Source organism: Carcharodon carcharias, chromosome 4 (genome assembly GCF_017639515.1).
Source record: "Carcharodon carcharias isolate sCarCar2 chromosome 4, sCarCar2.pri, whole genome shotgun sequence".
Classification (NCBI taxonomy): Eukaryota; Metazoa; Chordata; class Chondrichthyes; order Lamniformes; family Lamnidae; genus Carcharodon; species Carcharodon carcharias.
In genome coordinates this window covers 44,355,929-44,428,017 of record NC_054470.1, presented here as the reverse complement: position 1 = coordinate 44,428,017, position 72,089 = coordinate 44,355,929, and the positions used below count along the sequence as shown (strand labels likewise).

The window sequence follows — 72,089 nt, the reverse complement described above, 5'->3', positions numbered from 1 at the left end:
TTAAAAAATTTAATTAAAGTTTTTTTAAAGATTATGGACATGTCCCAACTCATGAGGGGGCATGTCAGGGAATTTTTTTTTCTATTTTTAATATGTTTGACAGTAGAGCTGATCTCCCTGAGGCAGCACTTAGCCTCAGGGAGATGAGTGCGCTCTTTCGTGCACATGCACCAAAGAGCGCGCGCTTGGGTTGAGGGATTCCCCCCCACCACCCCCCCCCCCCCCCCGCACAGGGAGCGCATAGTGCCTCCATGCAGCCTTAAATAGCCCGCCCACATAAAATGGCGCCGCACCCCCAATCAGGGTGCCAAATAGAGGCATGCCTGTGCCCGCCCGCACTTCGACTTCGCCTCCAATGGCAGGAAGATCCTGCTCCTAGAGTAGTGAAACTAGAGGCAGACAGTGCACTCCTCCCACCTCAGCCATAACACTATTTCTTGGTAAAGTATTGAGGGTCATTTAATTGTCCTCTGGCCAATGTTATTACCAAATTCATAGACATCAAAGTGGCTTCAGCTGTGTGAAATATCATGCAACATTACATAGTAATTAATATGCATCTCGTAGTATTGCAGCCAATCGTAATCTGGCATATTCAGGATCTTTTCACACATTCAGCAAAAAAAATTCTTTTAGGCATGAAATTTTTTTCAATATTATATAACCATGCAGCAAGGGCTGCTTCTGTGGAATATTTAGTACTGTAATATTTGCAGTGGTTAAATGTACAATTGCATTATAATTAGCTAGAATGACAATATTTGGTTTGCTGGAAGCTGCATTGCCTGAACAGGGTAGATGCTGCTATACAGGATGGGGGATGCTGTTGTGGAGATGGCATATTGTATGGACAATATATATTAAAGGGTCATTCAAGTACAGGGAAGCTTGCATTCATTGAGGGACCTAAAGATCCAGTAATCAGAGGCTTGGACTAATGACCTAGCAACAAGGGTTTAAATCACACAATGGTAGCTAGTGAATTAAAATTCAATTAATTAAATAACATTAGGATAAAGAGCTAGTCTCAGTAATAGTGACCATGACCACACTGGGCTGTCATGAAAACTCAACTGGTTCACTAATGTCCTTTTGGGGAAGTAATTCAAAAATGCTTAACCGATCTAGCTTACCCAATCTAACTTATACGTTACTTCAGGGGCTGAATCTTCCTCTGGATTTAGCAAAGCCCAACATGTGCATCTTCGTGGCTGGCAAACTGCATGCCCAACCCATGTGTGACTTCAAACACCATTTTTGTCTTTTCACACCGAAGTTGGGTTTGCAGTGCAGTTTGCAAGCCATGAATCAGTGAGGAGGAGTGTGGCCAGTTAGGAAGCCTGCCTTGATACAGTATTTCAGCTCCCATTGCTGTTTAAAGGCCCCCTGAAGCTCACCCTCTCCCCCCACCCCACAACACCCCCAGATCACCCTTGCAACCTTTATGCCCTTATGTAACCTTCATGCCCCAACAGATTCACCCATGCCAACCTTATGTCTCCCATGTATCCTCCATAGCCTCTCACCCGGTAGGCACCTTGTACACCTCAGACTCCATGCAATATTGATGGAAAATATTTTATATTCCTTGAGACAAAAATAATCTCTCATCATCTAATAAAACCCTCCAGATCACTGATGTTAAGAGAAAAAAATACATTCTGCCAGGTATAAAAAACTTGTGTCAACAATCCAGAAACTACATCAAAGGTACAATCTATTATTACAACTTTTTGAAATTGTCCTTCATTCTCAGATGAATTGAACATCCGTTATGCTGAAGCCCATTAGCAACTGAAACTCATTGATAATGGCCACAGCTGTCCAAACAATATACTATCTCTGGGAAAGGAAGTTCATTTCAATTTCAAAGCAGTGCCTGTCAATCAATGTAGGGAAGCAGATGACTAGATTTTTTATCAAGTATCAAAACAAGGCTTTTTTTAAAAATCAGCCAGAGCCATTTAAATCACAGTAGAAAAGTTGACAGCACAAGCTGTCAGGACATTTTGATCTACTTTTTCACTGCATTATGGTGTTTTTTCCATTGGAAAGGCACTGTAATGCATATAAACAAATACTAAGACTGATCAATGTAGGGGTCAATCTATCTCTAAAGAACTGATCCCTATGATGAATAATCGCAATAAAAATACATCTGCATTCAAAGCAGCACCAAATGGTAATATTTGAAGGTGTAAAAACATTTTACACTTACTTTTCAGAATGATCCAGACTCACCAGCAGGCTTTCCATTTTCTTCATGAACTCTCAAACCTGGTGTTTTTTTAAAGGGTTTCCAGCACCACTGGATGATTTTTGTTCCCCCACTTAAAATGGGGAACCCAACCTCAGCAGGTCAGGTGTGCATTTTGCACACCAGGCATTCCCAACCTGCAAAAATGCCAAAGCAAATTGGCATGGAGTCAGGAATGCTGAGGAAATCAGATTTCCTCCAAAAATAAGTGTGGCCATTTGTGCACCGAAACACGCCTCCGAACTCTGACAAAAATTTGGTACCAGACTCAAAGCAATGTGGTTGTCTTTTAACCGCCCTCCAAAATGGTCTAGCAAGCCCATTCAGTTGTCTTCAAGAAGATGGCTCACCACCACCTTTTCAAGGGCAAGTAGGAATGAGCAATAAATGCTGGCCTTGCCAGTGATGTGCACATCCCATCAACGAAAAAAATTTGTGCCTTAAAGTTTCCTCAGGACATCGTACAATGCTTAATAACAAGTTATACTCCTACCAAAGTTTAGCTGCTGTTATTTCAGCAAATGCTGAGTTAATTTCTACACAACGACATCTCAAAAGCAATATGTGATAAATACCCAAGGATAGACAAGTTTCCTGCATCCAGTGCTCAGTACGCTGCCAGGGTCAAACAGGGCTCCTCAAACTGATCCTTAATAACCTGTCAGGTTCAGACTGAGCTGCTGTACCTGGAATGAGATTGTTGTCAACTGAGTCACGCTGGAGCTACAAACAGTAGGGGATATGCAAAAGGAAGAACTTATGCAGGAAATGGAGAGGGGTCCGGCAGATGAGCTAGGATCTCATATTAGTTAGATGTGGGGAAAAGAATTGGAGGTAGTGGGGGAGAAATTTGTTTGTATAGTGCTATATAGACCACATCGATTTCCCAGGAGCAGACTGTGTCATAAACTGCTACTTGCATGACCCACATGGCCTTCTTCAATGATCTCAATGAAGAACACCGCATGGACAGCTAGCAGTACTGCCTGCTCCTGGGGAGTGGACATAAATCTTCATAACACTGCTTGAATTGACATATAGGGAAAGCGATGGCGTAATGGTAGTGGTATTGTCACTGGGCTAGTAATCCAGACCCAGGCTAATGCTCTGGGGGATCTGGGTTTGAATCCCACCTTGGCGGATGGTGGAATTTGAATTCAATAAAAATCTGGCAGTAAAAGTCAAATGATGATCATGAAACCATTGCCAATTGTTGTAAAAACCCATCTGATTTACTAATGTCCTTTAGGGAAGCAAAACTGCCTTCCTTATCTGGCCTGGACTACATGTGACTCCAGACCTATAGCAACATGGTTTACTCTTAAATACCCTCCGAACAAGAGCAACTAGGGATGGGCAATAAATGCTGGCCCTGCAAGTGGCTTCCACATCCTGTGAATGAGTTAAAAAAAAATACGCAAATGAATTTCCCCAGTAGTCTCCATTAAATTTCACATGCCATTGTTCTGACTAGTTATATATTTTGCCCAGCTCATTCAATAATTTCTGGCTTCCTCCTCAACTCTACTGTCCCTCCAAGCTTGGTATCATGTGGAAATTTGACACATTAAAGGTAATGGGATGTGCACATCACTGGCAAGGCCAGCATTTATTGCTCATTCCTAATTGATGGTGCCTTCAGCTTGATAACATTACTCACTACCTCCATAACATGTGCGCAACATTCTGCTGGCTGTGTTACTTGATGCTCTGCATTGGTTGGACATGCTGTGTAATGAGCCTAAAAAATATAACTTTGCTTCAACTGCATCTTTAGCTATCAGAGTGAAAACATGATTGACACAGTGTCAGGTTAGCAATTCAAATTCATTTCAGCTACCTCAGCATTGCTGTTCATGTCAAAATGCTCTGCCGAGTGTTCAGGAATTTGTTGGCAAGTATTCAATGCTAAATAGAGGGAGAGCGAGAGAGAGAGAACTCCAGCTCAGACTCTGCATGGAAGCTATAGCTGGGATGGTAAAATTCATAATGAGTTGTTGTTAGTGCAGGCTGGGGCTCAGAACATCATCCCAGGCACAGCCTGTACCTCTCTTCTGCTGATAGCTTGGGCACAATATATTTTATTGAACTGGAGGTGTGTAACTGGGGTTGTAAACTTGAAGGCCTAAAAGTCTAATTATTGGAAGCATTAGGTTTGAATTTGCTACCAAGGTAATGGTGAGTTTAATGCACACACCATGATGCAAGTGTAAGTCATCCAGCAACTTGTGGCATGAAAGAAATGCACGATAAAATGTGAATTGTCACAAGTTGCTGGGCAATTTTCATTGTCACATCACCACAGTTAAACTCACAAAAATGGCAGCTCACCTTTAATCATGAATTAAGGAACATAGGAACAGGACTATGCCAATTAGCCCCTTGAGCATGTTCCACCATTCAATGAGATGATGGCTGAACTACAACCCAACTCTTTCACCTGTCTTTACCCCGTACCTGTTAATGCCTTTGGTTAGCAAAACTCTATCAATCTGAGATTTAAAATTTACAATTAATCCAGCATCATTTGCCATTTGTGGAAGACAGTCCCAAACTTCTGAGACTCTTTACATACAGAGGTGTTTTCTAACATTACTCCTGAAAGCCCTGGCCCCAAATTTTTAGACTACTCACCCAGACCTAGACTCCCCAACACAGGGAAATAAAATAGTTTCTCTCTATCTACCCCATCAATTCTCCTTAATATGTTGAAAACTTCAATCAACTTTCTTCTTAAATGTCTAAATTTCAGGAAATACAACCCTCGTTTATCTCCTTGTAATTTAACCCTTGGAACCCAGATATTATTCTGGTAAATCTCTTTGGACCTCCACTGTTTCCAACTTTTCTCCATTTAGTAAGTACCTTCTATGCTTTTTAGGACCAAAATGGATGACATCACATTTGCTTACATTGTAATCCATTTACCACAGTTTTGCCCTTTCACTTAATCTATCAATATCTCATCATAATTTTATGCATCCACCTACACTGTTTACAATGCTGCCAATCTTTGTGTCTTCAGCAAATTTGGATATGTGGTTTTCTATCCACCATCAAAGTAGCTAATAAATAGTGAATAATAGAGGCCCCAACACAGATCCTTGTGACATGCCACTAGTCACATTCTGCTAGAGTTGTCCTGACCATGGAGCATAGCCCTGTATTACTTACAGACATATTGAACTTTTAAGTAAGACGTGTTTTTTTTAAAAAAGGACATACAAGCAAAGGCTGGCTGAGACTGTAAACTAACCACTTGCTGGAAAATTCCTATGTGGATTACACTTGACCAACTAGTCCAGAGAATGGAATGTCGTACCTAAAATGTGTCAAGGCCTACTTCAAGCAGAGGCACTTCAAAGGAAAAGATGAAAAGCAAAAACTGAACTGTAATCTCATGTGGCTGGGTAGCTAATGAAGGCTAATTACCATCTCCTGTGAGTTATATCCCAGACTGTGGACATGATGCAAGTTGAAAAGAAAGCAGATCTGGGCATTATGAAGGATAAGCATGGCAAGTTTCAAGAACCTTGGATAACGAAGGATATTGTGAGCTTAGTCAAAAAGAAAAGGGAAGCATTCATAAGGGCTAGAAGGCTGGGAACAGATGAAGCCCGTGGAGAACATAAAGAAAGTAGGAAGAAGCTTAAGCAAGGAGTCAAGAGGGCTAAAAGGGGTCATGAAAAGTCACTGGCAACCAGGATTAAGGAAAATCCCAAGGCCTTTTATACATATGTAAAAAGCAAGAGGGTAGCCAGGGAAAGGGTAGGCCCACTCAGGGACAGAGGTGGGAATCTGTGTGTGGAGCCAAGAGAAATGGGAGAGATACTAAATGAATACTTCTCATCAGTATTCACCAAAGAGAAGGACTTAGCAGTTGATTTGTCTAGGGAAGAGTGTGTAGATAGCCTGGATCATGTTGAGATCAAAAAAGAGGAGCTGTTAGGCGTCTTGAAGAATATTAAGGTGGATAAGTCCCCAGGGCCAGATGGGATCTATCCCAGAGTACTGAGGGAGGCAAGGGAGGAGATTGCTGGGGCCTTGACAGAAATCTTTATATCCTCACTGGCAACGGGTGAGGTCCCAGTGGACTGGAAAATGGCCAATGTTGTTCCATTGTTTAAGAAGGGTAGCAGGGATAATCAAGGAAATTATAGGCTGCTGAGTCTTACGTCAGTGGTAGGGAAATTATTGGAGAAGATTCTTCGTGACAGGATTTACTACCATTTGGAAGCAAATGGGCTTATTAGTGAAAGGCAGCATGGTTTTCTGAAGGGGAGGTCGTGTCTCACTCACTTAATCGAGTTTTTCAAGGAAGTGACAAAGATGATCGACGTTGGAAGGGCAGTGGATGTTATACACATGGATTTCAGTAATGTCTTTGACAAGGTCCCTCATGGCAGACTGATACAGAAGGTAAAGTCGCACAGGATCTGAGGTGAGCTGGCAAGTTGGATACAAAATTGGCTTGGTCAAAGAAGACAGAGGGTAGCAGTGAAAGGGTGCTTTTCTGAATGGAGAGCTGTGACAAGTGGAGTTCCACAGGGATCAGTACTGGGACCTTTGCTGTTTGTAGTATACATAAATGATTTGGAGGAAAATGTAACTGGGCTAATTAGTAAGTTTGCAGATGACACCAAGGTTGAAGGAGTTGCAGATAGTGAAGAGGATTGTCAAAGAATACAACGGGATATAGATCGGTTGGAGACTTGGGCGGAGAAACGGCAGATGGAGTTTAATCCGGACAAATGTGAGGTAATGCATTTTGGAAGGTCTAATACAGGCAGGAATTATACAGTAAATGGCAGAACCCTTAAGTGCATTGACGGGCAGAGGAATCTGGGTGTACATGTCCACAGGTCACTGAAAGTGGCAGGTGGATAACGTAGTCAGGAAGGCATATGGCATGCTTGCCTTCATTGGCAGGTGTATTGAGTATAAAAGCTGGGAAGTCATGCTGCTGCTGTATAGAACCTTGGTTAGGCCACACTTGGAATATTATGTGCAATTCTGGTCGCCACATTACCAGAAGGATATGGAGGCGTTGGAGGGGGTGCAGAGGAGGTTTACCAGGATGCTGCCTGGTCTAGAGGTTATTAGCTATGAGGAGAGGTTGGAAAAACTCGGATTGTTCTCACTAGAGTGACGGAGATTGAGGGGCAACTTGATAGAAGTTTACAAAATTATGAGTGGCATGGACAGAGTAGATAGAAGCTTTTTCCCAGGGTGGAAGAGTCAATTAATAGGGGACATAGATTTAAAGTGAGAGGAGAAAACTATAGAGGAGATGTACGAGGCAAGTATTTTACACAGAGAGTAGTAAGTGTCTGGAATTCGCTGCCAGAGGAGGTGGTGGAAGCAGGTATGATAGTGGTGTTTAAGAGGCAACTTGACAAATACAAGAACAGGATGGGAATAGAGGGATACGGACCCCGGAAGTGCAAGATGTTTCAGTTAACGGGCAATATGATCGACGCAGGCTTGGAGGGCCGAAGGACCTGTTCCTGTGCTGTACTTTTCTTTGTTCTTTGTTCTTTGAAAGACACGTTTGTTGTTCCCCTTCCAGGAATACATAGGAAAAGGGGCTGAAAGCCAACTACAACCCTCGTCTCCGTGTGCTGGTTTTGGTGTACAAGGCCTGGTGGATGAGGGTGTGCTGTGAAGGCCACAGCTGAAGAACATCAATTAGCCATCCTGGCACTTGCAGGTAAAAAAAGTCCTCTCTTACTGATTGCTGGAAGCAAGTCACAAGTCAGCAAAGCCACAGTTGAAAAGGAAACAGGGCTGCTGCTTTCAGCTAACCTGCAGGACCAATAATCTCCAAGCCAACTGCTCAACTGCCCAAAGTCAGCTCTACCAGAGTCATCCAACTTAACAGCAGCAATGTTTCATAACTTTTTAAATTATTATTCATCCATGGGATGTGGTCTTCGCTGGCTGGGCCAGCATTATTGCCCATCTCTAGTTGCCCTTGAGAAGGTGGTGGTGAGCTGCCTTCTTGAACCACTGGAGTCCATGTGGTGTAGGTATACCCACAGTGCTGTTAGGGTGAGAGTTCGAGGATTTTGACCCAGTGAGCCATCTACTCAGATCAGCCAAAGACTAATTTGTATATCTTTTCAACTTTTATTTCAGGACTCGCTTCTCATTTCTAATGTGTGTGTCATGTTTTAGTAACTAATAAACTCGCTCTTTCTTTGACTCAAGAAAGCATGATTAAATTGGCTCCTTTAAAACATTTGGACTGGGAAAATGTATCCAGGGAAGGGATTCTTTTTAAATTAACCTTGTTGCGACCAACCGAGAGTGTAAATAAAGAAGGGGAGACAGTTCATCCCTCCTCAGTCAGGAGCATAACAATTTGGGGTACCTTGTCGAGGATCATAACAAATTGGGGGAAGCTCACCTGGGGACCGGTCGTAACAGAGTGCCTGCCCATTATCCCTAATCTCTGTTTCCTGCCTCTCAGCCAATTTGCTAACTTGGTCAATAATTTGGCTTCAATTCCGTGAACTTCAACTTTAGCTAATAGTCTCTTATGAATGGCTTTGTCCGATGCATTCTGGAAGTCCATATTAATAACATCCATATACATTCCCTTTTCACTACTTTAGTCAGTTCCTCAAAAAATTCAATCAGGTTTATCAGGCATAACATCCCCTTTACAAATTCATGCTGGCTCGCTCTGATCAGCTGAAAATTTGCAAAGTGACCAGTCAGTCTATCCTTAATAATAGACTCTTGCAATTTCCCAAAAACAGATGTCTATTAGGCTAACTGCTCTTTCAAAAAATTCCTACATTTGCACATTAATTGCCAATTAAACTTGCCATGGAGAGTTAGAATTGGTTAGGGCTCCTCCCAGATTCACAGTGTGGCTTTAAGGCTAACTATGGAACAGCAGATCCCATGTTTGCAGCAAGACAACTATAAGAAAAGTGCAGAAAGTAACATTAGTATCTACTTATGTTGCTCATGGACCTGATAAAGCAGGTGGTGGTGTTCCCATGCATCTGCTGCCCTTGCTCTTCTAGGTCAGGGGCGGCCAAACTTACTGAACCTAACAGCCACACATGATGTTTCAAGAGCCGCAAGCCATGAACAAACTTTACACAGGCTAATCACTGCTACTAGAAGTCTTGGCCATAAGTCTTTGAAAATCCAAATGACATGTTGTCAAGGCTGTACGAAGGAGCTCTATCAGGTGTTCATTTGTAAGGACTGCACAATGTTTTGACTTTACAAATTTCATTACAGAGCACAACGATTTACAGCATTATGTTGTGCTGAAAATTGAAATGAGTGGCACACTTGTTTTCTTGAGTTGAGGATATTTTGTTTCTGGCACTTGCTTTCGGAACTCAATTGTAGATTATGATTTATGCATCATCTTTAGACCCTGGTCCTCCTGGAAGTCTGACAGCTCTATGTCCACAACAGATATTTCCATAACCAGAGCTTCGAGAATCGGACAACCATTGTTGACCACATCAACCATGTATGGGTTTAGAAGGAAGGCAAAACAGGACCTCAACTTCTGCAAGTCATCAAACCTGGCTCGAAAATTATCAGCAATCCTTGTAATCTATCCCTGTATTCTTCAAGTTTGTGAACTTTTACTTCAATATCATGTAAAGTGTTTGCCCTCCTTTTGAGATGGGGAAAGTGGTTGAACCTTCTTGGCAGTATGACTCTTTGCAAAAGCCTTTCTTTTTTCTAGAAGCTGTAAAATAAGGTCAGAAATAATGTTATCCTTCCCCCGGAATGCCAAGTTGAGAGTTTGTAGATGTTTCATAATATCAGTACAAAACATCAAATCCTACATCCATTCAGCTGTGAATAGGATCTTTTCTTCTCTTCAAGAAAAGCAATGATAGGCTCCAATAGTTCCACAAACTTATTCAAGGCATTGCTGGTTAACAACCACCTCACAATGCAATAGAAAGAGACATTGTCAGGCTTGATTTCAAGATCCGACCCTTCAATTACATTTTTAAACTGTCAGTGTGTCTTCCCTTTTGGGCAGATGAAAGCGACAATTTCAAATACTGTTTTCACAACATTTTCATACTTGAAGTACCTGACTGCACAATGCTCATGATCATAATGCAACGAATAGGGAGAAATTCCAGAAATTTGGGATCAATTTTCAAGAGTGCAATTAGGCCTACATTTTTTTCCCTACCATTGCAGGTGGTCCATCTGTTGCAACACTGATAAGTTTATCCACTGGTGCATCGGCATTTGTCAATGCTCCATCATGTGCGTTTTTATATCAACACTGCGAGTTGTTTCTTTTAGTGCTACTAAGTTCAACATTTTTTTCTTTCACAATTACATCCGAGGAGACAAAACAAACAAATATCACCAGTTGTGGGCTGTCTTGTATGTCTGTGAATTCATCAAGAGCTAAGCCGAATGTTAAAGAATTCTTTAGGTCGTTTTGTATCTTGCTTGGACTGGGAGATGCACCTCTCCAAACTATTGGCGTGAAATTGGAATTTGTGTTATTAGTCGCTGAAGTTTTGTGTTATTTAGATCTAAAACTGCAATAACTTCAGCAATATTCTTCTTAACAAATTCCATTACAGTGTGGACATTTAGCATGAGCAATACTCTATGACATAACAAAACTAGCTTTGTTCATTGTGTCAGCTTCCTTACTGAATGTTGAAAGTAGTGTCTGCTGGCTATTTAAGGATGATTTTAAAACAGTTAGCCTGTTTTTCTGTAATTCTCATTTTGGAGCACATTCAGACAAAAGATTTTTGTGATTCATTTCGTAGTGGCCTTTCAAGTTACTGGCTCTAGTAAGTGAGTGATGCATTGCAGATAAGGCACATAAGTTTCCCAGCTTTAACAGTGAATGCAAAATCTTTCTCCCATTCCAGCTTAAAATTCTGTTTTCATCTTCATACTTTCGTTTCTTACAATTTGACAATGTCACTTTCATTCACCAAGTTTACACAGGGTTAACATTTAAATCTAAAGCTACTTAAATGCAACTTATGTTTATGAACTGTAAACACAACTTGTATTCTGAGTGTATCACCAGTGTTTCCAATCTTCACCTTTAAAGATCCTGCCATGGAATTTTCTCCAAAAGTTGCTCCAACTCGGACAGCTTCAACAATGGCCCACCTCACAGGGTTTCAATCTCACCTTCCAAGGTTCCTTTCCCTGGATTCCCAAGTTGTTTCTTTTAGTGCCATGGGTGGAGGCAGTGGCATAATGGTATTGTCACTGGACTAGCAATGCAGAGACCCAGGGTAATGCTCTGAGGTTGGAATCCTGCCACAGCAGATGGTGGAATTTAAATTCAATAAAAGCCTGGAATTAAAAGTCTAATGGTGTCCATAAAAACCATTGTCGATTGTTATAAAAACCCATTTAAGGAAGGAAATTTGCCGTCCTTACCTGGTCTGGCCCACATGACAATTCCTGATTATGGCACATCACACCTGGTCACCTGACATGGGTTTTCACACCCTTTTTTCCCTATGTGCAGCCTCAAAAGGCCTGTCCAGAGCCCGAAGAACGAAAAGTTGCTGAAGTGCACATGTGCAGCCTTTTCCCAGCTTGCACATGCACAGGAAGTCTAAAAACTGTCAGGACTTGGGTTCCTGATGAACAGGTAAGTTTGGGTTTTGTAACACAGTTTATATTAAACTGAGATGCAAAATGGTGTTCAGTGAATAATCTTCTGTGAGCCGCGGTTTGACCATGCCTGATCTAGGTGGTAGAGTTTGTGGGTTGGTTGTCAAAGGAGCTTTGGCAAGTTGCTGAATTGCATCTTGTAGATTGTACACATTAAGTGTGTACTATCACTGTGTGCCAGTGGTGGGAGGAGTGAATATTTAAGGTGCTGGAGGGAAGTGCCAGTCAAGCAGGCTGCTTTGTGCTGATTGATGTTGAGCATCTTAAATGTTGTTGGAGCTGCAATTATCCAAGTGGAGAGGATTCCATCACACTCCTGACTTGTGTCTTGTTGATGGTGGACAAATTTTGGAGAGTCAGGAGGTGAGTTAATCACCACAGAACTCCCAGCCTCTGATCTGCTCTCGTAGCCACAGTATTTACAAGGCTGGTCCAGTTATGATCAATGGTAACCCTGAGGATGTTGATGGTGGGGGATTCAGCGATGGTAACACTATTGAGGATCAAAGAAAGGTGATTAGGTTCTTCCTTGTTGGAGTTGGCCTTTGTCTGGCACTTCTGTAGCATGAATGTTACTTGTCATTTATCAACCCAAGCTTGAATGCTGTCCAGGTCTTTCTGCATGTGGACATGGACTGTTTCAGTATCTGAAGAGTGGCAGATGACACTGAACACTGTGCAATCATCAGCAGATATCACCTTTTCTGACATAATGATGGATGGAAGGTCATTGATGAAGCAGTTGAAGATGGTTGGGCCTAGATGACTACTCTTAGGAACTCCTGCAGTGATGTCTTGGGGCTGAGATGATTGGCTGCCAACAACCACAATGCTCTCTCTTTGTGCTAGGCATGACTCCAACCAGTGGAGAGTTTTGCCCCTGATGCCACACTTGGTCAAATGCTGCCTTGATGTCATGTGCAGTCACTCTCGACTCCACAAGACTATAAGATGTAGGAGCAGATTTGGCCCACTGAGCCTGCTCCGCCATTCAATGAGACCACCATCTGATAATCCTCAAATCCACTTTTCTGCCTTTTCCCCATAACCCTTGATTCCCTTACTTATTAAAAATCTGTCTATCTCAGCCTTGGATATACTTAATGACCCAGCCTCTACAGCCCGTTGCAGTAAAGAATTCCACAGATTAACCACACTCTGAGAGAAGAAATTCCTCTTCACCTCTGTTTTAAATGGGCGCCCCCTTACTCTGAGATTATGGCCTCTGGTCCTAGACTCTCCCACAAGGGGAAACAATCTCTCAGCATCTACCCTGTCAAGCCCCCTAAGAATCTTATATGTTTCAATAAGATTGTTTGTCATTCTCCTAAACTCCAATGAGTACAGGCCCAACCTACTCAACCTCGCTTCATAAGAAAATCCCCCCATACCCGGATCAACCTAGTGAACCTTCTCTGGACTTCCTCCGATGCCAGTAAATCTTTCCTTAGATAAGGGCACCAAAACTGTAAACAGTATTCTAGGTCTAGTTTAATTACTGCCTTGTATAGTTTTAGCAAGACTTCCCTATTTTTATACTCCATTCCCTTTGAAATAAATGCCAACATTCCATTTGTCCTCCCTTTTACCTGTTGAACTTATATGTTAGCTTTTTGGGATTCATGCACAAGGACTCTCAAATCCCTCTGTGCTGCAGCCTTCTGCAGTCATTCTCTATTTAAATAATATTCAGCTCCTCTATTCTTCCTGCCAAAGTGCATAACCTCACATTTTCCCACACTATATTACATCTGCCAAGTTTTTGCCCACTCACTTAACCTGTCTATATCCCTGTGGACTCTTTTTGTCATCCTCACCACTTGCCTTCCCATCTAATTTTGTGTCCTCCGCAAACTTGGCGATAGTACATTCACTTCCCTCATCTAAGTCATTAATATATATTGCAAATAATTGAGGCCTCAGCACTGATCCTTGCGGCACTCCACCAGTTACAGATAGCCATCCCAAAAATGCCTCTCTTATCCCAACTTTCTGTCTTCTATTAGTTAGCCAATCCTCTATCCTTGCTAATATATTAACCCCAACACCATGGGGTCTTATCTTTTTAAGTAGCCTTATGTGCCGTACCTTATCGAACATCTTTTGGAAATCCAAATATATTACATCTACTGGTTCCCCTTTATCTATCCTGCTTGTTAACTCCTCAAAGAATTCACATCTAGAATTCAGCTCTTTTGTCCATGTTTGGACAAAGGCTATAATGAGATTTAGAACTGAATGGCCCTTCCAAAATCCTTAAATGTAATTGGTCAAGTATATTCTGTTAGTCTCATCACACACCAAAAGATATGCCCCATTGCCTCACTCTGCTGTTATTGGTTTGCACCTTCAGCTCAAAAAGCTATAGTTGATGGGTGAGGGAAAAAGTCTATTGGGCCATTCTTTGGTATGTTCTGAGCCATTGACTTCCAGATATGGATTACAGAGTTACGTGCAGGGCTCAACATTCTTAACAATTCTTTCATTGTAGCTTGTCAGCTAATAATAAACCCCTCTCCCATTTTCATTCCCCATCAGAAAAACCAAGAAATGTTGTGCTTCTTTTTTCAAGGTTGTTTCAAATTTGGACTCTACTGGTATGTAACTATATGATACTGCTCACTGAAGCCTAAATTAACACATTTACTTATAGCCTGGATATTTGGTGCTACGCATCCTTTTAAAGGTACAATACATAATTTCTCCAGTCAGGAGGAATTTAATTACCCTGTCTTTATCAGAAAGTCGGTGGCCATAGACATTGTGGCTCCAATTCTGTGGAGCAGATACTTGCCGTAGTGTGTAATGTCTGAATTGTTAATGAAGTCCTTCCAATTTGCAGAATATGCCACAGATATTTCTCTTTCAAGTAGTAATCTGGAAAAGTTCATTTCAAACTGTTCAGATAATGGGACACTTCTGTAAAGACTTGCAGATCTATTCACTTTTCCTCATTGCAGATGATCCAGAATTTTGTTACAGACAAAATGAGAAAGAATGATAGGGTGTAAATTCCAATTTGGGTACAGTTGGTAAATTATGCTCATTAGGTTAGGCTGCAATTCTTTCGCAAATCACTAATATAAAATATTCTTTGAAACATAGCAATCTGGTGGCTTATTCTCCTTTTGAAAAAGATTTTTTTCATTAAAATGTAGTCCTTAATGTATTTAAGAATAGTAACCTTGAGCAGTTTTATTAATACAGCTGAAAATGCATTTATCACCAAAGTTAAGTTAATAAGGGTGTTGAGTCCTTCATCTGTGAGCAATCTGATTTGAAATCACTTAAAATTACTTTAAAAATATACTGAACCATTTAGTAGTTTAATTGGAGAACACTTGTCAGTTTCTTAGTTAATTAAATATTTTTGATTTTTTAAAAAAGAATTAAAATTGCCTGCTGGTGCATGATAGCCTAAGAAAACGGCTATAATTTGAACGGCCTTCCCAAACCAGTGCAGTCAGTGGAATCTTAGGTTGTCAGGGATAACGTTGGTATATTGGTAATGTCACTGGACTGGTAGTTCAGGTTTATGTTCTAAGGACATGGGCTCAAATCCCATCAGAACAACTGGTGGAATTTAAATTCAATTATTTAATAAGAATCTGGAATTAAAGAATAGTTTCAGTAATGGTGACCATCAAATTATCATTGATTGTTGCATCATCTGGTTCACTAATGTCCTTTTGGGAAGGAAATCTGCTGTACTTAGCTGGTCTGGCCTACAGTTGACTCCAGACACACTTCAAGATGGTTGACTCTTAAATGTTCTCTGAAATGGCTAAGCAAAGCCACTTAGTTGCAGCAATTCATGATGTGCAACAATTCTGGCCTTACCAACATTCTGTAAAAGAATGTTTGGTGTAATTCAGGAAAATTGAATCATGAACCAATATAAAAGATCACAGAGAACACAAGCACAAGCAATTTTGGACATAACGCATTATGTTTAAAATTCCCTAATCCTTTGTACTGATTTGGTTGATCATGACCAGACTATGCTGACAAAACTAATGGAAACAAATTGAAACTCTACACACCACCCCCCCAAACGCCCTCCACTCCCCCCACCAATGGCATATATCTTGATGTAGCATCCATTGTAAAGTGATTCCAAAGCCAGAAATCTTGGTCATATGCTTGAATTAAGTTCCTTGGATCTGATTCTATTTTGGAAAACGGTATAACAAGAATTTTCTGAAGTGTATTAAATGCCACAAATCAACAGCTGGTGAAAAAGTGACAGACAGCTGGAGAATCAAATCTTTACAAGGCTGATAAAAGGAGTTTGGAATGTGCAATAGAAAATACTACAGCTGCTGCATTCTGTTTCGGTCCTGTCCATGTGAACAATATAGCTAAAACATGTTCCCCTTTGCACGGTTATCTCTTAGCATCAATATAACCTAGCAAGCACTGTCTTATTAGGAAACTTGGGGATTGGATATGAGATTAAAGCAGGCTAGAAAATGAGGTTAAAATTGAAGTCTAAATTTAGACCACACGTTGAAAGATGCTTAGAAGAAAGATGAGATTGCTCATGAAGTTTGTATTGAGCTTGCTTAGAACAGTATGAGCAACATCAGTGGGTTAAAGACCTATGTTTTACACCTTGCACTCCCATTTGTCCAGAGCTCCCATTTCCTTAGCTTTCAATTCCACACTTGCTTTATTACTGCATCCGTCCATTAATAATAATTTTTGGACCTTTCTACTCATTGGCCTCTATTTTCCATTCTCAGTTGCCGTGAACACTGAGAAGTTTGCCACATTTGGAGATGCAATCACACCACAACCTCCAGCTGACTTGAGCTGAAATCCGGAAGTTGCAGTATGCCTCAATGGGTTTCAGAAGAGCCCATGTTGATGGTCCTGCCATTCTGCCTCCTAAAGCGGCAGGGAGCAGTCATTCAAGAATTTTGTCTATTTGCCCACAAGTCCTCCCAGCCAGAGGCCACTCTGACTCTTCCCAGCCATAGCCCATTCCAACTCCTGCCATAGCTCACCACCCCATAGCCCACTCTAATATGCCCCCGTAGCCCACACTCACAAAGCCCACCCCGACCCTAAACCACCACCCCACTCTTCATAACCCAGTCCAATCTATCCTCCCATGGCCCAGTCCAACACCCTTACCCCATTTCCAACTCAACAAATGCCCCACTCCATGTCCACTCCAATACCCCACCTCCTACCAATGGAGGTGTGACCAGCACCGGAAAGCATGCCCAAATAAAACTCTATCCTTAAGACTCATGCTACGCTTCCAACAGGTGCTGAAAGCCACCCCACTGACACTAGTGATCCTCTTGGGGAAACATAGCTGTCTTCCAGCAACTTTGTTAATAGTTATGCTTTTTGGAAAAGACAATGCTCACAAGGATCCCTACAAATGTTTCGAAAGGATGAAAGACAATGATTACAATCTTTAAAGATATCTACTGTTAGCTTAAATTTATCATTTTCCACAAATATTAAAGTTGCAGTTTGTTTACGCCTCCTTTTTTTTGTCTGGGTGCAACATATCCACTTGGACACCCATATGCCCACATAAAATAACACATGAAGTCAATGCCATTGATATTCTGGAATGGTAACAGGCAACTGATCTGATATCACTCACTTTACCCTATTGCCCAATATCAAATTACCCCCATTATTCTTTGCTCAAACCCTCTTCTCACTACTGCACGCTCCAGATTCTTTCTCCTTTTCCGTTTGAGTGTGAGTAAATCTATAAAATCAAAATCTCCATAGGAAGGGCTGGCAATTCTCCATCATCTTCTTCTTCATAAGACAAGAATAAAGGTACTCTTATTGGGGAATCCATATCTAGAATTCTAAGCAGTAGTTTATGCAGAGATGAGCAAAAGTAGCAACAAAAGGCTCAACCCCAAAGTACTTTAAAGAATGGTATGCAGAAATTCTAACCTTCAGTACAGCCTCAAAACAGCCTCCTTCAAACAGGTGCAGCCTCTACCATCACACTTGTAAAGTTATTTTTGTTCTGGGTGGAAATGGGTTAGAGGGGTAGACAATAACCTTTGACCACATTTGCATAGGACAGGGGGATCATCTGGCAGGTCTTAACAGGTGTTTAGAATCTATATTCATTTTGAGGGGGCAGGGGTTCAAGGATAGGGATTTAGTTTCTTGGGGTCTGATTTGAGACAATAGCCTTTAAAAACCCATTGTACACTTGCATGAACAATGAGATCAAAATAGATTTGCAATAGAGAACGTCCCTGGGATCTCCCTGGCCTGTATAACTCAGTACCACACTTAAGTCACAATGGGACGTCACCCCTCACTTATTTAATATGCGTTTCTTTTGAAATTTCCTTTTTTATTTTATTAATTTTTCCTTCCATTTTATTCACTTTATTACCCCACAATAGTGCATCTAGCAGTCAAAATAAGAACTTGTAAATCTTGATAAATGATGATAGACAGGTTTTAATAATAGTCAAGGGCGAATTTCAAACAAATGACCTTCTGATTGGAACTTCAGTCTTTCCTTTCCTCATATTAGTTTCCCTCACAATTCTACTGCAGTTTACTTCCCACTTCCTATTCAATACTGTCATATCTAGTTGCCAGTAAAATACATGATTAGGACTTTGGGGTTTCCTGATGGCATCTATCATAATTAGGAGTCTGCTTTGGTCCAATTGATGCCTCTTGTACTTTTTTTCGATGAACATTAACACATTGGAAGACCAAAGATTCAGTCAGGCCCATTGGCAGTTAAGAAAATTGCCCAAGGGACTCCAGAATGTCATACTTAATTGTAGAATAAAAATACCAACTCTTGCCCAGCAACCTGAGTACCTGTGCAAACAATATCATAGTTAAATTTAATTGTTACCAACAGCAACCAGATTGTGCCATTTTGAACACACTTTACTTAGGTTAGGTTAAATTTGGTAGTTTGAACCAAAACATTTGTATCAGTGAGGGAGGAGGGAATCATCTTGAGTTGTAACTGCTGTTCATAACATTTAGAATCAAAATATAAATTACATTAACAAAACGAATTTCAAATACTAGCAACATTTTAATTTAGTGCTCAAGGTACATTCTGCCAATTTTGAAACTGCAATGGCACCTAGTGTCCAAAATGCAGAAAGAAGCCAGAGGAGGAGAGAACTACTTTGCAATCTGTTCCAATGATTTCTGGCTGTCTTCTGCTTTCATTTGACCTATAGAGAGTAATTATATTCGCTCTCCAAGGCTGCCATCAATCAAAAGGAAAACGAGCTTGGTAAGGAGCCATTATGTGGAAGTCAAGTTAACTTGAAGTAGCACATTGTCCATTGACATTTGGTTCAATTGACTAAAGAAAGAAATTCTGAGAAATAAAAACTGACAATGAACAGTCAGAAAAACTTCTCTTGAAACTAAAAAAGATACTCCCATTATATTTTGGAATAGTACTAAGTATTTAATGTGGGTCATATGATCTTTTTATATTAACTAAACAAACATGAAACATGTAGGGAATCTGTTTTGATAAAAATAAGTTTCCGTATATATTGTGTGGGGTCAGTGTTTTCTTATTAAGGTAGGAGTTGTCAATGCTGGAATTTTTCCACCCTTTGACTACCTTAAATCCATTCTGCAGAGCTAGTGGTACCAATGTAGATCAGGTATGTAGGGGCAGTGAAGTCAGGCAAAGACCTCCATCATTGAATTTTCACCCATTTTGTACACTACACAACCTTCTAGCTGCCTTTTATGTTGGGCTAAAGCATTCTCAAACAACGATACGAGAATGTAATGTAAATGTTACAATAAATTACTGAAATGTCAGTACAATAGGAGGGAGTCCAACTGTGCTTGTGCCATATCTTCAGTTGAAGTTAGCCACTATAATCGCATTGCCCTGTCTTTTCTCTCTATCTTCCTATATTCTTCCATTTCAAATACATTGACAAGTTCCCTTTTGGTTGATGTTATAGGGAATGATGATATGATGTTTGGCAGAAGATCCCCTTGTGCCACAGGTTTCAGACCAACCTCCTCTTCCTCCACTTCCCCACACATCCCCCATCTCCACTCCAAGCCTCTCATTAGCAGTGTACTCACAGTTTACTCCCACCACCGCCATTGCTGATAGAATGTTTGAGCTGAAACTTCCCATTCTTCTTTCTGTAGAACTTTCAGAGCTACCTTTCCTGCTGGCTGACTGATGTTATTCCTCTCCCAGGTCCACTACTCTTCCCCACCCTCCTTCCCATCCCTTCCACACACCATCCTTTTCCCTTCTACTTTATCCATCCCTTTTCCCTTCTCTTACAACATCTTCCTCTCCTACAGCCTGCAGAATTCACCTTCCTTCTTCTCCCAAAGCCCTGTGTTCTCTCCCTGATTTCATTCCACACCTTGGATCCAATTATAGCCCTGGGTCTTGGGAATGCTAGCAACCCCATTGATGATCAGGGCCTAAACTCGCTGCTGCCTCACTGTGATGCTAATGGTGGTGAATTCCCCAGCTCTCTTGTGAAGTGATGCAGTGAATTAGTGACTGCATGTTCATACCACAGCCTGGCTGATATTACAAAGACAGCCTATGGCTGTCTGAAATGAGGCTGTAACACAAATGTTGAGCATGTTGATCACTTTCATAGCCACAGGGAGAGTAGCGTGGGAAGATGAGCATGGCTGCATCTCATCATGGATTAGGTGACAGAGCACCTTTGCTGGAGTGCACTCTCCTTATGTACATCTCTGTCAGCCAAGGATCAGTTGGTAGCACTGTCACCTCTGAGTCTGAGCCACTCAAGGATTTGATCACAAAAATCAAGGCTCACACTCCAGTGCAGTACCACAGGAGTGCAGCACTGTTGGAAATGCCATCTTTCAAATGAGGCATTAAATCAAGGCTATATTTGCTCTCTCGGGTGGAGGTAAAAGATCCCATGGCACTATTTTAAAGAAGAGCAAGGCAGTTACCCCCAGTGTCCTGGATAATATTTATCCTTCAATCAACATCACAAAAACAAATTATCTGGTTATTATCACATTGCTATTTGTTGGAGCATGCTGTGCACAAATTGACTGCCATTTTCCTATAATGCAACAGTGACTACACTTCAAAAGCACTTCATTGGATGTAAAGGGCTTTAGGCTGTCTTAAGGTTGTGAAAGGTGCTGTATTAATGTAGGTCTTTTTATATCTCAGTATATCCTCACATGACCTGTGGTATATGTATATTCAATGTGGAATGGAAGAGAACAGTGGGCGATATCTAGTAGGTTACATTCACCTTAAAATGCTGTATGAGTCTCCTTTGCTCCATCTTCTGCTGTCATACTCCTCCATGATGATGGCATGCATGCTGCTGAGAAGCCCGTACTGCAGGCTTGGGGTGGGGGACAGCCTGACAAATTTTTTATGGTCTGACCCTGTTGAAAGTTGTGAGAAGTAAGACCAGGTGTGTGTAAGAAAACTAGCAACTATGTACCCTGGAGTTCGGGTCTGCATAAGCAGCAGTAGAGAGTTGTTAGCTTATGTGAGGATTTGACATGTGTAATACTAACACACAACAGATTGACAGGTAACACTCTTGGTACAAGTTCTTGGCCCAACCACCTGATAAGTGGATAATCTTCCTTGGGTGGCATCTGTCCAAGTTGTTCTGGCTATGCAAACCAGTATTGTGCTGACTGCAAATCTTCTGTTGGATATATTGAAATATTGAGTTCTTTGCTTCTTTCACCATCTTGTGGCCCACAGGTCAAGGCTTGCAACTAATGCTAAATTATGGGCAGTTTTATGCTCTGCACCCCTACTCACATGGAAAAGAGTTGAAACTGATTAAACATTTCATAGGATCTTTCACAGCCAAGCAAGGCAGACTTGTCCATTATACTGGGCTGGATTAGAACAATCTTAAGAGGCGAATGGTTATAGTGTTCTAATGTACTGAGCTAACTTAACATCTTATAAAAACTGAAGGTTGGCCCAGATTTTGTGGTCAGCAGCAAAGACTGCATTTTAAATTATGGGCCGAATCTTCGAGTAGCGGCAATCACTGGGGTAGTCAGGGTTCAAGGGGACTAGTAAGGTTGGGGGGGGGAGGTGGGTGGTGGGTGGTGGGGGTTAGTCAGGTGGGGGAAGTAGTAAGGAGTCAAGAAGCAGTCAGGTGAAAGTGTAGCCGGGGGAGGTCAGGAGAGCAGACGGGGCTATTCGGGGGATAGTCGGGTGGGGGCAGTCAGGTACAGGTTGGTTGGGGGGTAGTAAGGGGGTCAGGGGGTATTTGGAGTGTTCAGAGGGGTTGGGTCTGAGGGGTGTAGTCAGGTGGTTGGGGGCCTTGGGGGGCAGGGGAGTCCAGTGGGGTATCAGGGGATCAGTAGTATAGTTACCCCAGAGTTAGAACTGGTTTTAATCCTTCTAGCTTTTCCTGGGTAACTTCTGGTAAGTAAGACTGAACCACCCAAAGTTTCTGACTTCAACTCTGAGTTTCAGATGGTTCCAGATGCAGGGTAATTGCCCATCAGAAGTCCAAACTTCCTAGGCAGTTCCCATGTTGTCAGTGTTTGGGAGCTCCAAGGGGTCCCCCAGCGCAGCTTGGGGGGGTACCACAAAATCCATAGATCAGAAGTTCTGGGCCTATGTAGGCTGCAGTATGGATCCATTGGCAAGGTAAGTAGGGAGGCTTAGTGCCAAGGTGCAATCCCAGTAAAGCCAAGACCCCTTTGGCATTACCAGCTTTTGGCTAAGCAATCCTCCAACTTCTGTTCAAAACCTTACACTGTGGACTTCTCAGCTCAAGCTTGGGCCTCCCTGCATTTGTGTTCAGTGATTTAAAAATCAGGAAAACCCCTGGTTCCTAATAGTCTCTATGCTCCCTGTCCTGGCTTTGAACAGACAGAGCTACTGGCAGTGCCCCTCTCTCTCTCTCCAAGCTAATGCTTGTTTTCACTGTGATAGTACAGTAGATTTCTTCCTCTAGCTCCAAGCAAGGCAAATCTTCCAGCCCATTTTTCCTTCACGAACTCTGCCTCCAACCTGAGCTCAAGTTCCCACCTGTATTCCGTATGGTGAATGATAGAGATAGTATTTTCTCTGCTTAAGTAGCAGGCCTGGATAACATTTATCCCTTTTGGTCCTTCAACTCAGTGAGCTGCAAACTACACAACACCGAAACTACAACTGTCTCTCTCTGGTCCCAAACTGAATTGATCACTGCAGGCTTCTGTGAGCAAATACATAGAAAAAAAAAATGAACCTCCCTAATGCCCACAGCCCATTTCCAAGGCAATGTGGCATACTTGGAATATTCCAAACAGAAATGTAAACCAATTAACTTTTAACTTCAAAACAATCCCTTTGTTTCTGTGACCCATGGAAATAATGTATGTCTCTAATGGAATTAACTGTTTTTCCCAGACTTGCTGACCCCATAACAAAACTCCCTTCTTTACCAAGGAACTCCTGCACTACCTCTCTGATTCGCTTTGACTGCCTGGTGGTCACCCATTCCCTTTCTGCCTGCATTTCTGTCTGCACCTCTCTGAATGTGCTATTCACGTAGCTCTCAATGTCGCAGATGTGCCACAGTGACTCCAGCCGCAGCTCGAGTTCCAAAACTCAGAGCTTAAGTTTCTGCAGCTGGCAGCACTTCCTGCACATGTGGTCCTCCAGGACACCAGCAGTGTCCACGACTTCCCACAAATTACAGGACACGCATTCCACATGACTGAGCTGCTCTGCCATATCTTAACTTTACTTCCCTTATGTTAACTTTAATTTAGAAGATGGGTCATACGGACTCAAAATGTTTACTCCATTTCTCTCTCCACAGATGCTGCTAGACCTGCTGAGTTTTTCCAGCATTTTCTGCTTTGTTTCAGATTTCCAGCATCTGTAGTATTTTGCTTTTAACTTTAATTTACTTTGGTTTATTTGTATTACTTTATTTTATTGGCCCTGACTTAAATTTATTCCCCTATTCCCTAGTGTTTATTACTTAAACCCAAGTAGCTGCTTCTTTAATTTTTGAAAAGCTACTGCTTTTCTAATTTAAAGCTATTTAAAGACACACCCAGATACTCCCTAACAGCAATTTCTCACCAACCAATGAACTTATGGTTTTCGTGTGATGTCACCCATCATTTTTTTCTTCGAACTCAGTGTTCTGGAGCTGAAGCTGAAGCAGCTGTCTACTGTGCATTCTCCAACCAGGTTCGCTCTGTGCCTCTCTCCCGGATAAATGTAGGCTCCGAGCCCCACTCTCTATTTATATCCTCATTGTCTCCTGGATGTCTGCAAACAGATTCACTCTCTGTCTCTTTCCCAGGGGCAAAGGTGCTTTTTAGCTTCTTTAATATGAAACTATATTAATTTAAACCCTTTATGAAGACAACTGTACCAAGAAACCTCATCTCTACCAAGAAACTCAGGGAAAATCGACCATTGTTCAGTGTTTTCACACTTCTAATCTTGACCTCTTTACCTAAACATGGACTATCCTTTGAATGGTATTATCTTAGTGATGTTTACCAATCTCTCAAACTCAGGTTTTTCCACTTACCTCACTTTGCTTCAATTTCTAAAACTAAGTTATACCTCTAAACATATAAATTATGGAATCAGATATTCGCAATACTGTGCCACTGTGTTCTGAATTACTCAGCCAACAGAAATAACGCCCCCCCGCCCCAACTCTGTCCAATCAGTCAAGCCCCACGAGAATATTGTATGTTTCAATGAGATTGCCTCTCATTCTTTTCAACTGCAAAGAATATAGGCCCAATTTACACAGCCTCTCATCACAGGACAACCTTCTTAACTTAGGAACCAATTTAGTGAACCTCCGCTGTACTACCTCCAATGGAGTATATCCTCTCTTAAGTATAGTGACCAAAATTCCACACAGTATTCCAGATGTGTTCTCATCAAAGCCCTGTAACAACTGTAGCAAGTCTTCCTTATTCCTGTTCACCAATCCCCTTGCAATAAAGTCCAACATGCCATTTGTCTTCCTAATTGCTTGTTGTACCTGCATGTTGAGTTCTTTGTACAAGAACACCTAAATCTCTCTGAACATCAACACTTACAAGTACACTACTTTTGAAAAATTTCTGAGGCAGAATTTTCTGGCGGGCTGGTGGGCGGAGCAGGCGCAGACCCGATCGCTGCCTGTGATCGGGTCCGCGCCGCCATTTTACACGAGCAGGCCAATTAAGGCCCGCCCAGTGTGGATTGTGGTTCCCGAAGACAGCGGGAGTGGGCGGACGGCAGTGGGACTGCAATGATCACTGGGTCCAATGGCAACCTGGCGGCCTGTTTTAAAAAGCTGCTGCAGCCTTTCAAAGGCTGTGAATCATGGCCAGTGGAAGGGCTCCTCAGAGCGCTGATGGTGAGCAGGCCAGACAGGAGGGTAGGGCAGGGGGGCACAGTGCCCCTCTTTTTTTCCTGATGATTGCCTTAGTGCCTCAAGAAGGTGGCAGCATGGCGGGAGGTCCTCATACCCCAGGACAGGAGGAGGAGGCCCCAACACATGACCAAATGTGCTGGGAGGAGTTGGCGGAGGTGGTGAGCTCCCACGATGTGGTGCGGCGCACCTGAATCCAGTGCCGCAAGCACTTTAACGACCTCTTGCGCTCAGGAAGGGTGAGTACCATGTCGGCATTGGTCACTTAACCCAGCAGGTAGCCTTTCACCCCCTGGTGCCCCTCCCCGCCAAGGCTGACTGTAGTGACCGCATTGAATCATTGACGGCATGTGTCCTTCACTTGGTGGGCCAGCAGATGTTACCCATGCCGAGGTCACCCTGTGGGTTCTGCCCCCACAGCAAGTGGTACACTGAGACTCACATTACAATTTTGGGGGCAACCTGGAGGAGCTGCACCTAGGCGCAGTGCTGGAACTCCAAGACATGTCAGTCAGGGTGATGACATGCTGGGAGGGGAGCTTCAAGGTGGCATGGCACCGATCGATCTGCTGTCCTCTGTGCTCCACGTGCTTGTGCCTCCTTGCTATGGAAGGTTAGACCATGTGAAGCCTAATGTGATGTAGGCAGTATTTGGTCATTGGAGGGCAGTGGGGACAGGCCTTGCATCTGTGTGTGAGTGTTCGGCAGCAGCAGGGTGAGGAGACACTGGATCCCTGCAATGTCCCACTCTGGTTGGAGTGGGCCATCCGCAAAGAGAATCCAGGTACAAGTAGCACTAATCAATGCCCTTCTCTCCTTTTCAGGAGAAGAATGTACATAATGCAGCCAAGCGGGTGAGGACTGGCAGAGGGCCGGCCCAGGTGGCAATGCTTAGCCAGTTCAAGCAGGAGGCCCTAGATCTGGAGAGGCACCATGCACCCAGGTCCACCGGTGTTGGTGAGGCTGGGGTGCCACGGGCAGGTATGTTTCACCAGCACTGAGGTCATCATTGTTCTCCCAACAGCCACAGCAGTGCTGAATGTTCAGTGCTTGAAGTTTGCAACATGCCTTGACTGTTGCTTATGGAAGGATAAGCGCATAATGATCGGGGGGACAGGGATGCACACTGACATTGTCTCCACGTTAACTTATCAAATGTCCTTGTTCTTCCTTTCAGCATCAGCGGAGCAGGGCAAGAAAGAGCAGCAGAGGCCCCCCCTCACACCTGAGGGCCCTGAAGTCTCGAACTCACCAGCATCACACACCCATCTCTGCCAGGCAGGCACCGGCGCAGATACTAGCACCTCGGTGGGAATTAGAACATCGGCTAGTGTCCAGGGACACAGCGGTGAGGGCACTTCACAGTTGCTGGAAGAGCTGGCAGAGACAAGAGTGCCGATGGCACCAGCAGTTGGAGGACTATGGGGGACCAGGCATATGCTCAGTCGGTGCCTGATGATGTGCCTCTGGAGTCACCCGCGATGCAGCAAGCACAAGAAATGCGGCCGGGTGTGCGGGAGCATCTGGTGGAGATACATGAGGCTATGCTTGGCTTTGTGTCTGTGGTGGAGGAGTCTACCCGGACCATTGCCGATGCAATAAGCCTCATGGCCAAGTGTCATGCATCCTCCATGGACAGAATGGTGACTCTTGTGGAGAGGTTCCTCCAGGAGAACAATCAGGGCTTCCTTGGGGTGTGCTCAAACCATCAAGCCCTCACTTCGACGTTGACCTCAGTTGGTCAGTGCCAGTGTGGGAGATGGTGTGGACACCAAGTTTCCCAGCTCGGTGTCCATCCATCCACAGAGAGCAGGGAGGTCCAAAGCGATGTCATATTGGCACAGCAGCTGCCTGTCGTCTCTGCGGGCTCCTCTTAGGGCGCTCCAGATGAGGGCAGCAGCTCCTCCGCCCCTCTGCCAGAGACTGTTGCATCTGATGAGGTTACAATTACTGTGGAGATGCCAGTTGTGGAACTGGCAGCTCCCTCTCAGGCAGGGCCAGCACAGGCTCCAAGGGCCAGAGGACACCCGCCAAGGTCAGCGAGGCCAACAGGACAGCAGAGTGAGCAGGCTGTCTCAGATGCCAGTCTCAGCGAAGGGGCAACACCAAGACATAGCACCAAAAACAAAAACATAAGGCGCCTTAGGCACTCCATGTATTTATCACTGGTGCTTTTGTGTTGGCCGGCAATTAGGTCTTTATGAGTTGGTGCGACGTTGAACACCTTTGTCATTTTGTTCCCTTAAGTTCTTTTCGTTATAATATTAAATTCAGACAGGTCACCATGGTTGAGGGTGCCTCTTTTCTTCTGCAGGTGGATGGTTACCAATAATGTTATGAGTGATTTGTGGGACTTTCAGCTTTATTGACAAGACCCTTAGTTAATGCTCCTATACAGGCAGATTTTGCACTCAGGTATTGAAAAAGAGCCTGCAGCCCAGGCTAGTCCTGAAGGTCCATATGTGGTGTGCTAGCTGAAGGTTCATTGGAGTAAAGCCTCCCATGTGTCCTTGTATCCCTGGAGTATGCCTGGGTCAGTGTCTACCCCTTCAGCATTTCCCTGTGCGTGCTTATCCTTGAACTTACTGCTGGACTCATCGTATGCAGCCGCAGCCACTGTCTCTGCATCTTCTTCATCCACAGCGTTCCCCCTTTCCAGCGCAAGAGTGTGGAGAGTGCAGCATGCAACCACTATCACCAACACATGATCTGGGTATACTGGAGTGCACACCCTGAACGGTCCAGGCATCGGAAGTGCCTTTTGAGAAGACCGTTCTCTCCGCCACAGCCTTTGTGGAGGTGTGGCTCCTATTGTAGAGCTGCTCAGCCTCTGTTCTTGGATGGCAGAGAGGCATCATGAGCCACCTTTTGAGGGGATAGCCCTTGTCACCCAGCAGCCATCCATCCAGCCAGGCTGGAGCACTGAAGAGCCCCGGCACCTGGGAGTGTCTGAGGATGTAGGCGCCGTGAGAGCTGCCTGGGTACCTTGCAGAGACTTGCAGAATCTGCACCTGTGATCACACACTATCTGCACGTTCATGGAGTGGAAGCCGAAGGCACCGGGCTCACCTGCTGGGGCCTTGTTGGCCACATGTGTACAGTCTATTGCACCCTGGACGCGGGGGAAGCCAGCAATGGCCACGAAGTCTCTGGTTCGCTATGTCTGGCTTGCCTGATCCGAATGGTAATGGATGAAGGTCAATGCACACCTGAACAGAGCATCTGCAAACTACTTGACATAAGTGTGGGCAACTGATTGGGAGACACCGCAAAGATCACCCACCAGCCCCTGGAAGGAGCCAGAGGCATAGAAGTTGAGGGCAGCTGTGACCTTCAGAGCCACTGGCACGGGTGTCCACCCACATAGTTAACGGACATCTCAGGCCCAATCAAGTGACATTGTTGACTGTCTCCCTCTAGACGGAGCCTCCTTCAGCACTGCACCTCAGGCATATTGAGGTAGCTGCTTCGCCACCTATATACCCTGGGAGCAGGATAGTGGCATCTTCTGCAGCCCCTTCCACCCTGGACTACCTCATGGCCCTGCCCCTCCTTATGCCTGCATCTGTCCTCCCAAAGGTGGCTCCCCTGGAGGCTGAATGTTCACTCCTGGCCTCCTCCTCCTTCTAGCCCTCTCTTCTTCCACAGAGGAAGTGCCTCCAGTGGAGAGCACAACTCCTATTCCCAGGCTAAGGGAAGGCTTCCTAAAACCTGCAGGCCCAAAAACGATTCTTCAGTGCAGAGTGCTGACCTGAAGGTTGAGAGTCCAGACCAAGCAGCTGGTATGTGTTTCGATGTACTACAGGTCGCACAGGCAAGTATCAGCAATTTTGAAAAACAGGTATTTGACAGGGCACCCTCGCGACCCCACTCACCCCTCTTATCCCACCCATGGATGAGGTTTATACAAATGTGTCCTACCCGCGTGCCTGTTGCACCCGTGCGACGACCCGAGGCTCGCATGGTTACTGAAAAATCACCATCAATTGGCGTCTAAGTGGCCCATTAATTAATGGCAGGTGCACATCAGAGATAACCATGCGCCCGCCCGCCCAATGAAACATCACGATGGCGCATGATGTCGGGACTCTCACCCAATGTCACCGCGTGTCATTTTATGTCTCACCTCACACCAACCAGAAAATTCTGCCCTGCTTTTCTATTCTTACCACCAAAACGAATAACCTCACACTTCCCCACGTGTTCTAAATCACTTTAAATATTTCCTTTATTAAACTTTTAACTCTAGCAGTCCCCACTTCCCATCTCACCCCCAGCTCTGCTTCCACTCTTGACCCCCGCCACACCTGACCACACTCCACTTCCTGCAGCCCCCCCCACCCCCACCCATTCTCTGACATTAGTACAACTGAGAACAGAGTACAGGGCAGATGGAGGAGGCTGCGAACAGACCAGAGGTGGAAGGGGGGTGATGTAGGGGTGGTGTCGGTGTCAGTGTTTTGACATTCTCCCCTGAGCAGGTTCCAAGCCAGCTAGGAGCAGCCCTAAATCAATCTGTGCAAATTGCAGTGTAAGAACAGGGCAATCAGCACAAATCTACATGGCCCCAGCAGAGATAAACCACACTTGCAGGTTCCAGTTTAAGTTGGCTCCCTGGAATTTGCAGTTCTGTTGTGGACCTCAATGGCAGCAAGCTTCTCAGCACTCACCGCAAGACCTGGGGCCATTAAAGTTAAAATATTTTTATTTACACCAGTACTCATTTTATTCCCCATTTAAAAATATTTAAGCAATTTCTCAGAGCTATCATGGAAAAACTGTTTTGAAGGAGATACAAGTTTATTCATGTGAAGGCACAGAATTTCTATTTCAATGCATGAACTCAATGATTATTTTTTATTGTAAACTTGGTTTTCAATTTGGGCATTTGAGCATCAAAGCTAGTCAGAACTCTGTATAGAAGAAATGTAGGCTTAATATCATGGATTTCAGTGACATTACAATTCAATGCACAACAATCAGCTAATTATTTTACTATTATTCACATATGACACATACAGTTGTTGGCACAAATATCTTGGTACTTTATATGGGGAACTTACTTGCTCATGGGATTGTAAATATTAATATATTGCCACAAACCAATTAGGTTTGCCTTGAAGTAATTGCCTATATAAGCAATTTTCCTTGGCCAAGAATTCTCTGGTTGTTTATTTTTAATGAATAAATTATTGTAATGGTAATTAAACACTTGAGCTTGACATATTAATATGCCAGTTAACAACCAGGTGACCTACAGGTCATCTAAGAAAGCTTTACACCCAAGGAGAGATCACCATTGTTGATCATCACAACTGAAGGGTATACATAGATTAATCAACTGCGAACTGTATGGCCTGAGTGAGGAAGCGCTGGCTGCTTCCCAGCCCATCCAAACCAGCTGAGAACAGGAATTAAGGCTAAAAGATGCTTAGGTTTTAAAATTGTTTTTTATGTAAGTTTTCAGCAGGAGCAGGTGGAACACAAAGTTTTCAGCATTGGTTAGGCTTAAAACAAAACTTTAGGCTCTTAAATAACCAAGACGTCTACTTAATTTGCTAGATTGATTCATTAAAATAAATTTTGTTCCTCATTCTTCCCTGGCTACTGGCTTGAAAGGAATGGGGAAGAAAGGTGGGTTTAGGTTGTGTTTTCCACCAACAGGAACAATCAATGGATTCCTTCGTTAAAACAAAATTGCATTTTAATTTTGTAGCTAAGTGCCAAGAACCAAGAGTAGGATTTCAATGTACACTAAAACCACAACTTGTTTGGCAGTGAGACTTGTGTTTTTAAAAGAAAAATAGCCACTAGATAATAGTACGACAGTAGAGGTCAAAAGAATATAGAGGATAGAAAGGAGAGCAGAAATTGAAAATTTAGTCATATAATGAGGGATAGCTTTGAAACTAAATTATTGGTATTCAGCACTGATATTCAGAGAATTCTTTAGTTTTACAGAAATCAATTTCTCATGAATCAAGTTAAAGATCACATTTATCCTCTTCAGGGTAAGTGAGAGCACAATGTTAACATGCTCTCTGTCTTCTCCCCGCTTCATGCAGCTGCAATCCACATCCCTGAATATGATCTTAATCTGGACCATACTGGCAATCTCAATATAAAAGAATTTACTGAGGAGGTTGCACTCCTAAAGACTGTCCAAGTCTCACAAGAGCTTGTTCCTTAGACCCAACACCACCAAGGGGCCCAGCCTCTTGAACACTTAAGCGCCTGCATGGAAGAATATAACAGTCGTGTCCAGTTCTGAACTGGACAGTGATGGGTTAAATAGTATCCTAGGACTTATTGAGAAAAGTTTGACTAGTGGCTAAAGAAAGGTATTTTTATGGCCCTCAGAAAAAGTTACAAGCTTCTGAAAGTGTCAACTTCTTTGTCTTCTGTTGTTGTAAACTGCCTCTTGGCAACACACCAATGTTATATGTATGATGACTTAAGTCATAAACCTCAATATAGGTTCAAACAACACCACATTAGGGTATCGTCAGTCAACTACATACTCATAGGGATCGATTCCCTTTCCCAGACGGGAAAGCCATCAGGAAGTAGCTCCTGACTGTTAACATTGGCCAGTGTGCTGTACATTGCCAGACAGCTGCAGGAATGATCCCTAGCATAAGTAAGTGCTTCAAGGGGAATCTTGGTTGGGGCAGGGAGCCACAAAATTTTCTGCAGAGCATTATCATTTTAATAAGGAGTATTTGCACAGCAAATTCCTTATGAACTAAATTTATTGTGTAACCTTAACAGCAACTGAAACATGAAAAGAAAACAGTGATGGTGTTTTGAGATTGGCACACCATATTCTGCATGCAACATGTTCTTTATTTAGGAGACTTCATAATTTTTTTGAGGTCAAGTAACATTCAAGTAGCAATTAACCTGGTGGCCAAAGCATTTGACGCCCACCACATACGTGGAGGTGAATGTGATAGACAGACTGTCCACCGTCTTGGCCTTCGTTCAGAATGAGCCTGTAGCCATTTGTTAAGCCCAACTTCAATGCACATTTTTTACCAACGATCATCAGGTGTCCAAGAAGCTACAAGGTGTTTGAAACAAAAAAGCACAATTGAATCAGTATATCTCACAACAGAATTATCAAAATAGATTTAGAGTAAAATGCAATGAGTATACAATTATTAGTACCTAATACATATAATGGGATTCAATAATATATCAATGCTAACACAGCCTGGTACTAAGCCACAAAGATGCCAGGTTTGATTGCCCCATTCTGACTGCACTTAACACATCAGGGTGCTACAAATGTTTTCAGAGACCAAGAGGAAATGGGAAGGAATGGGTTTCCAGTTACTGTTGGCCTAAATTCTTTTAAAAGGTATAGGTAGATAACAGAGGCGGGCGGCCCTGATTCAACTGTAATGCTGTCACAGTGGTATAACATCACATAGGAACAATGAGCACCTGGGTAGTGCGACATTGCTGGGCTTATAGATTTGTACTTCAATGAGTCACTGTCTTCAGGAGACAATGGAAAAATTAGAAAAAATACATAAACATGTTTTATCCTAGTAATCTACTACAGGGTTACCCTACAGTTACAGAAACAGTGGGCCTGATTTTAACTCTTCAAGTGAATGGATTTTGAGTGAGTAAAATCTCACCCAAAATCTTAAATCCTTTCAGTGGATCATGTCAATCTAGATATGACAATGACAAAAAAATAAATAGGCTCCTTAAACTTAGTTTATATTCCCTGGAGTTGGGAAGATTGAGGGATGAGTTAACTGGTGTTTAAAATGATAAAGGCACTAACATTTCCAAACTGAAAGGAAAATTTTACATCCAGCTAACTAGCTATACAGGTTCCCTGGTTCCTTTTATTACAAATCACTTCCCCAAACCCATCTTCCCCCCATACCATAAAATGCAAGAAACTCATGGATCTCATTGCCATGAAAATCAGACTGGCTATGCAGCTGCCTCTGCTTGCTACATCCTGCCTTTCTTCTTGGCCCCAAATCCTAATTCCTTCCCACATTACATCATCAGCTTTTATTTATATAGCACCTTGAAGATAGTACCTTTGAAGCTCCTTGGGATATTTCAATCAGCCAAAAATGGTTTAGTTCTAAACCGTCATCTATCCGCAGCTTCACCTCCATCTCGCATACTACCACATTCAAGCTTATCTCAAGTGCTCCTCCCACAATCACCTACTCCCTCAGCTTCTTTCCCTTCCTTGTCCTACTTTAGTTGACATTGTTAAAAGCTCCCTTTTCAAGCACCTTCTATTTTCAAAATTGTCAGCACAGCCCCCTTCTTCAAAAAACCTCAACTTTGAATCTTCCGTCCTCACCACCTACCATCCCATCTCCAAGCTCCGTTCTTTCTTTAGATTGTTCAGCATATTTTTGCCTACCAATTCATAGCAATGTCCCTGTTCAAAAACCAGCATATCAAACTACAACCAGTGTTTTATCTTCCCTCATCCTCATTCCTTAGGGTTGACAGAATCCAATGCTTCTCTTTAGGAGTGCTTGAAGTTTCACTCCGACTAACCTGAATGTAGCCAACAATCTCCATAGCCAATATCCACGCACCCAGAAATCTTCCCTTGAATTACTCCTCTTACTTATCTATATGAAGCCCCTCATTGACATAATCTGCAGACACATGGACACTCAGCTCTACCTCCCCGCATCTCTCAACTCCTCTGTGCTGTCAGACTGCCAGTCCAAAATCAAGTCTTCAAATAATTCTCAATTGCCCCCAGCAAAAATCTCCACTCCCTGTTCACTAATTCTGATCCTATCTCAGCCTTGCCTCCAGCTCTTTGTAACCCCAGCATCCTGTTGAACACTCAGCTGCGTTTCAAGCCTCATCTTCTCCATCACAAAGACCACCTACTTCCAAAACTGCCCAGCTCTAATTTTGATATCTTTATACATTACTTTGTCAACTCCAGACATACCTATTCCAACACCCTCCCTCCCTGCTGAGCTCCTGATTTGGGCCTTGTGGACTGGCTTTGGGGAGTCACGAGGTGAGTTACTCATCACACGATTCCTAGCCTCTGACCCGCTCTTGTAGCCACAGTATTTATATGGCTAGTCTAGTTCAATTTCTGGTCAATGGCAACCCCAGGATGTTGATAGTGGGGATTCAGTAATGGTAATGCCATTGAAGGTCAAGGGGTGATGGTTGGATTCTCTCTTGTTGGAAATGGTCATTGCCTGACACTTCTGTGGCGCAAATGTTATTCACCACTTGTCAGCCCCAGCCTGGATATTGTCCAGGTCTTGCTGGATTTGGATATGGACTGCTTCAGTATCTGAAAAGTCACACGAATGATGCTGAACATTCTGAACAAAAACCCATAAATACAAACTTGTCCAAAAGTCCACTGCATACATCCTATCCCACTCACCCATTATCCCAGCTCTCGCTGTCCTTCACTGGTGCCTGGTACCCCAATTCCTTCAATTTAAAATTTTTAAATTTTTTTTAACATTGGTTCATGGTCCTACCCACCACATCCAGCTCCAGCCCTTATTCTCCCATCAAACTGTCCATTCTGACTTGAAACTTTTCATCTACATTCCTTAGGTCCCACCAGTATCAGCAGAGCCTTCAGCTGCCTGGGTCAGTGTCAGGAGTCCCCTCTATAAACTCCTTACCTACTCCACTTCTTTCCATTTAAAATCATCCTTTATGCCCAAATCTCAACCAAACATATGGGCAACTCTCCTAATCTCCTTTACTCATTTAGCATCAATTTTCCATATACTCCACGAAGCATATACTCTCTTATTGCTTTCCATTTCTCTCCTGGTGTTTACCAGCTCTACCTGTGTCCCCCACCCCCCAAACCAGCTTATAATTCACCTCTTCTGTTTTTACTTAGTTCTGTTGAAGAGTCATACAGACTCGAAACGTTAACAGTTGTTCCTCTGCACAGATGCTGCCAGACCTGCTGAGTTTTTCCAGGTACTTTTATTTTTATCTCTTGAAACATGTTTTGGTTAACTGTGTTTATATAAAGGCAGTTGGTGTCAAACCAAGTAATCTGAAGCAAATATAAACATTGAAACATTCTAGTTTTAATAGACAGTTCAGGCCAAGCCGTGGTCAATTAATGCGCATGTCAAGAGATGGCAACTGCTGAGATCTACCCAATCATGATTTTTTTTAAAAAATATAGTCCATAGCAATAGAACATAGCCTCCTCCCACTCTTTGTTAACTAGGATATGCTCAGAATCCCAGTCAGTCATCTAATAAAAAGATCATCGAATAAAATAATTACACTAAATATGCACTGGTAAAATCTTGCTTGATAAACAAAGTGGAATTACAAACATGAGATTGTAATTTTGATTGTTTGAGCACACTGTAAAAACTCCGCTCACCTCTGCATCAGAGTCTTCTGCTTTAGACAGTTGGGCAATAGGCTTCTTGGGGACCACTAGGAAGTGTGTTGGAGCTTGTGGTTGAATATCATGAAAAGCGATACACTGTGAAAAGAAAATCCATTTATTTCTGATGAAATGCGAACTCGGTTTCTCTCTCCCCAGAGGCTGGATATTCCCAGCATTTTCTGCCTTTATTCCATTCGGTGCACGTTGGTGATAAACTAAACAATCGTTGACATTACAAACCCCTCCACTGAAAACTGTGTCCTCCTAGTTTAATAACGAAAACCCATCCCCTCGCCCGTTTGACATGGTCATGATTGATGACGGTGCAGAATTTAAAGACTGCGCCCCAGTTCAGTTACTCGGAGAATTCCGCAAACCCCGTCCTCCGCCCCAGATCGTTTTGATACAGGAATCGACAGTAACCCCAGGGCTCTGACTCAGCACAATGCAAGGGTTTACCGAGCCAACACAGGCCTTAACACAAACTTGTTAACATCTGAGGCATGTTAATAAATAAATATAAAAAAAACAGAAGCTGGTGCAGGAATAGAGAAAGGAAAGAGATTGAGAAGATTGCTCCCCACCACCTGCAGCCTCAGGTGGTGAGACTCTCACACCCCTGCTCTACCTTATCGTCTTCATACAGGAGGTCGCACGGGATTTCTTTGCGGATGATTTTACCAAAGATGGTGTCGCCCCCAGCTCGAGCATTTTGCGCCTTAGCGGTCTCTGCAGCCATAGCTCCAACTCCCGCCACCGGACACCGGAACGGACCCGGAATTCCCCGCCCACTTCCCAGCTGTCACTCACCAGACATCTCGTCTGATTGGATGAGAGTGAAGGGGGGCGGGGGCAGGGTTCTGCTTTGATTGACAGCTGGTTGGAGCCCGGATCCGGGCTGCGACATTTAGCGCCGCTTGCAGCAGGAGCCATGTGACTGATCTCTGCAATTACATATGTAACTAATAGCGTGTAACCAGCGTAAATTTTAATATTGAGCAAGCCCCTCGATTTTAATCTTCCATTATTCCTCCACTTATTGATTTTATAATTTTGAGTTTCATTGAGCACATGTAATAAGATTTGTGTTTCAATGTTTTTGTGTTCATTCAGCCCTCACTAATGTTCCATTTAAACTGTGCTTGTCCCTACAACCACACCCCCCCCCACCACCACCTTATATTTCAGCTTATATTTCACCCCTTTCCTAAGATTCACTCAGTTCTGTTGAAGGGTCATTAGGACTCGAAACGTCAACTCTTTTCTTCTCCGCCGATGCTACCAGACCAGCTGAATTTTTCTAGGTAATTCTGTTTTTGTTTTGGCCTTCTTAGTAGTCGAGTTTAAGGGATTCACGCCCTGCACATGTCATACACTTCAGCAATCCAGAGAGCCCGGAAGGAAGCCACATACAGTATAACAGCATTTTTTTTTAATAACTTCCATAATCAATTATGGGGTAGGAAAGCACATGGGGGTGGGGGTGGGGGGGGGGTTGATTTAAGTTTGGCTTCCAGATTGCACCAGAAATTCCATATCAAAATCAAAAATCGTAGTACTGACAACCGCAGAAATCTGCCAAGAGCTAACTGTTCAACCCATTAAATGTGACAGCTCATACACAGTTTAGACCATCATGGACCCTCTGCAATCTGTTTAATCTTGTAAAACAAACTGGATAAACCTGCTCAACATATAATTCCAGGACATCAAACATTAATGAAGGGTTTGAACCTTAGTTTTTGTCAAATATTTGATTAGTTAGGTCAATATTTATTCCTGTAAAAAACCAATAATCCTGTTCTTAATCAGACATTTCTCCTTTAAATAATCAGTATTTTGTTTTAATAGAGTTTAATATTTTAGGAGTCTTGTACAAGGGAGTTCTCACAGTTGTCTGGTTAATATTTAGCCCTCAACCAATATTTAAAAAAAAGTTTACTGATCATTATCACATTGCTGTTTGTGAAGCCTTGCTGTGTGAAAAGTGGCTGCTGCATTTCCAACATGCATTTCACTTCAAAAGTACTTCAATAGCTGTAAAACACTTCGGAAGGCCCTGAAGTTGTAGAAGGTGCTATATAAAATGCATTTCTCTGTGGAACAAAAAGAAATGTTGCAATCATTAACCATCATATAGTTTGGCAATGTTCTACACGTTTCCTCTACATCTGCAATAACAATTACAACACAGAAGCAGTGCATTCGGCCCAAATAGTCTGTGTTAACAATTAACCTCCACTAACACAACTGAAACTTGTTGTCATAAGCCAATCTATATTTACAATAAATTAATATCCGTGCATTCAAAGCTTGCATGTAACAGCATTAAGTCACATTTAAGTGTTTCCTATTGCAGCAAAGTAAATAAATAATACTGTAACAATAACATCTTGGTCCAGGATTGGCACTGCTGCAGAATCTCTTAAAAAAACAAAGTCATCTGTCATTCATACTTACATCAAGAGGTGGCAATGTAACAACACCCAGCCTTTTACAACAAATGCAATTCAAAGACAATGGTTCTGAATTTCCACAGGATTGTCACTCAGCCAATGTAACTTCAGTGAATAGGTATATGCTTAATAATTTATTTTATTATATATTTATTTATGGGATGTAGGTGCTGCTGACTAGACCAGCATTTTTTGCCCATCCTTAATTACTCTTGTCAAGGTAGCGGTGAAGCTCCTTGAACCACTTCAGTCCGTGTGTTTTAGGTACTGTTATGAAGGGAGTTCCAAGGTTTTGACCCAGCAACAGTGGAGGAACAGCAGTGTAGTTCCAAGTCAGGATGATGTGTGACTTAGAGGGGAACTTGCAGGTGGTGGTATTCCTATGCATCTGCTGGCCTTGTCCTTCTAGGTGGTAGAGCTCACAGGTTTGGAAGGTGCTGTCGAAGGAACCTTGGTGAATTGCTGCAATGCAACTTGTAGATGGTACACACTGCTGCCAATGTGCATCGGCGGTGGAGAGAGTAAATGTTTAAAATGGTGGATGGGGTGCCAGTCAAGGGGCTGCTTTATCCTGGATGATGTTGAGCTTCTTGAGTGTTGTTGGAACTGCTCTCATCCAAACTGGAGAGTATTCCATCACACTCCGGACTTGTGCCTTGTGGACAGGCTTTGGGAAGTCGGGGGTGAGTTACTCACCACTGAATTCCTAGCCCCTGACGTGCCCTTGTAGCCACAGTATTTATATGGCCGTTCCAGTTCAGTCTCTGGTCAATGGTGACCACCAGGATGTTGATAGTGGCGCATTCAGTGATGATGAATGTCATTGAATGTCAAGGAGAGATGATTAGATTTTCTATTGTTGGAGATGGTCATTGCCTGGCACTTTTATGGCATGTGTTATGTGTCCCTTATCAGCCCAAGCCTAAATGTTGCCCAGATCTTGGTGCATATGACAAAGACTGCTTCAGCATCTGAGGAGTCACAAATAGTGCTGAACATTATGCAGTTATCAATGAACATCCCCACTTCTGACCTTATGATGGAGGGAAGTTCATTGTGAAGCAGCTGAAGATGGTTGGGCCTAGGACACTTGCACTATAGTGCAATATATTAGTACTAATTGTTAGCCACAAAGTCAGTATCCTTCCGACCAATTCCACTCTGCTTCATGAACTCTGTCTGAACAATCTGAACCAGACAATTCACAACCTGAGTATCCTTTTTAAATTGGAGTTAAGCTTCTGATACTGTATCCTCTCTGTCACAAAAGGAGCAGTTATTTCCACTTTTGTAATATCACCTACATCTATCTGTTGCTGAAACACTCACCCATGTTTTTGTCACTTCCAGACCCAACTGTTCCAATGCTCTGGCTGGCATCCCATTCTCTACCCTTTTGTAAACCTCAGTTCATGAAAATCTCTGTTGCTTGAACCCCATTCCTTATCAGGTCTGGCTTGCCTATTAATGTAATTCTCACTGATTTACATTGTTTCCCAGTACCGTGGTGACTTAAATTAAAAAGTCTCATCATTTTGCTTAGATTACTTCACAACCTCACTCCTCCACACCTTGTAATCTCCTCCAGCCCCACACTTCCCCTGCCACCATTTTCCTTTGTCATACCATTGCTTTCAGCTACCTAGAGCTCTATGTCCTAAGTTCCTTCTCTAAATGCCTCCAATTGCCTCTTATGCTTTTAAACCCTCCATAAAATTATCACTTTAACTAAGTTTTGGAACACTTCTCTAAATATCTCCTTCTTTTACTAATCTTTATCATTATTATTCAGGATAGAATCCATGGTCACTTGGAAAAATACGGGTTGATTAGGAAGAGACAGCATGGATTTCTAAAGGACAAATCATGCTTAACTAGCTTGCTGGAGTTTTTTGAAGAGGTGACAGAGAAGGTAGATGAGGGTAATGCTGTTGATGTGGTGTACATGGACTTTCAAAAGGTTTTCAATACAGTGCTACACAACAGATTTGTGAGAAAAGTTATAGCTCATGGAATTAAAGGGACAGTAGCAACATGGATACAGAATTGGCTGACTAATTAGAAACAGAGAGTAATGGTTAATGAATATTTTTCAGGCAAGAGGAAGGTTTGCAGTGGAGTTCCCAGGGGTCGGTATTGAGAACCTTGCTTTTCTTGATATATATTAATGATATAGATCTTGGTGTGTGGGGGACAATTTCAAAGTTTGCAGATGATACAAAACTTGGAAGCATTGTAAACTATGAGGAGGACAGTAGAACTTCAAAAGGACATAGACAAGTTGGTGGAGTGGGCAGATGGGTGGCAGATGAAATTCAATGCAGAGAAGTGTGAGGTGATGCATTTTGGTAGGAAGAACATGGAGAGACAATATAAAATAAGGGGTACAATTCTTAAAGGGATGCAGGAGCAGACGGACCTGGGTGTGTATGTGCATAGATCATTGAAGGTGGCAGGGCAGTTAATAAAGCATACAGTACCCTGGGCTTTATTAATAGGAGCATAGAATACAACAGCGAGGAGGTTATGCTGAACTTATATGAGACACTAGTTAGGCCTCAGCTGGAGTACTGAGTACAGCTCTGGATGGCACACTATAGGAAGGATGTGAACGCATTGGAGAGAGCGCAGAAGAGGTTTACAAGAATGATAAGGAACTTCAGTTATAAAGATAGATTGGAGAGGTTGGGACTGTTCTCCTTGGAGAGGAGAAAGCTAAGAGGCGATTTGATAGAGGAAAAGGTATTTGCCCATGTTTCCCTTGCCAGACTGAAGATCACATGTGAACACATCTTCCCTGAATCCCAGTGTGGTTTCAGAACTGGAAGATCTGCAATTGACATTATCTTCTCAGCCCAGCAGCCACAAGAGAAATGCCGTGAACAAAGGAGACCATTATACATTGTCTTTATCGATCTCACCTAGGCTGTCAACCAAGTTAACAGAGGCTGTCTATCTATTTAAGCTGCAGGAGAATATTGGCTGCCCACTGAAGCTGCTCAATGTGATCCTCTCTTTCCAAGACAACATAATGGGTAAGGTCAGCTATGACAGGGCAACATCAAAAAACACTTTGAGATCTGCAGTGTGGTCAAACAAGGTTGCGTTTTGGCACCAACACTCTTTGGCATAATCCTCTCTTTGCTGCTGTCATATGCCTTCTGGTCATCTTCTGAAGGTGTCTACTTACATATTAGAACTGCCAGAAAGCTGTTCATCCTTGCTTATCTGAGATCCAAGATTAAGGTGTGCCAAATCCTTATCAGAGAGTTGCTCTATGCTGATGATGCTGCATTAGCATTCTGTACAGAGGAACATTCAGCAGGAAATGAACAGACTCTCAAACCTGTAAAAAGTTTGATTTGACTATCAGCATCAAGAAGACAGATGCCATGGTTCAGGATGTTGCCATATAAACGTTGACAATGTGACACTGGAGGTTGTTGATGGCTTCATATACCTAGGCTCCACAATTACCAGCAATCTGGCACTTGCTGCTGAATCAACATACGTATTGCAAAAGCTGAAGCTGTGATGTCCAAGCTGAGTAAAAGAGTGTGCGACAACAGTAATCTGACTGAGAACGCCAAACTGCGAGTACTACCAAGCCTGCATCCTCAGTGCACTCCTCTATGGGAGTGAGACCTGGACAACATATGCTAGGCAGGAGAAAAGGCTGAATAGTTTCCACCTTCACTGTCTTGGATGTATCCTCAGCATCTTGTTACATTTATGAGGTTGATAAGATTATTAGACATTGAGGCTCTGTGGTGCAGAGGGTTGTGTCCCTGTCTCTGAGCCAGAAGCTCTGGATTCAAGTCCCACTCCAGGACTTGATGGCTGAGGAAGGTGCATTCATAACGTGCCCAAGAAATGCTAATGCCTGTCATGTATATGAAGCAAATATTGATAGATCAGTTGATGCAAAAACTCATTTTTATATAGAACCTTTAACATAATTAAACATCCCAAGGTGCTTCACAAGAGCCTTATCAAACAAAATTTGATACTGAAAAGCACAGGGAGATATTAGATCAAAGAAGAAAGTTTTAAAGAACATCTTTGAGGAAAGAGAGTTTGAAAGGCACTGAGGCTTGGAGAGGGAATTCTAGAGGATAGAGCCTAGTCAGCTGAAGGCAGGGTTACAGTGATGCTGTAATGAAAATCAGGTATGTCCAAGAGGCCAGAATGCAACTTATGAATGCTTCTATGAGAAAAACCTTTTCCACGCAGCGGGCATTAAGATCTGGAATGCACCGCCTGACAGTATGGTGGAGACAGGTTCAATTTAGGCATTCAAAAGGGAATTTGATTGTTAATTGAAAAGGAACAATGTGCAGGGTCACGGGGAGAAGGCAGGAGAATGGCACTAGGTGAATTGCTCATTCAGAGAGTTGGTGCAGACACAATGGGCCGAATGGCCTCCTTTTGTGCTATAAAAATTCTGTGATTTTTTGTGACTTTAAACAGATTGAGTATCAACCTGCAAATCCTTCCAACATACACCAACGGCAAGCAGTAAGAGGGAAAGATTTCTGATCAGCTATTTGATGGAAAGAAAGTTGAAACCTCTACCAACAATATCCACAACTCCAGACTACAAAATAGATGTAAAAATGCATGTTGTCACAGCAACTCGGACCCCTTTGTTAGGGGAGCCAGTGGCTCAGATGGCTGCACAGCTGGCGTAGATCAGATTGATGCCAACAGTGCGGGATCCAATCTCTGTTCTGGGCTGGGTGGACTTGGGACCTACTTCTTCACCCTACCCATGGTGCAGGTCGTGTGCGCTGTGGGTCAGACTTGCCTTTGGGCAGAGAATTGAAGAAGGTTATTATATTTTGTGACTGTAGCTTTAAATTTATGGTAAATGAAGGGGTTCAGGTGACCTGTTCTGCAGTCTGCCTGACAGTAAACCTGGGGTGGTATGATTTCTAGAGATCAAAGGAAGGCTTACATTGTCTTACTGAGAATAAGGTGGTAGATATGTACGCTTGAATACAATGACAGCAATCCCTGAGTTTACAATTAGTCGACTCTGAGTCTCACAAAGTCCCAGAAAGGTGTTGAAGGTACCGAGTTGTAAATAATTGTTCTGTAAACAGTCCATTTACTTCTATGATGGAAAGGAGTTGGGCTCTCAAGCAGCTAATTAGCAATTCTATCTGGATGCAAGGTTGATGTGTTTCACATTGCCAAGGTGAAGAGGGCAGAGGATGCCATTTTTGAGATCAGGCTACAGGCTTCCTTTCAAATCAATGGACATCACAGACTGATAGCAGTTCTGTGTGGTAAGCAGAGAGAGAAGAGGCTGCTTGGGTTTTTAGACTATCACAGCCAGATGTGGGAGGAAGGCAGTTGGGTCTCTATTCGAAGAGACTCATCCCACAGCCTTCTACAGATTCCAGGAAATTTGTCCCGACATGGCCATGAGGAAGATGATTCATTGGAACAGGCCTTAATGCTGGTGGTGGATCGAAGGAACTCTCTGAAAACTGAGGAAAGTGCCTGGAGACGGTCACTCAACGTTACTACTTGGCGAAAGGGGGATATGGGAACCCATTTGAAGCTGGCAGTAACTGTGGACTGCTTGCTATAAGGACTGTAATTCTGTGGGGAGTGCGATGTGTGATAAGTATAAAAGGGGAATGTTCCTCTCTAATTCAAAGTATATATTGCCTACAGAACAAAAACAGTGTCTATTCAATAGTGCTTTTAGTCATTTGTTACAGTAGACATTATAAAATGTGAAATCTTGCCGTATAATTCTTTCAGCTAATATTTTCTGAATAGCCAAAAGCTAGGATCTGTGCAGGTACAGAGAGATTTAGGGGTCCAAGTACAGAAGTCACTAAAAGCTAGTCAACAGGTACAAAAAATGATTTAAAAAGCGAATATAATTAGTTTTAATTAGCTAATAGAATTTATCTCAAGGGTGCTGGAATACAAAGGGCTAAATGTATGTGACATTTATGCAAAGCTCTTTTAAGGCCACATACAGAGTACTGCTTTCAGTTCTGGGTACTACTGCTCAGGAAATATATATTGTCCTTAGAGCAGGTCCAGCACAGAGTCACCAGAATGATACCATGGTTAAAGGGTTAAATTATAAAGATTGGTTTCATAGACTAAGTTTGTATTCCATTGAATATAGTAGATTAAGGGCATAGAGAAAAAGTATTTCCTCTGTTGGAGGAATCCAACACGAGGGACATAACCTTCAAATTAGGAGTTAAGGCATTGAGGGTGATGCCAGAAAGTAGCTGAAATGCAACATTTTCTCCCCAAAAAGCTGACGAGGCTAGGTCAGTTGAAATTTTCAGAACTGGGATTTATGGATTTTAATTAGGTGAGGGTGAAAAGATTTATGGAGCCAATGCAGATGGACTGAGTTAAGATGCAATCAGCCATGACCAAATTGAATGAGGAACGAGGTTCGAGGAGCTGAATGAAATATTCCTATTCTTGTGTTCAAAGGTTTACATCAAATTTATATTTTTATAAAGGTGTAAACAACTTAGATATTTATTAAGAATACACATTTACATCTTCCAGGTAGTATAATTACTCTTACAAAATGCCCCCTTCGTGCTAAACTGGTTGCTATGTCTTGTAAAACAAAAACAGAATTACCTGGAAAAACTCAGCAGGTCTGGCAGCATCGGCGGAGAAGAAAAGAGTTGACGTTTCGAGTCCTCATGACCCTTCGACAGAACTTGCGTTCGAGTCCAAGAAAGAGTTGAAATATAAGCTGGTTTAAGGTGTGTGTGTGGGGGGCGGAGAGATAGAGACACAGAGAGGTGGAGGGGGGTTGTGGTTGTAGGGACAAACAAGCAGTGATAGAAGCAGATCATCAAAAGATGTCAACGACAATAGTACAATAGAACACATAGGTGTTAAAATTAAAGTTGGTGATATTATCTAAATGAATGTGCTAATTAAGAATGGATGGTAGGGCACTCAAGGTATAGCTCTAGTGGGGTTTTTTTTATATATATGTTTTTATCTCTAGTTTTTATCTGCTATGTCTTGTTGCTGGTCTGCTGGTCCAATAACTTTGCGAACATGCGATTTCGACAAGGCTGTGTCGTTGTTTGTCCTTGGGCAGCGCCTGTACGGGGCGCATTGACTCGGCAGTGGGCGCGGCTGAGGCTGGAGACATGTGGGATGGACACTCGCAGCAAGGTGAGTGTTGCCCTTGTTGAGGGCGGGTGGGGGACAGGTGTGTGCTCGGGTAAGCGGGGCAGTGCTGGAAAAGCCAGAGGCAGGGACTCGCTTGTTAATGTGTGAGAGATCGCTGCGGTGTGTCTGTGACATTGTACACAAGGTGAACGCGTCTATCGCTGCAAATACTGGGCTGAGGACGCTGCAAAGCACTGAATGTTTCTCCACGCTTTTAAATGGCTTTGTAGTTTGCTTCACACTGGGACTGTCGCTTTCAATATTTATTTATTTCGCTGATGTGAGACATGTTTGATAACTTCTCCCAGCCTTATAGCCCAGTAAACCTGAATTACCTGGGAAAACTCAGCAGGTCCGGCAGCATCGGCGGAGAAGAAAAGAGTTGACGTTTCGAGAACTGTTCTGTGGAAGGGTCATGAGGACTCGAAACGTCAACTCTTTTCTTCAACGCCGATGCTGCCAGACCTGAGTTTTTCCAGGTAATTCTGTTTTTGTTTTGGATTTCCAGCATCCGCAGTTTTTTTTGTTTTTAAACCTGAATTATATTACCAGCTAAAGACGGCTGTACAGTCAATGTATACAAGCCATGCTCGATTTGAATTTAATGTAAATAAATTGGCTCTTTAATAGTATTAAGCAGTTTAACAAGTTCTCAGGTTGTAGAGCAGACTGCCCAAAAAGCAAAATACTGCGAACGCTGGAGATCTGAAATAAAAACAGAAAGTGCTGGAAAAACTCAGCAGGTTTGGCAGCATCTGTGGAGAGAGAAACTGGTGTTTCGAGACCGTACGACTTTTACGGACTCGAAACATTGTTAAATCTACTTCTCTCTCCACAGGTCTGCTGAGTTTTCCAGCATTTTCTGTTTTTATTACACGTTGAAGCTTGGTTTGTACCAGCTGCAAGAGTGAAGGTGAACCAGTGCAGCTCTTTGCAATATACTACAGAATTATTAAATTGCATAATGTTGACACCAACTGTGTAGTAAAACTAGTTTTTATGATGATAAATTTAAGGACATTACTAATGTCCTTTTAGGGAAGGAGATTTGCTGTCCTTACCTGGTCTGGCTTACATGTGACTCCAGATCCACAACAATGTGGTTGACTCTTAAGTGCCCTCTGAACAAGGGCAATTTGGATGGGCAGTAAATACTTACCTAGCCAGCGATGCCCACATCCCATGAATAAATTAAAAAAAACCTGTTGGATGTTTTTCTAAGTTGGTGGTGATAAATTGCAGGTTATATATAAATACCTTGGAAAATATCTGTTTCTTTCTCTTTTTGCTTTGGAAGGTATTGCAGCTTTTCAAGGCTTTACATAGAACAAGGAAACAAGTGTTTAAAGGTGACAATCAAGCTCTAGAAGGTAAGCTGAATTAAATGTAATTACGATACTGCTAGTAGAACTGGTGTGGATGTAGTTCTTAAAAGTAAGTACATTGATGCACAGTACAGTGATAGTATATTTATCATCTTATGTCAGCATGTCCCATCTAAAACAGATCAATTCACATTTGGATGTAAAAAAAAAAGATATTGTGGAATTTTTTTAAACATTCTTTCATGGGACGTGGGTATCGCTGGCTAGGCCAGCATTTTTATTGCCCATCCCTAGCACCTTCTTGAATTGCTATAGTCCATTGGTGTAGGTACACCCACGGTGCTATTAGGAAGGAAGTTCAAGGATTTGGACCCAGCGATAGTGAAGGAACGGTGATATATTTCCAAGTCAGGGTGGTGCGAGGTTTGGAGGGCAACTTGCAGGCGATGGTGTTCCCATGCCTCTGTTGCCCTTGGTCCTTCTATGTAGTAGAGGTCACGGGTTTTGAAGGCTCTGTTGAAGGAGCCTTGGCGAATTGCTGCAGATCTTGTAGATGATACACATGCTGCTACTGGGTGTTGGTAGTGGAGGCAATGGATGTTGAAGGTGATGAATTGGGTGCCAATCAAATGGGCTGCTTTGTCCTGGAGAGTATCAAGCTTCTTGTGTTGTGGGAGCTGCACTCATCCAGGCAAGTGGAGAGTATTCTATCACACTCCTGAATTATGAACATACAAATTAGGAGCAGGGATACCTCTGCCTTAAAAAATATTCAAGGACTCTGCTACTACCACCTTTTGAGAAAGGAAACACTTTATTAGCTTTCCTAATTACTTGCTGTACCTGCATTCTAGCTTATTGCAATTCATGCAATTCATCTTAAAGCTCTGCAATCTCTCACCATTTAGATAATATGCTTTTTTCATTTTTCCTGCCAAATCTTTGCACATTATACTCCATTTGCTAATCTTTGTCCATTCACTTAATCTATCCATATCTTTTTGTGGCTTCATTGTGCTTTCTTCACATCTTACTATCCTACCTATCTTTGTGTCATCAGCAAATTTAGCAACCCTTTCGGTCCCTTCATCCGAGTCATTTATATAAATGGTAAGAGGTTGAGGCCCCAGCACTGATCCCTGTTGCCAACCAGAAAAAGACCCATTTATGCCTACTCCCTGCTTCCTGTTAGCTAGCCAATCTTCTATCCAGCCAATATGTTACCCCCTACACCATGAGCTTTTAGTTTCTGCAATAACCTTTGATGTGGCACCTTATCAGGTGCATTCTGGAAAATTAAGTACAGTACATCCACTGGTTCCTCTTTATCTACAGCACATGTTATTACTTCAAAGAACTCCAATAAATTGGTTAAACATGATTTCCCTATCACAAAACCATGTTGACTCTGCCTGATTACACTGAATTTTTCCAAGTGCCCTGCTATAAAGTCTTAAAAAAAAACTTCTAACATTTTCCCTATGACAGGTGTTAAGCTAACTAGCCTGTAGTTTCCTGCTTTCTGGTTCCCTCCCTTCTTGAATAAAGTGGTTACATTTGCTATTTTCAAATCTAATGGAACCTTTCCCGAATCTAGAGATTTTTGGAAAATTGAAAAGAACACATCAGCTGTTTCACGAGCTACTTCTTTTAAGACCCTGAGATGAAGTCCATCAGGACCTGGGACTTGTCAGCCCACAACTCCAACAATTTTCTCAGTACCACTTCCCTGGTGATTGTAATTTTCCCAAGTTCTTCCCTCCCTTCCGTTCCCTGATTTACAGCTATTTCTGTGATGTTACTTGTATTCACTATAGTGAAGACCAATGCAAAATACCAGTTCAATTCACCTGCCATCTCCTTATTTTCCATTAATTCCCCAGACTCTCTATAGAACCAATGCTCACTTTATTAACCTTTCTTTTTTAAATATCTATAGAAATTCTTATTATCTGTCTTTTATTTCCATTTTTCCTTATCAATCCTTTGCTCATTCTTTGCAGTTTTTTATATTGTGTCCAATCTCCTGATCTGCCACCCATCTTTGTGCAATAATATGCTTTTTTTTAAGTTTGATACTTTCTTTAATTTTTTTGGTTAACCACTAATGGTGAGCCCTCTCCTTGGAATTTTTATCTCTTGTTGGAATGTATCTATTCCGTACATTCTGAAATAGCCCCCTAAATGTCTGTCACTGCATCTCTATTGACCTATCCCTTAACCTAATTTGCCAGTTCACCTTAGCTAGCTGTGCTTTCATGCCCTCATAATTGCCCTTATTTAAGTTTGAAATACTAGTCTTGGACCCACTCTTCTTTCCCTCGAACTAAATGTAAAATTCAATCATATTCTGATTGCTGTTACCAAGGGGCACCTTCAATATGAGATCATTAATTAATCCTATCTCGTTACACAATACTAGGTTTAGTATAGCCTGCTCTCTGGTTGGTGCCAGAACGTGCTGTTCTATGAAACTATCCTGAAAACATTCTATGAATCCTTCATCTAGACTACCATTGCCCATCTGATTTTCCTAGTTTATACGCAGATTAAAATCCCCCATGCTTATCACCATACCTTTCTGACAAGCTCCCATTATTCTTCTTTTATACCTGTCCTACTGTATGATCACTATAAGGGGACCTATACACCACTCCCACAAGTACTTCTTACCTTTATCGTTTCTCATCTCTACCCAAACAATTTCTGCATTCTAGTTTCCTGAACTTGGGTCATTCCTCTCTAATGTTAATACCATCATTAATTAATAGAGCCATCCCCCTACCTTTCCCTAGCTTGCTGTCCTTCCTAATTGTCATATACCCTTCAATATTCAGGTCCCAATCTATGTCATCCTGCAGCCATGTTACTGTAATGGCTATCAGATTGTACTTATTTATTTATATTTGCGCTGTCAGTTCATCTGTTCTGTTTTGAATGCTATGTGCATTCATATACAGAGCCTTTGGTTTTGCCCTTTTATTATTTTAACCTTGTGCCTTGTAGATGGTAGACAGGCTTTGGGGAGTCAGGAAGTGTTACTGTCCACAGAATTCCCAGCCTCTGACTTGCCCTTGTAGCCACAGTATGTAGCTGGCCCAGTTCACTTTCTGGTCAATGGTAACCCCTAGGGAGGTTGATAGTGGGGGACTCAGCAATGGTAATGTTCAGTGATAGTTAGATTCTCTCTTGTTGGAGATGGTCATTGCCTGGTACTTGTGTGGCACGAATGTTACTTTCCACTTATCAGCCCTAGCCTGAATGTTGTCCAGGTCTTGTTGCATATGGGCATGGACTGCTTCAGAGGAGTCGTGAATGGCGCTAAACACTGCAATCATCAGCGGACATCCCCACTTCTCACCTTATTTTGGTGGGAAGGTCACTGATGAAGCAGCTGAAGATGGTTGGGCTGAGGACACTACCCTGAGGAACTCCTGCAGTGATGTCCTAGAGCTGAGGTGATTGACCTCCAACAATCACAACCATCTTCCTTTGTGTTAGGTATGACTTCAGCCATTGGAGAGTTTCCTAGCTGATTCCCTTGACTCCAGTTTTGCTAGGGCTCTTTGATGCTGCACTAGGTCAGTTGCTTCCTTGATGTTGAGGGCAATTACTCTCACCTCACGTCTGGAGTCCAGCTCTTTTGTCCATGTTTGAACTAAGGCCCTAATGTAGTCAGGAGCTGAATGGCCCTGGCAGAACCCTATCTGAGTGTCAATGAGCAGGTTGGTTCTAAGTGGCACTTGAGAGCTCTTCTACCTTTTCAGTCACTTTGCTGGTGATCAAGAGTAGACTGATGGGTTGGTAATAGGCATTTTGTCCTGCATTTTGTGGACAGGACATACCTGGGCAATTTCCTACATTGTTGGGTAGATGCCAATGCTGTAGCTGTACTTGAACAGCTTGGCAATGGGCACAGCTAGTTCTGTAGTACAGGTATAAGTGCTTTTGCCAGAATGTTGTCAGGGCCCATAGTCTTTGCAGTATCCAGTGCCTTCAGCCGTTTCTGAAGTGAATCGAATTGGCTGAAGACTGGCATCTGTGATTCTGGGGACTTCTGGAGAAGGCAGAGATGGATCATCCGCTGGGCAATTACTCTCCTCACCCCATTCTTGAAGGTGCTGGCATGTGCTGGGTTATCTCTTCACAGGGAAACACAGTCATTTGGAACTTCAGCCAAGTGACCATTCTTGGTTTGCATACATGCCTTCCCTGCACACTGTCGGTAACTATTTGATTATGGGTGACTCACAGCCAGGCCTGATAGGGATCTTATGCACTTTCTGGTACTGGATAACCATCAGGAATTTTCAAGCTAGATTATATCTATAATTCTAAATTGAGGATTTAGTTCATAATTTTATAACTTGGGCATGAGTGTTCCCAACTGATTTCAGCTGTCACTGAGATAAGAACAGGTCTACAGGTAGACACTGAATCTTTCACAGTGGGGATGTGATGATTTGAGACGATCAGGTTTCTTCAAGTATCCTGTGTGATCTTTGATAGAAAGGTTCTATTTTTAGGGCATGGAATTGTAACTTTGCAAGCTGCATGTAATGTATTGGCCTCTATTTTGGGGAAAAGAATCATAGGAATTTATAGCACAGAAGGAAGCCATTCAGCGCATTGTGTCTGTGTCGGATAAAAAATATCTGTCCGACCTAATCGCACACTCTTGGCTGTCATCCTAGGTTGCGGCACTTCACGTGCACATCCAAGTATTTTTTAAATGTGGTGAGGTTTTTACCTCTGCCACCCTTTCAAGCTGTGATCCAGACCCCCACCACCCTCTGGGTAAAAATATCTGATCCCCCCACCGCCCCACCACCAATTCTTCAACCAATTACTTTAAACCTATGACCCTGGCTTCTGGCCTCTTTGCTAAGAGAAATGGATCCCTCCCATCCACTTTATCCTAACCCCTCATAGTTTTATATACCTCAATTAAATCCTCCCTCAGCCTCCTCTATTCCAAATAAATTAACCCGAGTCATGAACATGTAGTTGTGATATTATGGATTTTCTAAAAAAAAAAGCTGACTTTTTAAATGGACACAAGAAGCCATGAAAAAAGCTGCCAAAATTCACCTGACCTTTTACCACAGTAGTGTTTACCAGGCTTCTAGAAGGCTCCAAGTGGATTGCAAGTAGACATATCCAGACATGTGAAGACATTTGAAACTCAATGTGCATTTCCACAAGGGTAAACAGGAGCTCATTGATGATTGTGGCTTCCCTAGAGATGTGAATAGCTCTTTCCAAACAATGCCTATTCCTGTGACAGTTGACAAGATTAGCTGTGAACAACAAAATGCTAGAGTATATGGAGGAGTTGTGTATATAATCAGGCACTAAACTCAAGTTCTGTCGAAGGGTCATGAGGACTCGAAACGTCAACTCTTTTCTTCTCCGCCGATGCTGCCAGACCTGCTGAGTTTTTCCAGGTAATTCTGTTTTTGTTTTGGATTTCCAGCATCCGCAGTTTTTTTGTTTTTAACTAAAACTTGTGTGTTGTTTCATAGCTTGCAATTTAATAGAAAACAAAGCAGAGTTGAAATAAATGTTCTTGGCAGTGTCAGTGTTCCTTAATTGCTAGCACTCTGGCCCCGCAAAAGTACAGTTACTGCCGTAAGCACAAATCCTCAGCGTTACCCATGTCCACAGCAAAAGAAAAGCTGTATACTATTACCTGGCTTGTACGTAATGTTTAGATTTTGAGCTGGTGGCGGTAACTGCAAGTAAGAAAGGGTAGGAAGGCAAGAAGAAATGATTTGGTATGAGGAAGTGATATGAAAGGAAGGGAGTAGAAGAATGAGTGAATTAATGAATCAGGGAAGAATGAAATGAGACATGGAAGGATTGAGACAAAGTGACAATGACAAGAAATGTGTGAGAGATTGAGTGGGGGAACATAAATGAAAGAGAACACCGTCTAGATTGCAAGTAAATATTTGAAAACAACAAATAACAGAAGTTTTGTTTGCAAGGTTAAAACTTTCTCAAGTAGACTTTATTTAATGTTGCTGTGCAATTGTTTTGAGTTCACGTTTTAAAAGGTTGACCATACCTGTAGTATGAAAGCAAACAAAATCTTAAACAAAGCTCTACAACCTGCTTTTTAATGTGTAGTTTAACTGTATTGTCAACATTTTTTGTTCATTTTCTGGGTTTATGAATTGGTGCAAGTCAACCCAGTTCTTTTCTCTGTCAAACTTTGACTTCTGCAAAACTTGATTTGAATAATCTTTTAAAGAAAATATCCCATAGTTCACTGACATAGAAAACAGACATTTCGTTTTCAGTGACAGAACTTGAGATACTCCAAACTTAAGTTAACTGAAATTTTAACCGGTTTTGGGGGCCTGGCCATGCTGTAAGCCCATGTTTTGAGCTTTTGATTGTTCTACACATGCCTATGCACAGATAGATGCTTTTGTTTTAAGTTGGGTTTCCAAGAGAGCGATGCTCAACTTCAGATCAATTCAGTCATGCTTTCTATATGTCTGTATTTTCATGCCTGCCAGTGTACTGGGGGAGTTAGAGGTCACGAAATTGCTGCATCTTTACATATTTATTCTCCGTTACTTAAGCAACCATTAAGGAACAGAATAAAATTTCAGTTTGGATCAAAAATAAAGAGATCAAAAGCATCATAGAGGAAATTCTTTATCCGCACTTGCCCTTCTGATTATCATTTTAATTTGACATATTTCACTTTAAAGTTGTCATTGTATAGGTAACAGATTCAGGAATCCATATGGAGTCAATTCATTCTGCATACTGGAATTTAGCAGGCCATAAAGAACCATCTACACTGACAACAACTTGCAAGGTTCAAAAATCTAAATCCAATGTATTTTCAAAATTTTGGAGATGAAGATGTCCAGAGCATTGAACAAAAGAAAATAAAACTAACCATTCATGCCCACCTTCTTGTGTCCTTTTCCTTTTTTTGCCATAACAGTAGTAATCGCCTTCCTCATACTTAATGCGCTTTTGAACTATGGATCCACTGTATCTCAATATAGTCAAGCAACTCTAACTACACTGGCCTCTTATTCATGCTCCACTCATTTGTCAGAATTTTCACAGGATGAAATCTTGCACAGCAAAGTGCTCCATTGCATAGCCTTCCAATACCAAGCTTCTCAAGATTAACTTGAATCAATTTATCAAACCAAGAAAGTCTTGTACTATGCATGCCTTTATTCCCTTGTCAAGAATATTGCTTTAGTTGTGTGCATAAGGTCAAAAGTGAGGGACTCCAAATTCTATACCAATTTCCATTATTTGGGAGACAGAAGAGCAACTTTTATTATGATAGTAAAGGAACATTTGTTATATTTTGTTCATAATCATGTTTGTTAAATTGCAATTTCCTGACTAGTGTTCTTTTCATTAATTTACAATTATGTACATTTATACACAGAGCCTTATCTTTAGAGGACATTTAATAGTTAGAAAACTTGCGTGATGTTTCTTGGGATACTGAAAGAATTACTCAAGCCTGGATTATTTTAATTCAAGAGACTTGAATTTATGAATATTTGTGTTTGGAATTTGATAGTATAGCGAAATTAATTTTATGTCCTGCTGTTTAGCTGCAAGACAGAAGATTAACTCTGAATTCCGGCGGAACTTTACTGAGTCGTCTCCAGAGAAAGTAACTGAGGTCAGTTCATTGTGGAAACCTTTATAAGCCTTTACGCTTTTCTCCTACCAAGTATTCTGCTAACTTAAGGCTATTCACCATGAGCTCAGTGACTAATTGCACAAGGTTGTATTTGGGTTATTTTCACATGTATCCAGCATATATGTGTAAATTTTGTTTTAAAAGATCAAGGTTACTCGTGATCAAGTTCCATTATTGGTATTAGCAGCTATGTTAATACAATGTCAGTTGTAATTATTTACACTAATGAAAAATCATATTCTGTTCGATTGTATCTGTGTGTGTGTGTATATACTAATGCCTCCTGCAGCTGCTGTGTTGATTATAAGAGCAATGAAAATGCTTGAAGAACTTAAAGGGAATAATCTTGCATTGGGATGGTCAGTTTGAATGATGGTGGGCAGTGGGGTGATGGCATTTGTTGAAAGTGTGTGCCCAACAGTAGTCAGATTTTAATCATTGGTAGTGGGTAAGCTTCTGGAAGCCAAAATGTAAGTTAAAATTAATACTTAGAAATGTGAAAAATAGACATAGCCAGCATGAGGGTGAATCAGGAAATCTATTGCCACTGGTCAGTAAACCAGGAGCTAGAGTTTGTACATTTATCACAGTCAAATAATGGTGGGGAGATTACTGAAATTCGCTTTTCTTTTTGCAGACATCAATATGTAGATCGTGAGACATCTACAATAGGTTTTAAAAGGAATGGGATGAAGGATTTCAAGGCCTTGAAGAAGATACAGGGGAGGTTTATTATATTGTAGTGTGGATGAAGGACTTCACTTATTTAGAGACTGGAGAAGCTAGGATTGTTCTTTGAGAAGAGGAGAAAAGATTAAGGCAGATATAATGGAGGTGTTCAAAATCATGAGGGAATTTGATAGAGTAGATAGAGAGGAATGCTTTCCATTGGCAGAAGGCTCAATAACTAGAGGACACCTTGGAGGGAGAGGGTGGTATGGTGGTCAGGTCACTGGGCTAGTAATCCATAAACCCAGGTTGATGCCCTGGGGACAAATCCCATCACAGCAGCTGGTGGAATTGAAATTCAATTAATAAAATCTAGAATTGAAAGGTTCACTAATTTCCTTTAGGGAAGGAAATCTGCCATCTTTACCTGGTCTGGCCTATGTGATTCCAGACCCACAGTAATTGTGGTTGACTGTTAATTGCCTTCTGCAATGGCCTAGCAAGCCAGCCAATTCAAGGGCAGTTAGGGATGGGAAACAAATGCTGGTCTTGCCGGTGATGTTCACATCCCATCAAAGAAAAAAGAAAACTCTAGATTTAAGATACAATGGGCAAAAAAATCCATAAGGGAGATAAGGAGAATATTTTGCTTTTTACAAAGTGAATTATGATCTGGATTAGAATGCCTGAAAGGGTGATGGAAACAGGTTCAGTAGTAACTTTCAAGAGAGAGTTGGATATATACATGAAAAGGAAAGCTTGCAGGACCATAGGGAAAGAGCAGAAGAATAGGATTAATTGGGTAGTGCTTACAAAAAGCTAGCACAAACACAATGGACCAAACGGCCTCCTGCTTTGTAATATGATTCTAAGTAGATAATGCCTTTGAGAGCTGATACAGTCATAATAGGCTGAATGATCTTCTCCTATGTTGTAAAATTGTGATTCTGTGGATCATCTTTCCTCATTACTGCTGAGGAAATCATTTTATTGAATTTCCTTCTGTGATTTCTCTTTGCATCCTATCTTCATGAAGCACCCATACGCACTTCCCCCCAAAAAAACCCTTAATGTTGCAACTTGATCAGTGGTACTTCACAATCCTATTCAAAGGATCATCCTCCGCCATTTCCGCCAACTCCAGCATGATGCCACCACCAAACACATCTTCCATTCACCCCCCTTATCGGCATTCCGTAGGGATCGCTCCCTCCGGGACATCCTGGTCCACTCCTCCATCACCCCCTACTCCTCAACCCCCTCCTATGGCACCACCCCATGCCCACGCAAAAGATGCAACACCTGCCCCTTCACTTCCTCTCTCCTCACCGTCCAAGGACCCAAACACTCCTTTCAAGTGAAGCAGCATTTCACTTGCATTTCCCCCAACTTAGTCTACTGCATTCGTTGCTCCCAATGTGGTCTCCTCTACATTGGAGAGACCAAACGTAAACTGGGCGACCGCTTTGCAGAACACCTGCGGTCTGTCCGCAAGAATGACCCAAACCTCCCTGTCGCTTGCCATTTTAACACTCCACCCTGCTCTCTTACCCACATGTCTGTCCTTGGCTTGCTGCATTGTTCCAGTGAAGCCCAACGCAAACTGGAGGAACAACACCTCATCTTCCGACTAGGGACTTTACAGCCTTCCGGACTGAATATTGAATTCAACAACTTTAGGTCGTGAGCTCCCTCCCCCATCCCCACCCCCTTTCTGTTTCCCCCTTCCCTTTTTTTTTCAATAAATTATAAAGATTTTCCTTTTCCCACCTATTTCCATTATAAAAAAAAAATAAAAAAAAAAACCCACTAGAGCTATACCTTGAGTGCCCTACCATCCATTCTTAATTAGCACATTCGTTTAGATAATATCACCAACTTTAACTTTAACACCTATGTGTTCTATTGTACTATTGTCGTTGACATCTTTTGACAATCTGCTTCTATCACTGCTTGTTTGTCCCTACAACCACACCGCCCCCCCCCTCCACCTCTCTGTCTCTCTATCTCTCCGCCCCCCACACACACACCTTAAACCAGCTTATATTTCAACTCTTTCTTGGACTCAAACTCAAGTTCTGTCGAAGGGTCATGAGGACTCGAAACGTCAACTCTTTTCTTCTCCGCCGATGCTGCCAGACCTGCTGAGTTTTTCCAGGTAATTCTGTTTTTGTTTTCCTCTTCCAATATGCCCTTGCCAGTTCTCCAATGCCTTGTGACTGCCATCCCAATGCTGCCGCAGCAAGACTAGCTTACTGCCCAGGCACTCTGGGCATACCCTACCAGTGCACTTATATTCTCAGACCTCTCCATCTTTACCCCACTGCCCCCACCCTACCTGTGCTGTCCCTGTCCCATTCCTACTAGATCTTACACCTGCTTTCCTACTACTTCTGTGTCTTTTGTGCAGTTTTGTAGTCCGTACCTCTGTACTTGTCATTGAAATTGGTATGTTTCCCATTCATCCTACTAAAATCTAACCAATTGTAAACTCCATTGAACGGAAATGTTAAACTGCGTTATGGCAAAGTGCTTTTCCACATTTTTTTTCTGCACAGTGGCACATATTTTAAACATTCTTCTGAAAAAGGATTTAAATATGTGAAATGGATCATTTAACAACTTGTATTTATATAGTGTCTTTATTGTAGGAAAACTTCGAGGGTTATCAAATAAAATTTGACACCAAGCCTGTAGGGAGCTATTAGGGCAGATGGCAAAAAGCTTGTTCAGAGGTAGGTTTTAAGGAGCATCTGATAGAGAAGTAGGGAATTCAGAGCTTCGGGCTTGGCAGCTGAAGGCACAGCCACCAATGGCGGAGCAATTAAAAGTTGGGGATATTCGAGAAGCCAGAATTGGAGGAGCACAGCAATCAATCTCGGCGGGCAGCAGGGCTGAGGAGATTATGGAGATAGCCAGAGGTGAGGCCATGGAGGGATTTGAAAATAGGATGAGAATTTTAAAATTGAGGTGACGTTTACCGGAAGTCAATGTAGGACAGAGTGCACGGAGATGACTGGTGAAAGGGACTTGGCCTGAGTTAGAACACTTAAGAATGCATTTGCTGAATAGATGGAGGTGATAGCATGTCTAATATACCTAGCTCTACACTTATATCATTGGTTAGAGGTCTGTTTGTTACATTGACAGTATCATTAGCTTGGTTAAATGCATCTAGAATTTATTCAGCAATTTTTTCTATATTAAATGTTTTGTTTTCTTCACAGTTACTTAAATTCGGTTCAGATGTTGAAATTATTCTCAGAAAAACGGTAATCCAGGGAGTTCACGCAAACCACAATACAATTTGTAAGTAAAGTCCCTTCTTTTCATTACAAAAATCTAACAAAAACGCAAAGTACGCAAAAACAGCGTTTGCGTGCTTCATGATTTTTTTTGTATATTGGTTTCTACCATAATGTGCAGTGTTAAAATTGAGATTAATTTGGAGATTCCTTATTACTTTTCACACATTGATTAATAAGAGGTTCAAGCTACTTTCACATATAATCCTGTCCTGAGAAGCTGCCCTGGATAATAGCTCTAGAGTAAGAAAATAAGACCATAGAACTTTGGTTTTTGGACAGCTTGGTTTGAGACACTGTACTGTACCCTGGTATTTGTGGTATCATCCTTGTAAATCTCCTCTGCACCCTTTCCAGTACTCTGTGGTCTAACCAAGATTTGATACAGGTTTAGCATGACTCTACTCCTTCCATGGCATCAACATCCAAGTATCTCGGCTGTGGGGGGCCCCATTCTATATCCTTCCTAATCTGAAAAGAATCCATTAACCATAAATTGCTTCTGTCTGCCCTTTAGCCTGTTTCCTATCCATATTGCTACACAGCCTTTAACACTGCGTGCTTTGACTTTTATCATTACCCCTAAATGCCTTTTGAAAATGCATATAAACAAGTTCCACATGCACAATATCCACACAACCCTGAGAGGTTTCCCACCAAAGATACCACCACTAACTGGTGCTGAATGGGAGGTTTTATTATCCTCTCCCAACTAGATTGCTTTGCAGCCCATTTGGGAATTTGGCCATTAGATTAGCTAACTTGGACTCATCTGCCCAGCTGAACCTAAGCACTGCAGAGCACAAACACAAGACACCCATTCTCCATCCAGTGATCTTCCATTGGAGAGGTTGGTAAATCATTTGCAATTTTGCTGTATACTTCTGAACTTCACATCTTCTGAATAATAATAAACATCCTACTAGATGTGTGAATTCTGACTTAATCAGTGTGGCCTCTGCTTCAGAAGCTGGTTGTCCAACATTGAGTTTCTTATTGTTAAATGTTAGCAACCATATGAAAATAATCTTTTGGTGAATACAGAGGCTGCTTTGGATTGGTTAGGTTCAAGTACTTGCATTCCAAACTGAAAATATCTGGCACTGAAAGGAGTACTGCTCTGTTATAATGTTCTAAAGTTAGCAACCTCAGATCTTAACTCTAAAAGCATGTCTGTTTTTAAATAACCTATTTCTCAATTGATGATTAACTTCCAAGTTGAAGGAGATTTTACTTTTAGAGCAGCTTGGTCACCTAAAAATTGATGTTGCACATTTAGCCAGATGCTGCTATACTCCATCAATAGTTGCCAGTTTGTATGAAACCTTGCTTGGAGCAGTGATGGGTGCATTAGCCAAGACTCTTTTTTTTTCATTTATTCTTTCGTGGAATGTGTGGGCTTCGCTGGCTAGACCAGCATTTTTATTGCCCATCCCTAATTGTCCTTGAGAAGGTGGCGGTGAGGCACTTTCTTGAACTATGTGGTGTAGGTACACCCACAGGGCTGTTAGGGAGGGAGTTCCAGGATCTAGAACCAGTGACAGTGAAGGAACGGCAATATATTTCCAAGTCAAGATGGTAAGTGACTTGGAGGGGAACTTCCAGGTGGTGGTGTCCCCATGTGTCTGCTGCCCCCCTCCTTCTAGGAGAACGAGGTTGTGGGGTTAGAAGGTGCTGTCAAAGGACCCTTGGTGATTTGCTGCAGTGCATCTTGTAGATGGTACAAACTGCTGCTACTGTGCTTCAGTGGTGGAAGAAGTGCATGTTGAAGCTGGTGGATGGATGGCAGTTAAGTAGGCTGCTTTGTCCTGGGTGGTGTTGAACTACTTGAATGTTGTTGGAGCTGCATTCATCCAGGCAAGTGGGGAGTATTCCATCACACTCCTGACTTGAGTCTTGTAGATAGTGGACGGGCTTTGGGGAGTTGGGAGGTCAGTTACTCATCGCAGAATTCCCAGTCTCTAGCCTGCTCTTGTAGCCAAAGTATTTATATCGCTAGTCCAGTTCAGTTTCTGGTCAATGGCAACCCCCGCCCCCAGGATGGGGATTCAGTGATGGTAATTTCAACAAATTTCAAGGGGAGATGGTTAGATTCTTTATTGTTGGAGATGGCCCACCTTTATTAAATATTAAGATTAAAGTAATAAGGAATTCTTATCACAAATTCATGGGTGAATAAATTCTTTTCATCCATTTTTAAGCATCCCTTTTGTTCTTGGTTTCTGAATTTTTTTTTCAAATAACCCGCAGGCTAATATAACATCCAGGCTAATAATAAGGCCATAACAGACTTTGGCTTAGGTCTCCCAATTGAAACACCAGTTGGTTAGTGGTCAGTATCACAATCAGAAAAGCTAGTGCATAATGTGTAATAGTCCTTTATAAGAACGGCAATATTAGAATTAATATGATTGTTTTTGAAAGCAATTATTTGTATAGAGGAATAGAACACAGAGACAGGAGTGAAAAAAAAAATCTCCATTCAGAGTTGATAAATGGCACTAAAAATCAGAAACAAAGAAAAAAGGGATGTTTAAAAATGGTTACCTCATGGACTTGACTTTCAACCACATTTTATGATCTTCTGTCTAAAGGAATACAGATCATTTCCCTACCTCCCTAATCAAAGTCTCCAAAAGTGCCATTAATATCTCTGTAGTCCTCAACTTCCCTTCTCATAAGGTAGTGATCCAAATTACCAGCATTTTTATTTCTTTTTTTTTCTACAGCTGTTACACCCAGAAAAGAAGTTCTTCTGGAAAATGTGCCTTTCAATGATAATCCTACAAAGAAAGATACCTAGTACAGGAAATGTTTCACTGTTGGATTCCAATTATTATAGCATCTCAAGTATTTTAGTGGAACAGATAAGGTTTATCTTTTTTGAAGCTGCTAAAAGGCTAAGTGTATATTACATTTATAATGAAAACGCTCGGATGTGGTGACACAACATCTCATTTGTTTTTGTCTGGTGGACAAGCAATGTAACTAAAAATAGAAAATGCTGGAAGCACTCAGCAGGGTGTGCAGAGAGAAATGGTTAACATTTCAGGTTGATAGCCTTTCGTCAGACCTATTTGTAAAATTATACATTGCATAAGACTTTGAAAAATGCAAGATTACTATTGGTGTATTTCCAAACACAATTGTGCACAGTAATCTAGTGTACTACAGTGAGGTGGAATATTTTGTTGTATAATTTTAGGAATTTCCTTTTTCCTGACCTCTAAAGGAATTCCTCTTCATGCTTCTTTTAGCTCAAATGGTCTGAGCTGTGCACATAGATGTTGTTGCTGTCCAGGAACCAAGTTGTGAAAACATTACCAAATAAATTATACTGCTCCTGAGAAAATTGGAACTCCTAGATGAAAAAAAACGTAGTTCAACTAGTTCGCCTCCCACCACCCTTGTATAGCATGATACAATGATAGCGGATTTGTCGACAAATCATAACAACCAATCTCTCTTCAACAGATCTAGACATGATACGAGGAAAATCTCAGTGGATGAAATTGTAGAATTGTTACGGTACAGAAGATGGCCATTCAGCCCGCTGTGTCTGTGCTAGCTCTCTGCAAGGCCAACCCAGCTAGTTATATTCCCCCCATCCTTTCCTTTCCAGCCCTGCAATTTTTTTCTTTTCTTTTCAGATAATCATCCACTTTTTCTTTTCAAAACAACAATTAAACCTGCCTCCACCACACTCTCAGGCAGTGCATTCCAGATGCAGTACCCCAGTTACTTTAGATAAACTTTCTTTTAATTCCACTGCCATCGTTGCTTGATGCACAGGTCTTGTCTTTCGCCAATAGCACTGGCATATACAAAATCACTGAATTCTGCACAACATGTGACAGAATCTCACTTCCTTTTTGTTTCCATCTGCTTTCCCCGTTACATTGTAAAACACACTGAGCCAGTGCATAAAGTTGGCATGCTTCTATTAATGTTAGATTACATCATGACAGGAACATGCATGGCAAATTGAGCTGGCTCCATATCTGTTTGCAGGCATGCAACTATTTTTTAAAATTAGGGTTTGTTAACCTTTATCCGCACACTTGCGTGGGCCATTGAAGGGTGCTGCCGATAATGTAGAGTCTATCTTCTGTTTGTGGTCCCGAATAAAGATGGGTTTGTTCAAAATGTTGTTCTAAATCTGTAACCAGTTCATTCTTTTTTAAAAAGGAGTCTTTGAACACAGTGTGATCATAACCTCTAGAGTTGATGCATTTTTTCTCAAAACCAGCCATTCACATTTGAACTCTTACTGATTTCAGCTAGAAGAAGCAGCTCTACAACTACAAGACTGTGCTGTTGTATTTGTTTTACCCAAGCAAGTGTATAAATGACTTCCTAACCTAACCCTACATTTCTGCCAGTTAGAATTGGATAATGTTAACCAAATTAAATCATCACTGGATCAGCATTAAAGAGTATGTTTCTTTAAACTGTATCTTCTAAAGCATTGTTAGTCAAGTCCGAATCAGTTTATTTTTAATATAAAACAAGTTTGAATTTTTATCTTGTGGGCAGTTACAATTTTCAGGAAATATTTTTGGAAATGTGTTTTTATTTTTCCATCCATGTTTGTAGAAATACAATATTGGAGAATAAATTGCTGTTCTTTTTTAATTTTTGTCCAATCATATGTATATTTCCATTATTTAAAATATTCCTATTCCTTGAGTAGAGGAGATGTCTGGTACTGGAATCTTTACTCTAACATTGTTGATTCTGTCTTCAAACTGCCCTGTGTAAGTATGACATGTTCTAATTTATGATTAACTGCTGTACAAAAGTGAGGGGTTATTCTTAATGACAACAATTTTTTGGAAAAAATTCTTGATTTACACTTCAACTCTGCTTGCGGCAAAACGTTATGCTGAGTTGTCCTTTAGCCACATCACAGAAAGGGCCGCTGATTCAACCAAAGCCTGACCCACTCATATATTAACTCACCAGCCTTACACCCAATTTCTTTAACTTTTTCAAAAAACTTGAATTCTTCATTTCCAGAATTGCTTCCCTCATTGAACAGTACCCTTTTTATTAGGCACAAAGAATTGCACACAATACTTAAGATGGGATCTATTCATTGTGTTATACAGCAACGGTTCATCTATTTAAAGTCTGCTATGCAAATGTAACTAAGTAATTTATTTGCCTTTTTAACTACAGCTAAACAGTGCTGACTATTTTGTAGGTTTATCCAATATAATTCCCTTCAATCCCTTTTGTGATCAGCAAACTAGAACACTTCCATTTAATATTTGTTTAAACATTTAATTCCCGGCTAGGGTACTATTTATTTTATATTTATCCCCATTAACCATCTCTCTTAACTACCACTTATTTTGCTTAAAAGTTGCTTAAAGAATTTCTTCCCCCCTCAATCTGCAATGTTGCTGAATATTTGTTATTCATTCATGGGATGTGGCTGTCACTGGCTTGGCTAGCATTCCCATCCCTCATTGCCCTTGATCAGAAGCCACTTAAGAGTCAACTGCATGGCTGTGGGTCTGGAGTCACATGTAGGCTAGATTTCCTTCCCTAATGGACATTAATGAACCTGATGGGTTTTTATGATAATCAGGAATGGTTTCATGGTTATCATCAGACTTTTAATTCCAGATTTTTATTGGATTCAAATTCCACCATCTGCCATGGTGAGATTCGAACCCCAGTCCCCAGAGCTTTACCCCAGATTACCAGTCTAGTGACAATACCACTACGCCTGGAATATAAAGCTAGTCTCAGTAATAGCGGCCATGAAACTATAATCGATTGTCGTAAAAACCCACCTGGTTCACTAATGTCCTTTAGGGAAGGAAATCTGCCGTCCTTACCCGGCCTGGCCTACATGTGATTGCAGATCCACAGCAATGTGGTTGACTCTTAACTACCAACTCCACCACTTTCCCACCCACTGCTGAGCTGACCCCTGTTATCGGATGGTGGTCAGGTGCTGAAATCAGAGGCATGTCCACCAAATTTAAGTAATCAAAGGTCAATGGAGCAATCAATCACTTTTACTACTGTTTCCAAATGTTTGCATGTGCATATCTGTACTTTTTTGTTGAAAGAGCGCACAGCTGTCCACTATTCTGTTTTTTATGATTTTTGGTCTACATTTCTGTCAACCTTTCCCATTGTTCATTGGTGAGTATATAAACATTTATTCAGTTATACTCTGCATTTGCTGCATTGTCACCACAGGTGTTGATGTGGAACCTCCATCTCCCATCACAGTTTCTCCACCAATGATGGTATTGAAAGCCTTGCTCTACTTTGTCTCAGATGTTCAGGACTGAACTTCCTAAGTTACAAGTTAAAGATTTATTCAGACATAAGGAAGAATTTTCCCCCTGTTGGGGGGGAAGTGCAGGAGTGGGTGCAGGCAGGCATACCTCTGATTGGGCCGCCGTTTTATGTGGGCGGGCCAATTAAGGCCCACCCAGCGTGATGTCTGCCAGGAAGCGCTATGCACTCCCTGTGCAGGCAGGTGGGATTCCCTCAGCTGGGAGTGTGCTCTTTCACAAAAGAGCGCACTAATCTCCAAGGCTAAGTGCTGCCTCAGGGAGATCAGCTCCAAATTTAAAATTGTTAAAGGAACGATAGCAAAATTTTCCTGACATTCCCTTATGTGACGCTCACATGAGTTGGGACATGTCCATCACTTTTACTGAAACCTTTATTAAGTATTTTAAAACCCTCACGAAACCTCATTGCGCCTGTGGATGAGGTTTCATGCTTTTTCTTAAGCCCGCCAGGGCTCCAGGCCTGCCCGCCAACTGTAAGGTTGGACAGGCAGGTCCATTAATGATAATTACTTTTTCAATGGCCTCAATAGGCCGTTGAAAGGTCAGCGGGCGCACAGCTAATTCGGCTGCGCCCCCGCCAACCTGAAATTGGAAATGACACGGAGACGACATCCTGCATCATTTTATGTGTTGGCGAACGGGCCCTGCCCCTGCCCGTCGACTGGAAGATCGATCCGCCCCCCCCTCCATAGTTATATGAATACTGCCTTCTGTCCCCTCAGAAATTTCAAAAAATGATTTTCCCTCCAGCCCACTCAAATAATACTCTTGGACCCCATATGAAAAATTGCCTTTGTGGCATTCCCCAGATTAAATTAGTGCTGCCTTTTTTAAAAGAAAAAGGCATTTATTGCTCTCCACCCGTTTCTACTTTTTGCCTAATTTTCTTTCTCCTCCTAACTATTTCCCCCTTAGATTTTCTTTTTTGAGTTTTCCAAGCTCTTCTCGCCTCTTTTATTTCCTATTACCATTTACCAGCCTCAGTTCCTAATAACCACGTTGATTTTCTCTTTTGCCATTTTGTTTCCTTAGCGGTAAACCTTCTATTTGTTTTACAGAGGGTTATCTGGCAGAGAAACAGGCCATTTTGTCAAACCAGTACCTGCTGGTGTTTCTGTTCCACTCAAGCCTCCTCCCATCTTTCCTCATCTTAACCCTTCATTATAATCCATTCTTCCTCATAGGTTTGTCTAGCTTCCCTTTAAATGCATCTGTACTATTTGCTCTAGCCACTCCCTCTGCTAGCGAGTTCCACATTCTCACCATTCTTTGGCTGAAGAAGTTTCTTCTGAATTTCTGATAGCAAATTTCCTAAGTGGAGCCTTCAGAGTGTCCTTGTAACACTTTCTTTGACTAAATGAGAGCATATCCCCAGACTCGAGCTTTCCATAGAAGATTTACTTTGGTAAACGAGCGTCAGGCTGTCTCAGTATAGAGTCTTTGCGGTCTACATCACAGAAAAGGCCCATCGAGTCTGCGCTGGTCAAACAAGTACCTAACTATTCTAATCCCATTTTCCAGCACTAGGCCCATAGGCTTGTATGCCATGGCATCGCAAATGCACATCCAAATACTTCTTAAATGTTATGAGGGTTCCTGCCTCTACTACCCTGTCAGCAAGTGAATTCCAGATTCCCATTACCCTCTGGGTGAAAAAATTCTTCCTCACATCCCCTCTAAACCTCCTGCCCCTCACTTTAAATCTATGCCCCCTGGTTATTGATCCCTCCACCAAGGGGAAAAGTTCCTTCCTGTCTACCCTATCTATGCCCCTCATAATTTTATACACCTCAATCATGTCCCCCCTCAATCTTCTCTGCTCCAGGGAAAATAGCCCCAGTCTATCCCATCTCTCCTCATAATTAAAACTCTCCAGCCCAGGCAACATCCTGGTAAGTCTCCTCTGCACACCCTTAGTGCAATCACATCCTTCCTATAATGCGAATTTCAGAACTGAACGCAATACTCTAGTTGTGGCCTAACCAGCATTTTATACAGTTGCAGCATAGCCTCCCTGCTCTTATATTCTACGCCTTGGCTAATAAAGGCAAGTATCCCATATGCCTTCTTGACCACCTTATCTACCTGTCCCACTACCTTAAGGGACCTGTGGACATGCACACCAAGGCCTCTCTGATCCTCGTTGCTTCCCAGGGTCCATCGTTCACTGTGTATTCCCTTGCCTTTGTCCTGCCCAAGTGCATCACCTCACACTTATTTGGATTAAATTCCATTTGCCACTGATCAGCCCATCTGACCAGCCCGTCTATATCCTCCTGTAATCTAAGGCTATCCTCCTCACTATTTGCCACCCCACCAATTTTTGTGTCATCCACGAACTTAGTGATCAACCCTCCTACATTTGAGGCTAAGTCATTTATATGTACCACAAACAGCAAGGGGCCCAACACCGATCCCTGTGGAACCCCACAGGACACAGGCATTCAATCACAAAAATACTCCTCGACATCACCCTCTGCTTCCTGCCACTCAGCCAATTCTGGAGCCAAATTGCCTTGGATCCCATGGGCTCTTACCTTCATTATCAGTCTCCCATGCGGACCTTATCAAAAGCCTTGCTGAAGTCCAAGTAGACTACATCAAATGCATTGCCCTCGTCTACACACCTGGTCACCTCTTTGAAAAATTCAATCAAATGGTCAGACATGACCTCCCCTTAACAAAACCATGCTGACTATCCCTGATTACTCCCTGCCTCTCCAAGTATAGATTAATTCTGTCCCTCAGAATTGCTTCCAATAGTTTCCCCACCACTGCAGTTAGGCTAATTGACATGTAGTTCCCTGGTTTATCCCTTCCTCCCTTCCTCCAGTCCTCTGGCACCTCTCCTGTGGCCAGAGAGGTATTGAAAATTATTGCCAGCGCCCCTGCTATCTCCTCCCTTGTCTCACTCAAAATCCTGGGATACATTTCATCCGGGCCTGGAGATTTATCTACTTATAAGCCTGCCAGACCACTTAGAACCTCCTATGCTAATTTCTTCAATTATATCACAGTCCTCTTTCCCTAGTTATCCTCTTACTTGTAATGTACTTGTAAAATAACTTTGGGTTTTCCTTTATTTCACCTGCCAATGTTTTTTCAAGCCCCCTTTTTGCTCTCCTAATTTCCTTTTTAAGCTCCCCCCTACATATTCTATACTCCCCTAGGGCTTCCGCTGTTTTGAGTCCTTGGCATCTGCCATAAGCCTCCCTTTCTCTCTTTATCCAAAGCTGTATATTCCTCGACATCCAGGGTTCCCTGGATTTGTTGATCCCACCCTTTGTCTTTACTGGAATATGTTGGCCCTGTACTCTCCCTATTTCCTCTTTGAATGAATCCCACTGCTCTGATGCAGATTCATGTAAAAGTAGCTGCTCGCTGTCCACTCTGGCCAAATCATAACTGATCTTATTAAAATCGGCCTTCCCCTAATTTAGAACTCTGATTTCTGGTCCATCCTTGTCTTTTCCCATAACAACCTTGAATCTAACGGAGTTATGATCACTATCTGCAAAATGCTCCCCCAGTGATACCTCTACCAATTGCCCAGCTTCGTTCCCTAAAATTAAGTCCAGGACTGCCCCCTCTCTTGTAGGACCTTCTACGTACTGGCTTAAAAAGTTCTCCTGGAGGCATTTTAAGAAATCCACTCCCTCTAAACTTATCACACTATGACTAACCCTGTTGGGGAAGTTGAAATCCCCCACTATTACTACCCTATTATTTTTACACTTTTCTGAAATTTGCCTAAATATCTGCTCTTCTATTTCTCACTGACTGTTTGGGGGCCTTTGGTACACTCCCAGCAATGTGATTGCTCCTTTTTTGTTTTTCAGTTTTACCCAATTGGCTTCATTTGAGGAGCCTTCTAAGATGTCATCACTGCTTACTGCTCTAATTGATTGCTTAATCAATATTGCAATACCCCCTCCTGTTTTACCTCCTTCCCTGTCTTGCCTGAAGACTCTATATCCTGGAATATTGTGCTGCCAATCCTGCCCCTCTCTCAACCATGTCTCTGTGACAGCAATGACATCTTACTTCCATGTGTTAATTTGTGCCCTCAGCTCATCTACCTTATTCGTCAGACCCCTTGCATTAAAATAAATACCATCCAACCTTGCCAAACTCCCTTCTGCCTTAACTGGCCTATAATTTCTATGCCTTCCAGACTCACTTGCTCTCTCTTCTAATCTAGGCGGTGCATTTGATGTATGGGCACAGCATGCCAGCCCTGTGTTTAGCATTTTTGCCTTGCCATCTGATCTTCAGAAGGGTCTGAAGTCTGCTCATGAATGTGGGTGAGCTGCTTGGCGTGACACTGGTACACAGTCCAACTCTTGCATGCATAAAGAAGAGTGTGCAGGACTATTGCTCTATAGACTTTCAGTTTGTTGGGCAGACTTACTCCTCTTCGTTCTCAGACTAATGTTCAAAGTCTGCCAAAGGCTGCACGTGCTTTTGCAATTCTTGCATGTGTCTCATTATCAATATAGATAGCTTGAGAGGGAGAGAGCAAGTGTGTGCTGCTGAGCCAAGTGAACTTATACACTGCTGCCAAGTTCTGGTCATGGACTGAAACTTTGGACTCGAGATGGGGTTTTCCTGGAGCAGGCTGGTATGTTACTTAAGTTTTTTTTTTGTGCTGATCGTTAGGCCAAAATTGTCACATGCTTTAGAGAACATGTCCATGCTATGTTGCATGTCCAGCTCTAAACCAGCAGCGAGTGCACAGTCAATGACTAACAGGAGATGGTAAAGTATTTCCTTGGAGACCTTGGCCTTTGCCTCAGATTGAGCAGCTTCTCAGCCCTGCAATAAATGATTTTGATGCCAGGATCATCAGGGAACGTATCTGAAAACACAGTGGACAAAAATATGCTGAAAAGGGTTGGCACCAGCATGCAGTCATTTTTAATCCCAGTAGTGACTGGGAATCGGTCAGAATCGCCATCACTGTTACAGGCAGAATTTGTGTGGTCCCTTCCAGAACTAATCTGTAAAGTTTGCCTGTAAGGTGTGCGTATTTCCTTACCCTTGAAGTGATCTTTCCTAACTTAGAATAAATTCCAGCAGCAGGCTTTTTGGTGCTTTGAAAAATAAAGAAGATTGTTTATTATCACACATTTGACCAAATGTTTAAAACGCAATGTCTCAATTACCCGTTTCACTCTCACTATCACACATGCAAAGATTAGAGACAGATGAAGTTAAAGCCGGTAATTATAAAAATTCAATTTATAGCTAAGTCTCTATTGCCACTGCAAGCCTGATGCTGCCTTAGTTGAGTTGATACTTTAGTTGTAGTGAAGGTCTTTTAGAAACAAAGGATTCTCATGCAGCTATAAGGCCTTTTGTAGGTGAGTAGCCAGGAGATTTGGCTTTCGGTTGGACTTGGAAGCTAGAACAAGTACAGAACTTTGGCTGCATTAGAAGACTTTCAGCTATGATAGTTCAGATGTTTCTCTGCTGGATTTGCTTTGTTCAGGATACTTTAAACTGCAGTCCCTGAGTGTTTCAGTCATATGACAGAAGAAAGAGAGTTGGGATTAATGGATCTTTTTCAGGCTGGAAAGATGTAATTAGCGGAGTGCCACAAAGATCAGTCCTAGGGCCTCAATTATTAACCATTTACAATAATGACTTGTAGGAGGGAGCAGATTGTAATGTATCCAAATTTGCTGATGATACAAAGTATGGACACACTGCATTGAGGATGACTAGGTGACCAGGGATATTCAGGGCTTGTTGCGATGAGGAAATAAGGAATCTGCAAGGGGATATAGACAGGTTGAGTGAGTGGGCAAAAACTTGGCAGATGGAGTTTAATGTGGGTCTGGGTATTGTGCATGAAACACAAAAAGTTGGCATGCAGATGCAGCAAGTAATTAGGAAGGCAAATGGAATTCTGGCCTGTATTGCTAGGGAGTTGGAGTTTAAAAATAGGGAAGTCTACTTACAACCATACAGTTGTTAGTGAGGCCACACCTGGAGTACCGTGTACAGTTTTGGTCCCCGTATTTAAGAAAGGATATACTGGCATTGGAGGCAGTTCAGAAGAGATTCACAAGGCTGATTCCTGGGATGAAAGTGTTGACTTATCAAGAACAGCTAAACAGGTTAGTCCTTTATTCATTAGAGTTTAGAAGAATGAGGGGTGATCTTATTGAAACATACAAGAGTCTGAGGGGGCTTGAAACATCAGGGAGTCGAGGGCTATGAGGTGCTGGCAGGAAAAAGGAGTCGTGGCCTGGGGTAGATCAGCCATGATATTGAATGGCGGGGCAGGCTTGAGGGGGTGAATAGCCTACTCCTGCTCCTATTTTTTATGTTCTTATGATTGTGGGGTTAACACTTCTGGGTTCTAGACCACCACGATACAATGGCAGCTGATAATGGTCACCTCTGCCCCAACTTTCCACTTGTACAGGTGGACAATGGAGGCATCTTTGCATTCTTACAGGATGGTTTCTTGTTCCCACATAGACTGATCTTATTGAATGGTATAGCAGGCTCGAAGAGCCATATGGCCTACCCCTGTTCCTATGTTCCCATTTCCTGAAAGAGTTCAGTGAGCTTCTTGAGCTCATTGGCATAGGCATTGGCCTACGGCCTTATAGACCTCGCTGGGATAGTATCAGCTCCTAAAGCTTTACGGCTAGGCAGAAGCTTCAGTGCATTCATTGTTTTTAACAGTGTGGGATTGTCGTTCTGGAAGCAGTTGATAGCAACCTTTGCTGGCCTGTTGATTATGTCATTGATGGATAAAAGCCAATTGAGGATGTGGTTAAATTGCTCTGTCTCTCTTTCTAGAATTGGGCTTTTTCTGTGAGCAGCATTGACCCGTCAGCACCAAGGATTGGTGATGAAATACTAGATTGGGGCCCATGGACCGATTTAAGAGTATTGCAGGATCTCTTCGAGTCTTTGTAGTCTGCATATGATTGAAGCTTGTCTGCTTTCTGATTCAGCCAAGTGTTTTGCATCTCTCTGAGATTGCATTGGACAGACCTGCAGATGTTTCAGTAGACATCATGCTTGGATACTGATGACTTGTCATTGAGGTAAACCCTGTAGAGGCAATGTTGCTGCTAAAGTAGTTTCTGGATTACCTCATTGTTTTCATTGAACCAATCTTGTTGCTTATGAGCAATAGGGCCAAGGGCTTCAAACAGTTGAGTACACTATATCCCTGAAGTTCGCCTAGTCATCTGCAATGCAGTGTGTCCATTTTTGCTGTACACTGGTGATTCTTGAGTTTCTAGAAAGATTCCTTCATGACTGCCTGTTTGAGCCTTGAGATATTGAGATAATTCTGGAATTTTATGCACTGAGGGTGTCTGGGGGATAGATCTTGATGTTTAGTTTTGAAATGTTATGACAGTGGTCAGTCCAGCAGTCAGTGATGTCTTGTTCAGATTAG

At 42.2% G+C, this 72,089-nt stretch overlaps 2 protein-coding genes across 3 annotated transcripts; one reads left to right on the top strand and one right to left on the bottom strand.

Annotated features, from left to right (window-relative positions):
- Positions 1–30,145: 30,145 nt before the first annotated feature.
- Positions 30,146–36,539, bottom strand: hint1 (histidine triad nucleotide binding protein 1). The gene is made up of 3 exons (XM_041186692.1): positions 36,336–36,539; positions 35,699–35,803; positions 30,146–32,365 (listed from the first exon to the last, which is right to left on the bottom strand). The coding sequence occupies exons 1-3, from the start codon at positions 36,444–36,446 to the stop codon at positions 32,201–32,203; spliced, it is 381 nt and encodes a 126-aa protein (XP_041042626.1). The 5' UTR covers positions 36,447–36,539; the 3' UTR covers positions 30,146–32,200.
- Positions 36,540–45,249: 8,710 nt separating this feature from the next.
- Positions 45,250–62,975, top strand: lyrm7 (LYR motif containing 7). 2 transcript variants are annotated; one of them, XM_041185575.1, is made up of 5 exons: positions 45,250–45,348; positions 46,643–46,715; positions 54,275–54,345; positions 58,263–58,344; positions 61,815–62,975. In XM_041185575.1, the coding sequence occupies exons 1-5, from the start codon at positions 45,331–45,333 to the stop codon at positions 61,856–61,858; spliced, it is 288 nt and encodes a 95-aa protein (XP_041041509.1). In that variant the 5' UTR covers positions 45,250–45,330; the 3' UTR covers positions 61,859–62,975. The 2 variants fall into 2 exon arrangements, with proteins under 2 accessions (XP_041041509.1, XP_041041508.1); XM_041185574.1 differs by having other exon boundaries at positions 61,070–62,975.
- Positions 62,976–72,089: the final 9,114 nt, after the last annotated feature.

Excerpts from the sequence above, each read along its gene's own strand:
- hint1 (XM_041186692.1), bottom strand. The coding sequence starts at position 36,446 with ATGGCTGCAGAGACCGCTAAGGCGCAAAATGCTCGAGCTGGGGGCGAC. Across the intron at positions 35,804-36,335 it reads TCCTGTATGAAGACGATAAG|TGTATCGCTTTTCATGATAT; the intron begins GTAGAGCAGGGG and ends TTCTTTTCACAG. Across the intron at positions 32,366-35,698 it reads CAGAAGACTCTGATGCAGAG|CTTCTTGGACACCTGATGAT; the intron begins GTGAGCGGAGTT and ends AACACCTTGTAG.
- lyrm7 (XM_041185574.1), top strand. Across the intron at positions 46,716-54,274 it reads TGACAATCAAGCTCTAGAAG|CTGCAAGACAGAAGATTAAC; the intron begins GTAAGCTGAATT and ends CCTGCTGTTTAG. Across the intron at positions 54,346-58,262 it reads CTCCAGAGAAAGTAACTGAG|TTACTTAAATTCGGTTCAGA; the intron begins GTCAGTTCATTG and ends TTTTCTTCACAG.